The sequence below is a fragment of the Loxodonta africana genome, chromosome 3 (genome assembly GCF_030014295.1).
Source record: "Loxodonta africana isolate mLoxAfr1 chromosome 3, mLoxAfr1.hap2, whole genome shotgun sequence".
NCBI classification, from domain to species: Eukaryota; Metazoa; Chordata; class Mammalia; order Proboscidea; family Elephantidae; genus Loxodonta; species Loxodonta africana.
Genome location: NC_087344.1, coordinates 131175568 through 131247656, shown reverse-complemented (window position 1 = coordinate 131247656; position 72089 = coordinate 131175568). Strand labels below are relative to the sequence as shown.

The window sequence follows — 72089 nt, the reverse complement described above, 5'->3', positions numbered from 1 at the left end:
CCAATCCTGATGCCCCATTCTTCTTCATATAGTCCAGCTTCTAGGATTATTTGTTCAGCCTACAGATTGAATAAGTATGGTGAAAGGATACAACCCTGACACACACATTTACTGACTTTAAACCACACAGTATCCCCTAGTTCTGATCAAAGACTGCCTCTTGATCTACGTACAGGTTCCTCATGAGCACAATTAAGTGCTCTGGAATTCCCATTCTTTGCACTGTTATCCATAATTTGTCATGATCCACACATACCCAAAATACAGGTAATCATCTTTCTGGTGTTCTCGGCTTTCAACCAGGATCCACCTGATATCAACGATGATATCCCTGGTTCCACATCCTCTTCTGAATCCAGCTTGAATTTCTTCTGGTAGTCCCTGTTGCTATACTGCTGCAGTCACTTTTGAATGATCTTCAGCAAAATTTTACTTGTGTGTGAAATTAATGATATGGTTTGATAACTTGTGCTTTTGGTTGGATCACCTTTCTTGGGAATAGGCATAAATAAGGATCTTTTCCAGTTGGTTGGCCAGGTAGCTGTCTTCCAGATTTCTTGGCATAGAGAAGTGGGTACTTCCAGCACTGCATCCATTTGTTGAAACATCTCAGTTGGTATTCTGTCAATTCCTGGAGCCTTGGTTTTGTCAATGCCTTCAGTGCAGCTTGGACTTCTTCCTTCAGTACCATCAGTTCCTGATTATATGCTAGCTCCTGAAATGGTTGAACGTCGACCAGTTCTTTTTGGTGAAGTGACTCTCTGCATTCCTTCCATCTTTTAGTACTTCCTGTGTCATTTAATATTTTCCCTGTGGAATCCTTCAGTATTGCAACTTGAAGCTTGAATTTTTACTTCAATTCTTTTGGCTTGAGAAGTGCCAGGCGTGTTCTTTCCTTTTGGTTTTCTAGCTACAGATCTTTGCACATGTCATTATAACACTTTACTTAGTCTTCTCGAGCTGCCCTCTGAAGTCTTCTGTTTAACTCTTTTACTTCTTCATTTCTTCCTTTCCTTTTAGCTACTTGACATTCAAGAGCAAATTTCAGAGTCTCCTCTGACACCCATTTTTATCTTTTCTTTCTTTCCTGTCTTTTTAATGACCTCTTACTTTCTTCATGTATACTGTCCTTGATGTCATTCCACAGCTTGTCTGGTCTTCAGCCTTTAGTGTTCAACACATCAAGTCTATCCTTGAGATGGTCTCTAAATTCAGGTGGGATATGCTCAAGGTTGTACTTTGATTCTTGTGGATTTGTTCTAATTTTCTTCAGTTTCAACTTGAACTTGCATCTGAGCAATTGATAGTCTGTTCCACAGCCAGCCACTGGCCTTGTTCTGACTGATGATATTGAGCTTTTCCATCATCTCTTTCCACAGCTGTAGTTGATTTGATTCCTGTGTATTCCATCTGGTGAGGTCCACGTGTATAGTTGCTGTTTATGTTGTTGAAAAAAGGTATTTGCAGTGAAGAAGTCGTTGGTCTTGCCAAATTCTATCATGCGATCTCTGGCATAGTTTCTGTCACCAATGCCATATTTTTCAACTAACCAATCCTTCTTTGTCTCCAACTTTTGCATTCCAATCACCCATAATTATCAATGCATCCTGATTGCATGTTTGATGAATTTCAGACTGCAGAAGTTGGTAAAAATCTTCAATTTCTTCACCTTTGGCCTTAGTTGTTGGTGCATAAATTTGAATAATAGTCATATAAACTGGTCTTCCTTGTAGGCATATGGATATTTTGCTATCAATGAGAGTGTTGTACTTCAGGATAGATCTTGAAATGTTCCTTTTGACAATGAACATGACACCATTCCTCTTCGAGTTGTCATTCCCAGCATAGTAGACTATATGATTGTGTGATTCAAAATGGCCAATACTAGTCCATTTCAGCTCACTCATGCCTAGGGTGTCGATGTTTATGCGTTCCATTTCATTTTTGATGATTTCCAATTTTCCTAGATTCATACTTCCTATATTCCAGGTTCCAATCATTAATGAATGTTTGCAACTGTTTCTTCTTATTTTGAGTCATACCACATCAGCAAATGAAGGTCCCGAAACTTGACTCCATCCATGTCATTAAGGTTGACTCTACTTTGAGGAGGCAGCTCTTCCCTGTTCGTCTTTTGAATGCTTTCCAATCTGAGGGGTTCACCTTCCAGCAGTATATCAAACAATGTTCTGCTGCTATTCATAAGATTTTCACTGGTTAATTCTTTTCAGAAGTAGACCTCTGGGCCCTTCTTCCTAGTCTGTCTTAGTCTGGAAGTTCAGCTGAAACCTGTCTGCCATGGGTGACTTTGCTGTTATTTGAATACCGGTGGCATAGCTTCCAGCATCACAGCAACACACAAGCCCCCACAGTATGACAAACTGACAGATGCGGGGAACTACACTACCAGGGCTCCCGTTATAGCCTGAGCTAAAACAATCTGTTGTTTGGACTATTGAAATACCGTACATTCACACTCATCCCCTTCTGTTTTATTTCCCCATTGTAGCTAGAGAGTTCTTTTGAAACTATGTGTCACATATACCCTGTTTAAATACTTCAAGTGGCTTCTGTTACACCTAGGGTAAAATGTGAAAATTCTGAATCCTTAACATCACCTACTTTTTCTCAACGCCCTTTGTAATATGGTCCCCATCTAACTTCCTAAACTTATTTGGTACTGTTTCCCTTATTCACAACTCCAGCTAAACTGCCCTTCTATCAATTCCTTTAGGCAACATCTTTTCCCACCTCAGGACCTTCACACAGGATATTCCCTCTGCCTTTAATGTCCTCATCTGCTAATTTGGCTAACTGCTACACTTTTCAAAGAACTTAACTCATATGTCACTTCCTCAGACAGGCCGTTCCTTAACTCCCTGCTAAATTAAAGATTCTCTTATAAAATCCTTCATAGCTCTAAACACAATTTACAATTATATTCATTTATATAATGATTTATTTAATAACTGTTAATCCCTACTAGCCTATAAATTCCAAAAGGACAGGAATCCTATCTACTTAAAAAAAAATTCTGTGTAATCAATGCCTAGCACATTCCAAAAAAAAAAAAAAGCAGTTGCTTTCGAATCGATTCTGACTCACAGGGACCCTAAATGTTTATTTTGAACAAACGAATGGGTGAGTTAAGATATGTGGAAGCGTTTAATACAGTGCCTTGTACAGAGACAGAACAGGTAGTCCTTAATTTACCATGGGCTTCCGTTCTGATGACTCTGTGTTAAGTCCATTCTGAAGTAAGTTGAATACTTTCTTTTTTAGTTTTCATTGCTTGCTATACTGTTTTGGACAGTAATTCGTAACCCTGAACATCTGAGAGTGAACATCTGAGAATAACATCAGCAGATTACACGCTGCAACATTGTATGTAGTACATATTACTAAGGCTATGATGTAAAAAAAAAAAAAAGGAAACCAAATAAAGATGGTAGTAAGTGCGGTTTGCTGTAACTTAAACGTTATGCACTGGGGACTACGTGTATTCAGAAAAATTTATTTTCTTTTTCTCTTTTAAACATTTACCTAAGTTATTGGTCTTTTATTTAATGGAGTGTTATTAGGTTTAAAAAAAAAGTATGTATTTTAAATCTTTTGAATGACTACAGTCATTCCACTAGATGTCAGGCTAACCTAAAAAGTTAATTGCTATAAAATGCTGGGTATGATTCTAGTATTCAGTTGCTCTGTTACGTGATTCCCATATTTTTACTTTAATGAAGAGACTGTTTTTGTGGATAATTTTGAAAGTGAGATTGTGAATGCCCCATAACTGTATACTGAGTACCAAGGATATAATTGTCTTGTGCTGTAGAAGGTTATTGAGACTTTGGGTTCCTCATCAAAGAATTGAACTCTATCAATTATAAAATACTTATGAAGTATAATAATTAAGTAATAATAGCTGATAATATTTATTGAGTACAAACTACATGTCAGACACTTTGCTAACTGCTTCATGTTTTATCTCATTTAATCTCAATTAACTAATAAATTAATGATAATAATTAACAGTATCTTAATTAATAAAACAATCCTGTTAGATAAATAGTATTTGGTAATGCTGGGGTTTAAAGAAGTTAAGTAGCTGTTCGTAGAAGTTCTAAAAGAGATAGCAGAACTCATCATAATTACTGAAAAAAAAGAAGCTATGTTAATAATGAGGGGATTGTCAATGCTGGTTTCCACTTGGAACTGTTATGAGCAACTAAATAAATGATGTTTAGTGGAAGAGATTACAATGGCGGCGGAAAAGTCATAGGATTTGGAATGAGACAGACCTGGGTTGAATCTTAGCATCACCGTTTACTAGCTTTACTTTTATCTTGGGCAAATCTTATGTGTCCCCCTAAAGTATGTGTCAATTTGGCTAGGCCGTGATTCCCAGTGTTGTGCGATTGTCTACCATTTTGTCATTTGATGTGATTTTCCTATGTGTTGTAAATTCTGAGGCAGGATTAGGGGCAGTTATGTTAATGAGGCAGGAGACAATCTACAAGATTAGGTGTTGTCTTAAGTCAATCTTTTCTGAGATATAAAAGAGAGAAGTGAGCAGAGAGTCAGGGGGACCTCAAACCACCAAGAAATAAGAGCCAGGAGAATAGTGAGTCTTTTGGACCTGGGGTCCCTGCACCGGGAAGCTCCTCAACTGGGGAAGATTGATGACAAAGACTTTGCAACAGAACTGATAGAGAAAGGCTCCCCCTGGAGTTGGCACCCTGAATTTAGACTTTTAGTCTCCTAGAGTGTCAAAGAATATATTTCTTTGTTAAAGCCATCCACTTGTTGTATTTCTGTTATAGCAGCACTAGATGACTAAGACAGCAAGTTATTTCACATCTCTGATCCTCATTAGTTAAGTGGGGATATAGTATAAAGCCTACCTTGCAGTGGTGAAGTAAAGATTAGATACCGTAATATATGTAAAGTGCTGACTGGTATGTGACAATCATAGTTCAATAATTATAGTTCAATGTTTTAATTAAAATGTATATGGCGTTTCTTTTTTGTTGTTTTTAGATTTTGCTTCATTCAGATGTCAGGAATAGAAAGAACCGAATTAATATTTCTCTTCAGTTGATGATTTACTGTCATCATTGGCCCCTTATTACATCATCTTATTTTTATTTTTAGCATCCACAACCCTATTCCATTTCTCCCATCCCAGAGACTTTCACTTTAATGTGTTTGTCATGTACCTTGGTAAAGTGTTATTTTTTGGTGTGTCTGTATGTCAATTAGGAGTCCCTGGGTGGCACAAATTGTTAAGCGCTCAACTACTAGTCAAAAGGTTCATGCTTCAAATACACACAGAGGCACCCAGAAGACAGTCCTGATGGTCTGCTTTTGGAAGGTCGCAGCTTTGAAAACCCTGTGGAGAAGTTCTAGTCTGCACACATGGAGTCTCCATGAGTCGGAATTGACTTGATGGCCACTAACAACAACAACACAAATGTGTCAATTTATATAAATGGTGATGTCCTATAGATCTTATTTTGTTTCCTATGTTTTTCATTCAACACTATTTTAAGATCTATTTTGTTGCTGTATATGCATCTAGTATGTTGTTTCTAACTGTAGCATGTTGTTTCTAACTGTAGCGTTGTATTTCGATTATGCACCAACTGCATTTGTTTATCTGTTCCCTAGTGATGAATACCTAATGTTGTTTTCAGCTTCCTACAATCACAAAATAACACTGTAATAAAGATCCTCATGTAAGCTGCCTTTTGATCTGTATGCTTGTTTCTGTGGTGCATATACCCATGTGTGTGATTGTTGGACCATGGGGTGAAGGTATATAGAATTCATTAAGTGCCACCAGATTATTCTCTATAATGCTGCTGCAGTTACTTTCTTGCCAGAAGAGGATAAGAATCCTTATTTCTCTACTTTGTCACCTACAGATGTTATCATATGATATTTAATTTTTGACAATCTGATGGTTATAAAAGTGTATATCAATGTTGTTGCAAGTGGCATTTCTGATTGCTAGTGCATTTTCTGATTTCTACACTTATATGACATTGGGCTTCTCATTAAATGATTTGTCTATTTATATCCTTTATCTATTTTTCCGTTGACATTTTCTGCCTTTTTCTTGTTAATTTGCACCTGTTCTTCACACATTGTATATATTAACTCATATTTACTCCTTAGCAGCTTTTAAACACTGCAGATATCTTTTCTGGTCTGTCAACTGTTAATTTTGCCTGTGGGGTCCAAGATGAACAGAAGTTTTCAATTTTGATAAAATTAAACCTATCTTTTTTTTTTTGCCTAATATTTGGGCTTCTTTTATTCTGGCATAAGAAGTCCTTCTAATCCTAAGGCCACTCAGATATTTTCCTTCATTTTCTTCCATCGTTGTTGTTGTTTTTAGCTGCGATTGAGTTGGCCCCCAACTTGTGGCAACCCCACCCACAACGAAATGACTCACTGCCTGGTCCTGCGCTATCCCCATGATTGGTTGCAGACCTGATTCTGCGATCCATATGGCTTTCGTTGGCTGATCTTTTAGAAGTAGATCACCAGGCCTTCCTTCCTAGTCTGTCTTAGTCTAGGAGCTCCACTGGAGCCTATTCAGAATGACAGCAATAGGTAATCTCCCACTGACAGATGGGTCGTGGCTGTGCCTGAGGTGTTTTGACCAGGAATTGAACCGAGTCTGCCATATTGAGGGGAAGCATTCTACCACTGAACCACCAATGCCCCCTTTCTTCTATTAGTTTTTTAAAAATTTGCCTTTTAAATTAAAGACTTTAGTCCAGTGGGTTTCAACTCTGTATATAGCACAAAATTGGGGTCCAACTTTATTTTTCAGTATGTATTCAACTTGTTTTCCTAACACTATCTGTTAAGTCGTCTTTTATGTATTCCTTTATGATGGCACCTGTATCAGACATCAATTTCTCTTTATGATCTTTCTGTTCCGTTGCATTGTGTATTTGTTCTGTGGAGTTACACACAGTATTTATTACTATATCTTTGTAGGAAGACCAAAAAGCAAAACTCATTGCCATCGAGTTGAATCTAACTCATGGCAACCACATGTGCTACAGAGTACAACTGCACCATATGGTTTTCTTGGCGGTAGTATTTACTGAAGCAGATCGCCAGGCCTTTCTTCTGTGGTGCTGCTGGGTAGATTCAGACTGCCAACCTTTAGGCTAGTAGTTGAGAGCAAACTCTTTGTGGCATCCAGGAACTGTCTAGAAAGGAAGTTCTTTAATTTTACTTTTTTTTTTTTCAAAATTAGATTAGCTTTTCATGAACTTTTATTACTTCATACAATTTGAATAACGTACTTGTGTTCCTAAAAGAAATCTTTTGGGATACGTATTGAAATCTGAGTTAGTTATCTATTGTAGCATAACTAATTACTTCATAATTTAGTGGCTTAAAACAACAATAAACATTTGTTATCTCACAGTTTCTGTGGGTCAGGAATTTGGGAGCAGCTTACCTGGGTGGTTCTGGCTTCGGGTTTCTCATGAGGTTGCAGTCAAGGTATCAGCTGGGGCTATAGGCATCTGACGGCTTAACTGGGGCAGGAGGATTCTCTCCAAGATGGTTTGCTAATATGGCTGGTAAGTTGATGTGGGTATTTGGCAACATCAACTCCTTACCACATGGAACTCTCCATAGGGCTGCTTGAGCATCCTCACCACTTGGAGGCAAGTCATCCAGGAAATACAAGCATAGAAGCCACAACATTATTTATGATCTAGCCTTGGAAATCATACTCAAACATTCCTGCAATATCTATTGGTTACGCAAATCAGCTGTCTTCAGTGTGGGAGGGGACTACACAAAAAAGTGAATATCGTTGAGGGCCATCTTGGTTTACTCATTTTCATTGCTAATAATTACTGTCCTTTGTACATGCAAAATACATTTCCCTCTTTACTCCCTGCAAAAGATCCCAAAAGTATCACCTCATTACAGCATCAGCTTTAAGTCCAGAATCTTATCTAAATTAGCCCAGGGCAGACGAGGCTTTTTGAGTAAGGTTTCTTAAGTACAATTCTTTGACTGGAGTCCCTCTTCAACTGAAGACCTGTCAACTTAAGAGAGGTGACTACACAATGGTGTGTATAACAGGAGGCAAAAATCACTGGAGGCCACTTTGGAGGATGGCTACACAAAATTGCATTAATTTGTAGATTGTTTTGAAGATAGTTGACATTTTCGTAATATTCTGTCTTCCCATCCATGAACGTGGCTTAACTATTTCTTTGGTCCTTCTTTAATAACTCTATAATAACTTCTTTAATAACTCTATGGGGCAGTTCTAGTCTGTCCTATAGGGTCACTATGAGTCGGAATCGACTCGATGGCACTGGGTTTTTTTTTTTTCTTTAATAATTTTTTTTTCCTAAAAATGTTTCATCCTTTTTTTTTTAGGTAAACTTATAGATAACTTATAGTTTTTGTTGCTGTTATAAATGGTACATTATTTTAGATTATATTTTCTGGTTGGTTACTGATAGTATAGAGAAATGCTATTGATATTGGTTTTATGTCTGGTAACTTTGCAGAACACTTAATAGTTTTAATTGTTGATTTCTACTAGATTTTCTGTTACCTGCAAATAGTCACAGTTTTGTTACTTCTTTTCCAATTGTTAATTCTTTTGTTTCTTTTTCTGTTTCATAAAAATCTTTTCTCAGTGTCTAACTGCTAAAGCTCTATAAATCATTTCTCAGTATAGTGGCCATGTAGATGAGAATAGATTAACAACTTCTTTGAGACTTTCATAATTAATGATAATTTTTTCATGATTTTTAAATGATTAAGAGATTTATTTTCCTAGAAATTTAGAATTTTCCTTCTCTCATGTCTAATTTCTCATCCCTACATGAAGATTGAATGTCATTTTTATTTTTAAATCATCAAGGCTTGAGCATTAAGGTTTTCAGTAGTTTGTTTACAGATCGATTTGCACCATTTTGTATGAGTCATTGAGATTCTCAAGCTGTAAATTGTCTTTTTTAAATGCGAGATGAATTGCTTAAATCCTTACATCTACTGTGATATCTTACAGGTGAAAATTGTTAGAACAGCAGCCATATAAGTCATACAAATCAGAATGTGGAGTTTATTATTTTATAAAATAACTTGTTAAAATTAAATGAAACAAAGATTGTATATTTGTTTGGTGATATTCTGTTGAATCTGATATAACATATAATTTAGAAAAAGCTTGTACAAAAACCTTCTTCATTTTGATTGTCCTGTTTATACATTTCAAGAACCTCTTTAAAATTTTTTAAAATTGTGAATTATATATTTAGAAAGCATATAAAATATATATTAACAACTAATAAAGCACACACCCTTGTAACCACCACTAAAGCGAATACTGCTGGACCTCAGGACCCTGCATACCCCACCCTGATTACAACCCTTTTGCTCCTCACTAAGGGCTATCACTTTTCTGCCTTTTGTAGTAATTATCACCTTGTTTTTCTTTATAGTATTACTATCTCACATGTGTCCATAAATAGTATAGTTTAGTTTTGCCTGTTTATGAACTTTGTGCAAATGGAAAAATATGTATTCTTTTGAGTCTTTTTTTTTTTTTTTTTAATCCAATGTTATATTTGAAAGATTCTTTTATGTGGTAGGGTGTATTTATGGTTCATTCATTTTCATTGCCACATAATATTTAATTGTATGAATACTCCATAATTTGTTTATCCATTTGACTATGGAAGGACATTTAGGTGGTTCAGAGTTTTTTTTTTTTTTTTTTTTTCTGTTATGAACAATACTTCAATGAACATTCTTTTACATTTATCCTGGTTCACATGGATTGATGTGACTAGGTCATGGGGTTTGCATATCTTCAACTTCATTAGATAATGCCAAACTGTTTTCTGAAATGCTTGAACAAATTTACACTGTCCCTAGCAGTGTCTAAGTGTTTCTCTGGCTCTATTCTCCTCAACACTTAGTATTATCACATTTAAAAACTTTTTGCTAATCTGGTGGAAATATAGTGTTACCTTCTGACTTTAATTTGCATCTCCCTTGTTACTAATGAGTTTATGTGTTAGTCTTTGTATACCCTCTTATGTAAAGGGCCTATTAAATATTTTATTAATTTTTTCCTATTGAGTTGTCTGTCTTTTCTTATTGATTTGAAGAGTTCTTTATATATTCTGCTTACTAACTTTTTGGTTTTATATGCTATAAATTTCTTCTCCCATTTTGTGGCTTGTCTTTTTTATTGTCTTTTGATGACCAAAAATGATTGATTTTTACTGAAGTCAAATTAATTAGTTTTGAGGGTGGGGCCAAGATGGCAGAGTAGTCAGATGCTTCCAGTGGCCTCTCATACAACAAAGACCCAAAAAAACAAGTGAATTGATTATGTATATGACAAGCTAGGAACCCTGAACATCAAAGGCAAAGTTGAGAAATCAGACTGAGCAGCAGAGGGGGAGAGACAGTTCAGAAGCAGCAAGGATTCCCCGACCTGACTCAGTGGGAACCGGTTCTCCTCAGCCCTGATCCCGTGGTGGAACTGTGGTGGGGCTGGAGGTAGCATTTGGGACATGGTTTCCTTAGCCACAGAGGGCCAGAGGCATGGAGTCTGCTTATGCCTCTGGAATCAGCAAAGGACAGCACTCTTGGCATAAGTGCTTGCATTTAATTTACTGTGTGGATCTAATAGCTCCCTTTTCAAAGTAACTCTCTCCCATTTATCTGATCCCTCCTCCCTCTGCCCCAGGCCCCAAGCTGGCATCAGTGACAGTCGATTTCCCTGGGCCTGAGATGGCTCCTCTGGCCCATTCTCCCAGCCTTGGAGAAGGAAAAAAATGAAAAATGAAGAAAAATAATCTGCCAGCTCCCCTAAGTTGGGAACTTAGGGCAGAAATGGCTCCTGTCCAGGCATAAGTGGTCCACAGAATTTGAATGCCTTTCACCCGTGCAGGGACCTGTATGGCCCCACTCCAGCAGATAGGTCCTTGTTGTCACAGTGCAAGGGTGTATATGCCTGAGGTCTGACTACCTGTTTCAGCGATGTGGTGGAGAGGCAGGTTTTGATGTTTGACACCACTCTGCCTATTAAGCAGGGTCCTCACCTAACCACATCAGGGGTCTGAGGACTGGTGGCTCTGCCCAAGCCACCTAGCCATCCTCATGGTGTCCAAGGATAAGTGGTGCCTCCCAGCCCTTACAGTTAAAAGCATTGGATGCAGCAAAGCCCACCCACCTGTGTGCTCTAGAGAACAAGGACATGCCTTCCTCAGAGACACTAAAGGGACAGTTGTCAGACCCTTGCCTTGCTCAGAGTGTTTCTCCCTGCTGTAACCAGAAACCTGTGTGTACACCGATCACCACTACTTCTCTAAGACTGTAGGAGAGAACCTGCACCACACACTCGGTGACTGACTACCTGGACACCTGAGCTGAACCCATACAAGAAAAGTGAATGGACTTCTGGGCTCATATAGCTGGTAATAGCTCTAGCCATCTGGTGACAGGACATTAGAGCTTCAAAGGCAAAAATAAGCTAGCTCAGTCAAGCAGCCTATATGGGTATATCAAAACAAAACAAAGCAAGAAGCTAGGACACAGTAAGCAAATATAAAATAAATTAATAAATAACTCATAGATGGCTTGGAGATAACAGTCAATATCAAATCACATAAAGAAGCAGACCACTATTGACTCAACAACCTCCCAAAACAAAGAATCAAGGAATCTTCCAGATGAGGATGTATTCCTGGAATTACCAGAAGTACAATACAAAAGATTAAAATACAGAACTCTTCAAGAGTTTAGGAAGCAGACCAGGCAAAATGCAGAACAAGCCAAAGAATACACAGATAAAGCAATCAAGGAAATTAAGAAGGTTATTCAAGAATATAACGAAAAATTTAATAGGCTGCAAGAATCCATAGACAGCAGTCAGAATTTCAAGAGATTAACAATAAAATTTCAGAATTAGACAACTCAATAGAAAGTCAGAGGAGCAGAATTGAGGGACTGGAAGTCAGAATCAGTAAGACTGAAGATAAAACACTTGGCACCAATATATTAAAAATATCAGATAAAAGAATTAGAAAAAAAATGAAGAAACCTTAAGAATCATGTAGGACTCTTATCAAGAGAAATAACCTATGAGTGATTGGAGTACCAGAACAGAGAGGCAAAACAGAAAATACAGGGAGAATTGTTGAAGATCTGTTGGCAGAAAACTTCCCTGATATTGTGAAAGATGAGAAGATACCTACCCAAGATGCTCATCGAACCCCACACAAGGTAGATCCCAAAAGAAAGCCACCAAGACATGTTATAATCAAACTTGCCAAACCAAAGATAGAGAATTTTAAGAGTGGCTAGGGATAAATGAAAAGTTACCTAAAAAGTCAAGTCAATAAGAATAAGCTTGGATTATACAGCAGAAACCATGCAGGCAAGAAGGCAATGGGATGATTTATATAAAGCATTGAAGAAAAAAAATTGCCAAGAATCATATATCCAGCAAAAACATCTCTCAAGTATGAAGGCAAAATTAGGACATTTCCAGATAGACAGAAGTTTAGGGAATTTGCAAAAACTGAACCAAAACTACAAGAAATACTAAAGGGAGTCCTCTGAGTACAAAATCAATAAAATCAGATTACAACACAAGACAGAGAAATGATATATCAACCCTGATAAGGAAAACACAAAAACAAATCAAGATGAAAAATGCTCAAAACAGGGAAACAGACATCATTATGTAAGAGATGACAACACTAAATCAATAAACCCACGAGGGAATAAAAAATGCAGTCATAGATCTTTCATATGGAGAGGAAGTCAAAGCGATACAGAGAGATAAAAGTATGGTTTCAACTTAGGAAAATAATAAGGGGTAAATAATAAGGTAACCACAAAGAAGACTAACAATCCTACATATCAAAATAAAATACAAGAAAAACCTAAAGACTCAGCAAAAACAAAATCAACAACAATGATAAAGAGGAAAAGATAATTTATAAAGAAAAACTATTCCACACAAAAAGTTAAATGTAAAAAAGAAACTGTCAGCAACACTCAAAAAAAGGCATCAAAATGGCAGCACCAAACTCATACCTATCCATAATTATGCTGAATGTAAATGGATTAAATGCACAAATAAAGAGACAGAGAGTTCCAAAATGCATTAAAAAAACATGATCTGCCTATATGCTGCCTACAAGAGACACACCTTAGACTTAGAGACACAAACAAACTAAAACTCGAAGGACAGAAATAAATATATCAAGCAAACAACAATCAAAAAAGAGCAGGAGTGGCTATACTAATTTTTGACAAAATAGACTTTAAAGTTAAATCCACCACAAAGGATAAGGAAAGACATTATATAACGATTAAAGGCACAGCATACCAGGAGGATATAACCATATTAAATATTTATGCACCCAATGACAGGGCTGCAAGATACATAAAACAAACTCTAACAGCCTTTAAAAGTGAGGTGGACAGCTCCACAGTAGTAGTAGGAGACTTCAACACACCACTTTCAGTGAAGGACAGGACATCCAGATAAAGACACGGAAGACAATAGCAGACAAGTGTACTTTCTTTTCCAGTGCACATGGAACGTTCTGAAGAGTAGACCACATGTTACATCATAAAGCAAGCAACATTGGAATCCAAAACATTGAAATATTACAAAGCATCTTCTCTGACCATGAGACCATAAAAGTAGAAATCAATAACAGAAAAAGCAGGGAAAAGAAATCAAACATATGGAAACTGAACGACACCTTGCTTGAAAACAACTAGGTTATAGAAGAAATTAAGGATGGAATAAAGAAATTCATAGAATCCAATGAGAATGAAAACACTTCCTATTGGAATCTTTGGGAAACAACTAAAGCAGTATTCAGAGGTCAATTTATAGTAATAAATACACACACCCAAAAAGAAGAAAGAACCAAAATCAAAGAACTATCCCTACAACTTGAACAAATAGAAAGAGAGCAACAAAAGAAACCTTCGGGCACCAGAAGAAAGCAAATAATAAAAACTAAAGTAGAATTAAATGAAGTAGAGAACAGAAAAACAATTGAAAGAGTTAACAAGACCAAAAGCTGGTTCTCTGAAAAGATTAACAAAACTGATAAACCATTGGCCAGACTGACAAAAGAAAAACAGGAGAGGAAGCAAATAACCCAAATAAGAAATGAGATGGGCGATATCACAACAGAACCAACTGAAATTAAAAGAATCATATCAGATTACTATGAAAAATTGTACTCTAACAAATTTGAAAACCTAAAAGAAATGGACAAATTTCTAGGAACACACTATCTACCTAAGCTAACACAAACAGAGGTAGAACAACTAAATAAACCCATAACAAAAGAAGAGTTTGAAAAGGTAGTTAAAAAACTCCCAACAAAAAAAGCCCTGGCCCTGATGGCTTCACTAGAGAATTCTTCCAAACGTTCAGAGAAGAGTTAACACCACTACTACTAAAGGTATTTCAGAGCATAGGAAAGGATGGAATACTCCCAAAATTGTTCTATGAAGCCAGCATTTCCCTGATAACAAAACCAGGTAAAGACACCACAAGAAAAGAAAATTATAGACGTATATCCCTCATGAACTTAGATGCAAAACTCCTCAACAAAATTCTAGCCAATAGAATTCAACAACATACCAAAAAAAAAAAAAAAATTCACCACGACCAAGTCGGATTCATACCAGGTATGCAGGGATGGTTCAACATTTAGAAAAACAATATGATCCACCATGTAAATAAAACACAAGAACCAAGTGATCTTATGAATTGATGTGAAAAAGGCATTTGACAAAGTCCAACACCCATTCATGATAAAAACTCTCAGTAAAATAGGAATAGAAGGAATAGTCTTCAACATAATAAAGGGCATTTATACAAAGCCAACATCATCCTGAATGGAGAGAGTATGAAAGCATTCCCCTTGAGAACAGGAATGAGATAAGGATGCCCTTTACCACCACTCTTACTCAACATTGTGCTGGAGGTCCTAGCCAGAGCAATTAGGCCAGATAAAGAAATAAAGGGCATCCAGATTGGTAAGGAAGAAGCAAAAGTGTCTCTATTTGTAGGTGACATGATCTTATACACAGGAAACACTAAAGAATCCTCAAGAAAACTACTGAAAGTAGTAGAAGAGTTCAGCAGAGTATCAGGATACAAGATAAACAAACAAACAAACAAACCCAGTGCCGTCGAGTTGATTCCGATTCATAGCGACCCTATAAAAAATCAGTTGGATTCCTCTACACCAATAAAGAGAACATCGAAGAGGAAATCACCAAATCAATACCATTTACAGTAACCCCCATGAAGATAAAATACTTAGGACTAAATCTAACCAGAGACATAAAGGACCTATACAAAGAAAACTATAAGACACTACTGGAAGAAACCAAAAGAGAGTTACATAAGTGGAAAAACATACCTTGCTCATGGATAGGAAGACTCAACGTTATAAAAATGTCTACTCTACCTAAAGTGATCTATACATACCATGCAATCCTGATCCAAATACCGATGACATTTTTTTAAGAATAATTTTTATTGTGCTTTAAGTGAAAGTTTACAAATCAAGTCAGTCTGTCACATATAAACTTATATACACCCTACTACATATTCCCATTTACTCTAAATGCTCCCTCCTTCCAGCCTCTCCTTTCTTGACCGTTTTGCCAGTGTCTAACCCTCTCTACCCTTCCATCTCCCCTCCGGACAGGAGATGCCAACACAGTCTCAAGTGTCTTCCTGATACAAGTAGCTCACTCTTCATCAGCATCTCTCTCCAACCCATTGTCCAGTCCCTTCCATGTCTGATGAGTTGTCTTCAGGAATGGTTCCTGTCCTGGACCAATAAAAGGTTTGGGGGCCATGACCGCCGGGATTCTTCTAGTCTCGGTCAGACCATTAAGTCTGGTCTTTTTATGAGAATTTGGAGTCTGCATCCCACTGTTCTCCTGCTCCCTCAGGGATTCTCTGTTGTGCTCCCTGTCAGGGCAGTCATCGGTTGTGGCTGGGCACCATCTAGTTCTTTTGGTCTCAGGATGATGTAAGTATCTAGTTCATGTGGCCCTTTCTGTCTCTTGGGCTCCTAGTTATCGTGTGACCTTGGTGTTCTTCATTCTCCCTTGATCCAGGTGGGTTGAGACCAATTGATGCATCTTAGATGGCCGCTTGTTAGCATTTAAGACCCCAGACGCCACACTTCAAAGTGGGATGCAGAATGTTTTCATAACAGAATTTATTTTGCCAATTGTCTTAGAAGTCCCCTTAAGCCATAGTCCCCAAACCTCTGCCCTTGCTCCGCTAACCTAAGCATTCAGTTTATCCCGGAAACTTCTTTACTTTTGGTCCAATCCAGTTGAGCTGACCTTCCCTGTATTGAGTGTTGTCCTTCCCTTCACCTAAAGTAGTTTTTATCTACTATCTAATCAGTAAATAACCCTCTCCCACCCTCCGTTCCTGCCTCCCCCCTCTTGTAACCACAAAAGGTTGTGTTCTTCTCAGTTTATACTATTTCTCAAGAGCTGACCTTCCCTGTATTGAGTGTTGTCCTTCCCTTCACCTAAAGTAGTTTTTATCTACCATCTAATCAGTAAATAACCCTCTCCCACCCTCCCTTCCTGCCTCCCCCCTCTTGTAACCACAAAAGGATGTGTTCTTCTCAGTTTATACTATTTCTCAAGATCTTATAATTGTGGTCTTATACAATATTTGTCCTTTTGCCTCTGACTAATTTCACTCAGCATAATGCCTTCCAGGTTCCTCCATGTTATGAAATGTTTCACAGATTCGTCACTGTTCTTTATTGATCCGTAGTATTCCATTGTGTGAATATACCATAATTTATTTAACCATTCATCCATTGATGGACACCTTGGTTGTTTCCAGCTTTTTGCTATTGTAAACAGTGCTGTAATAAACATGGGTGTGCATATATCTGTTCGTGTGAAGGCTCTTATTTCTCTAGGGTATATTCCGAGGAGTGGGATTTCTGGGTTGTATGGTAGTTCTATTTCTAACTTTTTAAGAAAATGCCAGATAGATTTCCAAAGCGGTTGTACCATTTTACATTCCCACCAGCAGTGTATAAGGGTTCCAATCTCTCCGTAGCCTCTCCAATATTTATTGTTTTGTGTTTTTTGGGTTAATGCCAGTCTTGTTGGAGTGAGATGGAATCTCATCGTAGTTTTAATTTACATTTCTCTAATGGCTAATGATCGGGAGCGTTTTCTCATGTATCTGTTAGCTGCCTGAATATCTTCTTTAGTGAAGTGCGTGTCCATTTCCTTTGCCCAATTTTTGATTGGGTTGTTTGTCTTTTTGTGGTTGAGTGTTAACAGAATCATATAGATTTTAGAGATCAGGCACTGGTCGGAGATGTCATAGCTGAAAATTTTTTCCCAATCCGTAGGTGGTCTTTTTACTCTTTTGGTGAAGTCTTTAGATGAGCATAGGTGTTTGATTTTTAGGAGCTCCCAGTTATCTGATTTCTCTTCGTCATTTTTGGTAACGCTTTGTATTCTGTTTATGCCTTGTATTAGGGCTCGTAACGTTGTCCCTATTTTTCCTTCCGTGGTCTTTATCATTTTAGTCTTTATGTTTAAGTCTTTGATCCACTTGGAGTTAGTTTTTGTGCATGGTGTGAGGTATGGGTCCTGTTTTTTTTTTTTTTTTGCAAATGTGTATCCAGTTATGCCAGCACCATGTGTTAAAAAGACTATCTTTTCCCCAATTAACTGACACTGGGCCTTTGTCAAATATCAGCTGCTCATATGTGGATAGATTTATATCTGGGTTCTCAATTCTGTTCCATTGGTCTATGTGCCTGTTGTTGTATCAGTACCAGGCTGTTTTGACTACTGTGGCTGTATAATAGGTTCTAAAATCAGGTAGAGTGAGGCCTCCCACTTTCTTCTTTTTCAGTAATGCTTTACTTATCTGGGGCTTCTTTCCCTTTCATATGAAGTTGGTGATTTGTTTCTCTATCACATTAAAAAATGTCATTGGAATTTGGATTGGAAGTGCATTGTATGTACAGATGGCCTTTGGCAGAATAGACATTTTTACTATGTTAAGTCTTCCTATCAATGAGCAAGGTATGTTTTTCCACTTATGTAGGTCCCTTTTAGTTTCTTGCACAGTACTTTGTAGTTTTCTTTGTATAGGTCTTTTACAACTTTGGTAAGATTTATTCCTAAGTATTTTATCTTCTTGGGGGCTACTGTGAATGGTATTGATTTGGTGATTTCCTCTTTGATGTTCTTTTTGTTGATGTAGAGGAATCCAAGTGATTTTTGTACGTTTATCTTGTAACCTGAGACTCTGCCGAACTCTTCTATTAGTTTCAGTAGTTTTCTGGAGGATTCCTTAGGGTTTTCTGTGTATAAGATCATGTCATCTGCAAATAGAGATAATTTTACTTCTTCCTTGCCAATCCAGATGCCCTTTATTTCTTTGTCTAGCCTAATTGCTCTGGCTAGGACCTCTAGCACAATGTTGAATAAGAGTGGTGATTAAGGGCATCCTTGTCTGGTTCCCATTCTCAAGGGAAATGCTTTCAGGCTTTCTCCATTTAGAATGATGTTGGCGTTGTATAGATGCCCTTTATTATGTTGAGAAATTTTCCTATTTTGCTGAGAGTTTTTATCATGAATGGGTGTTGGACTTTGTCAAATGCCTTTTCTGCATCAATTGATAAGATCATGTGGTTTTTGTCTTTTGTTTTATTTATATGGTGGATTACATTAATGGTTTTTCTAATATTAAACCAACCTTGCACACCTGGTATAAATCCCACTTGGTCGTGGTGGATTATTTTTTTGATATGTTGTTGAATTCTATTGGCTAGAATTTTGTTAAGGATTTTTGCATCTATGTTCATGAGGGATATAGGTCTGTAATTTTCTTTTTTTTGTGGTGTCTTTACCTGGTTTTGGTATCAGGGAGATGGTGGCTTCATAGAATGAGTTAGGTAGTATTCCATCATTTTCTATGCTTTGAAATACTGTTAGTAGTAATGGTGTTAACTCTTCTCTGAAAGTTTGGTAGAGCTCTGCAGTGAAGCCGTCTGGGCCAGGGCTTTTTTTTTTGTTGGGAGTTTTTTGATTACCTTTTCAATCCCTTTTTTTGTTATGGGTCTATTTAGTTGTTCTACTTCTGATTGTGTTAGTTTAGGTAGGTAGTGTTTTTCTAGGAATTCGTCCATTTCTTCTAGGTTTGCAAATTTGTTAGAGTACAATTTTTCGTAATAATCTGATATGATTCTTTTAATTTCAGTTGGGTTTATTGTGATATGACCCATCTCGTTTCTTATTTGGGCTATTTGTTTCCTTTCCTGTATTTAGTCAGTCTGGCCAAATGGTTTATCAATTTTGTTAATTTTTTCAAAGAACCAGCTTTTGGCTTTGTTAATTCTTTCAATTGTTTTTCTGTTCTCTAATTCATTTAGTTCAGCTCTAATTTTTATTATTTGTTTTCTTCTGGTGTCTGATGGATTCTTTTGTTGCTCGATTTCTATTTGTTCAAGTTGTAGGGACAGTTCTCTGATTTTGGCTCTTTCTTTTTTATGTATGTGTGCATTTATCGATGTAAATTGGCCTCTGAGCACTGCTTTTGCTGTGTCCCAGAGGTTTTGATAGGAAGTGTTTTCATTCTCATTGCATCCTATGAATTTTTTTATTCCCTCCTTAATGTCTTCTATAACCCAGTCTTTTTTGAGCAGGGTACTGTTCAGTTTCCAAGTATTTGATTTCTTTTCCCTGATTTTTCTGTTATTGATTTCTACTTTTATGGCCTTGTGGTCTGAGAAGATGCTTTGTAATATTTTGATGCTTTGAATCCTGCAAAGGCTTGTTTTATGACCTAATATGTGATCTACTCTAGAGAATGTTCCATGTGCACTAGAAAAAAAGTGTACTTTGCAGCTGTTGGGTGGAATGTTCTGTATAAGTCTATGAGATCAAGTTGGTTGATTGCAGCAATTAGGTCTTCCGTGTCTCTGTTGAGCTTCTTACTGGAAGTCCTATCCTTCTCTGAAAGTGGTGTGTTGAAGCCTCCTACTATCGTTGTGGAGGTGTCTGTCTCACTTTTCAGTTCTGTTAAAGTTTGTTTTATGTATCTTGCAGCCCTGTCATTGGGTGCATAAATATTTAATATGGTTATATCTTCCTGGTCAATTTCCCTTTAATCATTATGTAGTGTCCTTCTTTATCCTTTGTGGTGGATTTAACTTTAAAATCTATTTTGTCAGAAATTAATATTGCTACTCCTGCTCTTTTTTGATTGTTGTTTGCTTGATATATTTTTTTCCATCCTTTGAGTTTTAGTTTGTTTGTGTCTCTAAGCCTAAGGTTTGTCTCTTGTAGGCAGCATATAGACGGATCGTGTTTCTTTATCCAGTCTGAGACTGTCTCTTTATTGGTGCATTTAGTCCATTTACATTCAGCGTAATTATAGATAAGTATGTGTTTAGTGCTGTCATTTTGATGCCTTTGTGTGTGTGTTGTTGACAGTTTCATTTTTGCACTTAGTTTTTTGTGCCGAGATGTTTTTCTTTGTAAATTGTGTGTTCCTCATTTTCATAGTAGTTGAATTTATGTTTGCTGAGTTGTTATGTTTTTCTTGGTTTTTATTTTGAGTTATGGAATTGTTAGACCTCTTTGTGGTTACCTTAATATTTACCCCTATTTTTCTAAGTAAAAACCTAGCTTGTATCATCCTATATAGCCTTGTTTTCCTCTCCATATGGCAGTTCTATGCCACCTGTATTTAGTCCCTCTTTTTGATTATTGTCATCTTTTACTTAATGACTTCAATGATTCCCTGTTTTGAGCATTTTTTTCTTTTTAAAATTAATCTTAATTTGTTTTTGTGATTTCCCTATTTGAGTTGATATCAGGATGTTCTGTTCTGTGACCTTGTGTTGTGCTGGTATCTGACATTATTGATTTTCTGACCAATTTCCTTTAGTAATTCTTGTAGCTTTGGTTTGGTTTTTGCAAATTCTCTAAGCTTGTGCTTATCTCTAAATGTTTAAATTTCACCTTCATATTTGAGAGAGAGTTTTGCTGGATATATGATCCTTGGCTGGTAGCATTTCTCCTTCAGTGGTCTATGTATGTCATCCCATTGCCTTCTCTACTGCATCGTTTCTGCTGAGTAGTCTGAACTTATTCTTATTGATTTTCCTTTGTAGGAGACCTTTCTTTTATCCCTGGCTGCTTTTAAAATTTTCTCTTTATCTTTGGTTTTGGCAAGTTTGATGATAATAAGTCTTGGTGATTTTCTTTTTGGATCAATCTTAAATGGGATTCGATGAGCATCTTGAATAGATATCCTTTCGTCTTTCATGATGTCAGGGAAGTTTTCTGCCAAGAGATCTTCAACTATTCTCTCTGTGTTTTCTGATATCCCTCCCTGTTCTGGAACTCCAGTCACACGCAAGTTATTCTTCTTGATAGAGTCCCACATGATTCTTAGGGTTTCTTCATTTTTTAAATTCTTTTACCTGATTTTTCTTCAACTATATCGGTGTCAATTGCCTTATCGTCCAACTCCCCCACTCTGCATTCCAATTGCTCGATTCTGCTCCTCTGACTTCCTATTGAGTTGCCTAAGTCTGTAATTTTACTGTTAATCTTTTGGATTTCTGAATGCTGTCTCTCTATGGATTCTTGCAGCTTATTAATTTTTCCACTATGTTCTTGAATAATCTTTTTGATTTCTTCAACTGCTTTATGAGCATGTTCCTTGGCTTTTTCTGTAGATTTCCTTATTTCATTTCTGAGGTCATCCCTGATGTCTTGAAGCATTCTGTAGATTAGTTTTTTATAGTCTGCATCTGGCAATTCCAGGATTGTATCTTCATTTGGGAAAGATTTTGATTCTTTAGTTTGGAGAGTTGTAGAAGCAATCATGGTCTGCTTCTTTATGTGGTTTGATATCGACTGCCATCTCTGAGCCATCTGTAAGATAGTGTAATGATTTATTTTATATTTGCTCACTGAGTCTTATCTTATTTTGTTTTCTTTCAATATACATAGATGGGCTACTTGATTGTTATAGCCTTTGAATCACTTATGTCCTATTACCAGCTGGTTTGGGCTGTTACTAGATGTATAAGCCTAGGAGTCCATTTACTATTCTTGAGTAGAATCTGATTTTGGGTCACCAAGTGTGTGGCGTAGACTGTCACCTATTAACTTAGAGGAGTAGTGGTGATAGTTGTGTGCACCAGATTCTAGTAGCCGCAGGGGGTCACACTCCAGGGGGGCAGGATGCTGACAGGCTTCCCCCAAGTGCCAGTGAGTTAGGTATGTCTCTATTCCTAAAGCACTTTGGTGGGTGGGCTCTGCAGCTGTACCTTAGGCACCCAATGCATGTACCTGTACAGATTGGTAGGTGTCACTATCCTCAGACCCCTTTGGCAGGAGGCTAGGTGATTTGGGTGGAGCTTCAGCCCTCAGTTCCCCGTTGTGGTTCAATGAGGGCTCTGTTTAATAGGTAGAGATATCAGACCTGGAAAACTTGTCTTTCCAGTAATCCACTAAAACAATTACAGTCAGATCCCTATCAGAATTGCCTTTGCATTATAATAGCCACCTTGTTCACTGTATGGATGAAAGCCCAAGACTGTGGATCTCATATGCTTGGCTGGAGCTGGTTCTGTATTTTTATTCCAATATCAGGAAGTCAGGGAAGGATTTTTGGCCCCTGTTTTTTTTTGTAGCTGCTTCTCTCAGTCCAGGAGAATGGGCTAGGAAAAGATAAAAAAACAGAAACTGCAGAGCACTTCACTCCCTGGCCCAGGAAATTCCAATGTTAATGAAGCCACCTGGGAAGGGAGGGGAAGGATCAGATAGATAGGAGAGAGTAGCACCCCGGGATATAGACAAAGTTACTTATCTTGCTTGGTGATGACTGTTTTATCTGAGATTCCCGAGGGACGTGTAGCCTGTGTGTGCTGGCTGGGTCGAGATTGCCCCCTTGGGTCAGGCCTGCGTCCTGTACTTGTGCTGTTTCAGAAGCCGTGGTCAGTTCCTCTGCTCCCAGTCCAAAGCCCAGCGCCAAGGTTTTCTGGCTGGGATGCTGCACTCCAGGCTCCAAAACCACTCGCTGCGTCCCGGTGACTTCTCCCGTCAGCTGCGTTGCTGTGCTGCCTGCATGCACTGGCTGGGCTTCCCCCGAGGTCACTGCAGGGAGCTAGTGTTGCATCCCATGTTTGCACCATCTCAGGAAGCCATGCTCAGCTCCCCTGCGCCCAGTCCAAAGCCCAGTGCCAAGGTTTTCTGACTGGGACGCTGGCTCCAGGCTCCGAAAACAGTCGCTGCTTCCCCATGGTTGCTTATTCTCTCCCTAGCCGTGTCAGTGTGCTGCCTGCTTGTGCTGGCTGAGTCTCTACATGGGTTCCCCCAGGGGGCTAGGGGTTAGGGCTGTGTCCCGTGCCTGCCCTGCCTCAGCAAGTTGCAATCAGCCCCGCCACTCGGCACCAGGGAACCGCGAGGGCTCAAGGCTGTGGGGCTGGACACCGGCTTCAGAGGCAGTTGCTGCTTCAGGACGCAGCTTTTCGCTCACCTGTCACTCAGGTCAAATCTTTAGATCTGTGTTCGATGGTCAGGTTTTGTAGATTGTCATATGTGTGATCGATTCACTTGTTTTTCTGAGTCTTTGTTGCAAGAGGGATCCGAGGTAGCTTCTACCTACCCTGCCCCCCAATGACATTTTTTAATGAGATGGAGAAACAAATCACCAACTTCATATGGAAGAGAAAGAGGCCCTGGATAAGTAAAGCATTACTGAAAAAGAAGAACAAAGTGGGAGGCGTCACACTACCTGATTTTCGAACCTATTATTTTGCCACAGTAGTTAAAACAACTTGGTACTGGTACAACAACAGATACATAGACCAATGGAATAGAACTGAGAATCCAGACATAAATCCATCCACATATGTGCAGCTGGTATTTGAAAAAGGCCCAAAGTCAGTTAAATGGGGAAAAGACAGTCTCTTTAACAAATGGTGCTGGCATAACTGGATATTCATCTGCAAAAAAATGAAGCAAGACCCATATCTCACACCATGCACAAAAACTAACTCAAAGTGGATTAGAGATCTAAACATAAAATCTAAAATGATAAAGATCATGGAAGAAAAAATAGGGACAATGCTCGGAGCCCTAATACATGGCATAAACAGTATACAAAACATTACTTACAGTGCACAAACAGCAGAAGAGAAACTATATATAACTGGGAGCTCCTTAAAATCAGACACCCATGCTTATTGAAAGATTTCATTGAAAGAGTGAAAAGATTTTCTACAGACTGGGAAAAATTGGGTATGACAGTTCTGATCAGTGCCTTATCTCTAAAATCTATATGATACTGGAAAATCTCAACAACAAAAAGACAAATAACCCGATTAAAAAATGGGCAAAGCATATGAACAGACACTTCACCAAAGAAGACATTCAGGTGGCTAACAGATACATGAGGAAATGCTCATGATCATTAGCCATTAGAGAAATGCAAATCAAAAGTACAGTGGATACCGCCACACCCCAACAAGGCTGGCACTAACCCAAAAAACACAAAATAACAAATGTTGGAGAGGTTGTGGAGAAACTGGAACATTAATACACTGCTGGTGGGAATGTAAAATGGTACAAGCACTTTGGAAATCGATTTGGCACTCCTCAAAAACTAGAAATAGAACTACCATACGATCCAGCAATCCCACTTCTTGGAATATATCCTAGAGAAATAATAGCCTTTATACGAACAGGTATATGCACCCATGTTCACTGCAGCATTGTTTACAATAACTAAAAGATGGAAGCAACCAAGGTGCCCATCAACGGATGAATGGATAAAGTATGGTATATTCACATAATGGAATACTACGCAAAGATTAAGAACAACGATGAATCCTTGAAACACCTCATAACATGTCGGGATCTGGAAGGCATTATGGTGAGTGAAATTAGTCAGTTGTAAAAGGACAAATATTGTATGAGACCGCTATTATAGGAACTCAAGAAAAAGTTTAAACACAGAAGTTATTCTTTGATGGTTACGAAGGTGGAGAGGGAGGGAGGGGGCATTCAGCAATTAGATATTAATTAAGAACTATTTTTAATGAAGGGAAAGACAACATGCAATACAGGAGAGGTCATGACAACTGGAAATTTCCTGAATACATCAAATGGTTCAAAGTCCAGAGTAGCAGGACGGGGATTTGGGACCATGGTTTCAGGTGACATCTAGGTTAATTGGCATAACCAAATATATTAAGAAAATGTTCTGCATCCCACTTTCGTGAATGGCTTCTGGGGTCTTAAATGCTAACAAGTGGCCATCTAAGGTGCATCAATTGTTCTCAACCCACCTGGAGCAAAAGAGAATGCAGAACGTGGAAGACATAAGGTAAAGATGAGCCTAAGAGACAGAAAGGGCTATATAAACCAGAGACTACATCAGCCTGATATCAGAAGAACTCGATGGTGCCCGAATACCACTGATGACTGCCCTGACAGGGAATACAACAGAGAATCCCTGAAGGAGCAGGAGAACAGTGCAATGCAGATTTCAAATTCTTGTAAAAAGACCAGACTTAATGGTCTGACGGAGACTAGAGGGACCCTGGAGGTCATTGTCCCCAGACCCTTTGTTAGTCCAAGGCTGGAACTATTCCCAAAGCCAACTCTTCAGACAGGGATTAGCCTAGACTTTATATGACTGAAAATGATACTGGTGAGGAGTGAGCTCCTTGGCTTAAGTAGACACATGAGACTATGTGGGCAACTTCTGTCTGGAGGCAAGATGAGAAGGCCAAGGGGGACAGGAGCTGGTTGAATGGACATGGGAAATAGAGGGTGGAGGGGAGTGTGCTGTTTCATTAGGGGGAGAGCAGCTAGGAGTACACAGCAAGGTGTGTATAACTTTTTGTATGAGAGACTGACTTGATTTGTAAACTTAAAGCACAATAAATTAAAAAGAAATTCATTAGTTTTTTTTCATTAAGTTGTACATTTTGTATCTTTAAGTAATTCTTTTCTGCTTGGAAGTCATGAGGATTTTGATATTATCTTTGATGTAATCTTCTAAAAGATTTATAGTTTTGTGTTTAAATTAGGTCTTTAATGTACCCGAAATTGACGTGTATGTATGGGATGAAGTAGAAGTCAATTTTATTTTTATCACATGTCCCAGCCTTCATTTATTGAAAGGCCATCTTTTTTGTGACTCAGATTCAAACCCAGGTTGCTATGGCCAAAACGCAGAGTACTAACCACTACACATTTACAGTGCACCACAAACCTATTAGCATGTTATCAGGGGGGACCAGTTCTTGGAGAAGGACATCAGGCTTGGTAGAGTAGAGGGTCAGCACAAAACAGGAAGACCCTTAACGAGATGAATTGACAAAGTGGCTGCAACCATGGGCTCAAGCGTGGCAATAATGGTGAGGATGGTGCAGGACTGGGCAATGTTTTGTTCTGTTATGCATAGGGACCTTATGAGTTGGAGCTCACTTGAAGACACCTAACAACATCGCAACATGCAGTGTCTCCTCTAACATAGTTACTGAGTGCTTATGTGTGTGTGTGTGTGTGTGTGTGATTTCTAGTCTCTGTTCTATTTGCCCACTTGTCTATTCCTGCTGTGATACCTCACAATATTAATATAACTTTACAATTAATTTTGATATCTGGTAGATTAGTTTCTTCTACCTTATTTTTCTTCTTCAACTGTGTCCTGGCTATTCTTGGCTCATTGCAGTTCCATATGTATTTAAGATTGGTATGTCAAGTTAAAAAAATTATTGAATTTTCATTGGGATTATACTGAACCAATAAACGGATTTTTAGAGAACTGATTTCTATATAATATTCAGTCATCCAATCTATATGAGCATGGACTATTGTTCCATTCCATTTTGTTAGATCTTATTTAATGTCTCAAAAAAGTTTAATAATTTATCCTTTAGATGTCTTGCACATCTTTTGTTATGTTTCTTCCTAGATACTCAATATTTGTAATGGTATTTTAAAATTATGAAGTCTGAAATATTTTATTTTCTGTTTATACTGTTATATAGAAATACAGCTGAATCTTTGTATATATTTATTATGAATCTCAGAAATCTTACTCAATTCCTTTATTGATTATAATGATTTATTTGTAGATGTGTTTGGATTTTCTAAGTACAGTATAATATCACCTTCTAATAATAGCAACTTTGTTCTTTTCTTTCCAATCTTCATCCCTTTTTTCTTTTATTGCCTTACTGTAAGGGCAACGATATCCAGTACAATGTTGAGAAGTAGGGATCATGAGAATCTTTGTGTTGTTCAATTTCAGAGAGAAAGCCATCAACATATCGCCATTAAGTGTGATATTTGCTGTACATATGTTGTGTGTGCATATGTGTATACCCTTTATCATGTTAATAAAGTTTTCAAAGTTTGCATTTTTTAAAGATAGTGAAAGAAAAATAGAGTTTGAATTATATATACTTTTCTCCATCTACTGAGATGATTAGGAGCCCTAGTGGTGCAGTGGTTAAGCACTCGGCTGCTAATTGAGAGTTCCACAGTTCAAATCTACCAGCTGCTCTTCGTGAGAAAGATGTGGCAGTCTGCTGCCTTAAAGATTACAGCCTAGGAAGCCCTATGGAGCAGTCCTACTCTGTCCTATAGGGCTGCTATGAGTCAGAATTGGCTCAACAACACAAAACAACAGTATTGATATAATTATATGATTTTTCTTTTTAAATTTGTTAATGTGGTGAATTACATTGATTTTTTTCATATTAAAACAGATTTACATACCTGGGATAGATTGAACTTGGTCATGATATATTTTTTTTATATGTTTATGGATTTGGTTTGCTAATGTTTTAAGATTTTTTTCCTGACTTCTCAAGAAACATCCTCTAGTTTCCTCCTTTCAGACATTCAAAGAGTTTTTGAAATCTTCATGCCCATAAAGAAAGGATTTTCTTCTAAAATAATTGCCATTTTTCGTTTCTCTCTCTCACTCATAAAAATCACACCATTTCTGTGAAATTAGCTCACTTTACACTTTATTAGTTTATTTATATATTTTATTGATATGATACAGTTCTTGACACTTTATGTGCTGGTAAATGTCACTAAGTAGTCTTCATTATATGCTGTTCTCATAACACCGCATGCACATTTTATGAATATTTTTGACATAATGGGGTCAAATTTGGATTTCTTTTGGGGGTATAAAAGTATTTGTTAATTTATTTAACAAACGTATATTGAGTATCTATTCTGTGTCAAATACTGTCCTAAATGCTGAGGATACAACAGTTAAAACAAACAAACAAAAAACCTTGCCCTAATGGAGTATCTTGACTCTTCGTACCTAACGATGACCTCAGACTACAACAAGGATTTTATTGTGATGTTCCACAATTCATACAGAAAAGTATTCTTGCTTAGCTAATAGTCATTTCATGCCTAGGACTGTAACTTTGATATTCCATTTTTAGCTAATGATAAAAAATCAAATTTGACCTCCTTGGTGCTTAGACCATTTCTCTTTGGATAATTATCTCTATAGTTCTTTTTGAATATAGTTTATGCAAACACAAAGTATTCACTCATAATCATGAATGGAACCTAAATAATTCTACCATAAAATTATTTGCTGTTGTTGCTACATATTTTTCAAATAGCTTAGGTACTTTCTGATTTTTAATATACTAAATAAATTTGTAGCATACCCTGAAACTTTAAACAAGAAGTCTATAAGTATAATTATGCATTTTCTCTTTACATTAAAAATTAATAAATGGATTTTTGAAAGAAAGGGAATAGTATAGTCATTTTGATTTATCTTTAGCAACTCAATTAATACTAATTTACTGAAATAATTAGGAAATTTACAACTTTTGTATGTTCATTATTGTATTACAGAGTTTTATAATAGACAATGAGTATAGTAAATTAACTTCTAAATAAATGTTTACCAAGTATATATAACATTGAATTTTAGTTCTAATACAATTTCCAGTTTAAAATATAGATAGCAATCACAGCTAATCCCCAAACTGCCAAACTGAAGGCAGAAATATTGGTACATAGATTAGGGGCACTGGGCTTCTGCGAAGGAATAAACTTGGTTGCCTGAGCAATGTTAGAAACCTCTGAGGTGAGATTGGCTTCATTGATGGCTTTAATTGCAATGTGGAATTTGGTGCCATTTTCTATTTTAAAAGATTCTGGTTTAAATTCAAAAATTTCTACTGAGCCAGCCTTCTTAGGTGTCAGACTAGAAGTATTCACTAAAGCAGCTTTGTCAAAATCTTCTTGGAGATCCAGGAAACACTTGCTTATTCTCATAACATAGCAGCTGGCTGGAATACAAATAGATACTTCATGTGTAATAAAGTCACCAGGATACCTTATTGCTACCACACTGCCTTACATTTAGGGGCCTATCAGAAATGCACGCTAGGTTTAGTTATGAAAATTCTAGATGTAGTTCCTCTCTGGTTATTCTATGTTGTTTATTTTAAGGGCAAGTATGTGAAAAGTTTTCTATTTAAGATTATCTGATTATAAAAAATAGAAGCAATTAATTCAAATCATATTAAAAAAAGCTGAATCTAGACTTCTTTTTAGAAATAAAGATATAAAGAGCTGAATCCACCTTTTAATTTGGAACAAAGAACACAATAATGTTCAAGGAGCATAGTAAAGATTTTCAGTAACCCAGATCTGTATTATGACTCATTAAGTTGAGAGGGAGAAATAGGACAGAATAGAGAAGATAAATAGAGCGGGAGACAGGGATAAGAATAAAGAATAAAAAGAGACAGAGGGGCTAGATTGCATACTAATTAAAAGCATGTGCTCAGGATCTAGGCAGACCTTAATTAGAACCCTAATTCTGCTACAACCTAGCCATGTAACCAAGGAAAATTTAACTTCTCTTACCTTCAGTTTTCTTATTTGTAAAATAGAGATTTAGTTATTCAATTCATTCCACAAATATTTACTGCATGTCTGTTATTCTAGTGGTGAGGATTATATATGATAATACATGAAGAGTATTTACCCTAGTATCTGGGATTTAATAAAGGTTTGTAATCCTATCTATTATAATTATCATTATTTTATCAAGAAAGGAAAGGAGGGTCCTGACATAAATGTTACATTTCAAACTGGTTTTTGAAGTCTATCAGAGCCGTAGATGTAAAAATAAAGTCTCACATTCTGAAATATTATAAGCAATAAAATATCAAATGTCCTTTTTGAAGTGAAGCCTTTATTTATTTTTTCATGAAATGTTGAAGGTATTTCAAGTGTGTGGTGAATAAGGTGGATTTAGTGTTTTGTTTTTTAAAATTCAGGCCCTCTGCCTAACATTCTAATTTCTCCATAAACAGACCTTATCAATCAATTCTACTACTCTTTAAACAACACCCCCTGTTATGTTTAGGTGGGTCTTTTTCTCTCTCTCCTTCTGTCTCTTTCCCCCTTATTTTAATACAAATTTTTGCTTTCTTGATCTTGATCTTATTATTTGGTTCCTTCCCTCCCTGCCAGCACTCCCTGCAATGTGGCTCCCTGTCCCTATCTATGCAAATTCTACTCATTCTTCAAGGCCCAACCTGAGGCCCAGCTTCTTCCTCAAGTCTTGTCCAAGTATTTTATCCACCCTGATGACTCTCTTCCATGAACTCCTGTTGCATAAAATGGTATATTTATATTTTCCTGATTGTTTTGTGTAGGATTTCTCTTTCCAAGTAGATGATATTGAGGGCAAAAATTGTTTTATACTCCTTTTGCATCATCTAGGGTACCTGGTACTGTGTTGGGCATGTACTTGATCTCTTTAATTACTTGTTGGCCAACCACACAGTTATTAAGTTGATACCTAAAATGATGGAATTACAGAATCATAAAACATTATAGTTATATCTACTAGTTTTAGTAATTCTAGGTCATCTAGTTTAATTTGCATATTTGACAGATGTGGAAATTGAGCCCCAGAGAATCTAAGTGGTTCATTAAGATTATATGGATGGTTAATTTACTCTTTAAGATACTGCTACAGCCTTACTTTTGAAATTCCTGAAGGTAACATTTGATAGCAACTATTGGAAACCCTGGTGGTTTAGTGGTTAAGTGCTATGGCTGCTAACCAAAGGGTCGGCAGTTTGAATCCTCCAGGCCCTCCTTGGAAACTCTATGGGGCAGTTCTACTCTGTCCTGTAGGGTCACTATGAGTTGGAATCAACTCGACGGCACTGGGTTTGGTTTGGTTTTGGTTTGTTACCTCTTCCAGAAATCCTGGCAGTGTAGTGGTTAAGAACTACAGCTGCTAACCAAAAGGTTGGCCTTTGAATCCACCAGGTGCTCCTTGGAAACCCTATGGGGCAGTTCTACTCTGTCCTATAGGGTTGCTATAAGTCTAATCAACTCGATGGCAAAGGGTTTTGTTTTTTGTTTTTTTTATTACCTCCTTTTTTTTTTGTCACAAGGAAAGAGATATTTGGTCCCACCTATATTAGGCATTTGTGATTATGTAAAATGATATTCTCTCTTTCTCAATGCCTGTCTGTTGTTAGGTGCTGTCCAGCTGGTTCAGACTCGTAGTGACCCTGTGTACAACAAAACAGAACACTGCCCAGTCCTGAGGCATCCTGTTTCAGCCCATTGTTGCAGCCACTATGTCAGTCCATCTCGTTGAGGGTCTTCCTCTTTTTCACTGACCTCCACTTTACCAAGCATGATGTTCTTCTCCCGGGATTGGTCCCTCCTGATAACATATCCAAAGTATGTGAGATAAAGTCTTGCCATCCTTGCTTCTAAGGAGCATTCTGGCTGTATTTTTCCAAGACAGATTTGTTCATTCTTCTGGCAGTCCATGGTATATTCAATATTCTTCATCAACACTGTAATTCAAAGACACTAATTCTTCTTCGGTCTTCATTATTCATTGTACAGCTTATGCATACATATGAGGCGATTTAAAATATCATGAGTTGGGTCATTTGCACCTTAGTCCTCAAAGTGATATCTTTGCTTTTCAACACTTTAAAGAGGTCTTTTGCAGCAGATTTGCCTAGTGCAATACGTCTTTTGATTTCTTGACTACTGCTTCCATGGGCCTTGATTACGAATCCAAGTAAAATGAAATCCTTGACAACTTCAACCTCTTCTCTGTTTATCGTGATGTTGCTTATTGGTCCAGTTGTGAGGATTTTTTTCTTTATGTTGAGATGTAATCTATACTGAAGGGTGTAATCTTTGATGTTCATCAGTAAGTGCTTCAAGTCCTCTCCACTTTCAGCAAGCAAGGTTGTGTCATCTGCACGTCACAGATCATTAATGAGACTTCCTCCCTCCGATCCTGATGCTGTGTTCTTCTTCACACAGTCCAGCTTCTCAGATTATTTGTTCAGCATACAGATTGAGTAAGTGTGGTGAAAGGATACAACCCTGACACACACCTTTCCAGATTTTAAACCACATAGTATCCCTTTGTTCTGTTCGAATGACTGCTTCTTGGTCCATGTACTCCCGCATGAGTACAATTAAGTGTACTGGAATTGCCAGTCTTTGCAATGTTACCCGTACTATGTTATGATCTACACTTTGCATAGTCAATAAAATACTGGTAAACATCTTTCTTGTCTTCTCTGCTTTCAGCCAAGATCCTTGTGACATCAGTGATAATATCCCTGTTGCACATCCTCTTCTGAATCTGGCTTGAATTTCTGGCAGTTCCCTGTTAATGTACTGCTGCAACTGTTTTTGAATTATTTTTAGCAAAGTTTTACGTGCTTGATATTAATTATATTGCTTGATAATTTCTACATTCTGCTGGATCACGTTTCTTTTCAATGGACACAAATATGGATCTCTTCCAGTCAGTCGGCCAGGTAGCTGTCTTCCAAATTTCTTGGCACAGACAGGCGAGCACCTCCAGCACTGCATCCATTTGTTGAAACACCTCAATTGGTATTCTGTTAATTCCTGAAGACTTGTTTTTCACCAGTGCTTTCAGTGCAGCTTGGACTTCTTCCTTCAGTACCATCTGTTCTTCATCGTATGCTGCCTTCTGAAATGATTGAACGTCCACCAATTCTTTTTGGTGCAGTGACTCTGTGTATTCCTTCCATCTTCTTTTGATGCTTCCTGCATTGTTCAGTATTTTGCCTGTAGAATCCTTTAGTATGGCAACTCAAGGCTTGGGACTTTTAATTCAGCTCTTTCAGTTTAGGAAATACCTAGCATATTCTTCCCTTTTGGTGTTCTAACTCCAGGTCTTTTCACAATTCATTATAATACTTTATTTTATCTTCTTGAGCTGACCTTTGAAATCTTCTGTTCAGCTCTTTAACCTCATCATTTCTTCCATTCACTTTATTTATTCTACATTCAAGACCAAGTTTCAAAGTCTCTTCTGACATCCATTTTGGTCTTTTTTTTTTTTTCCCTTTTTAATGAGCTTTTGCTTTCTTCATGCATCATGTCCTTAGTATATAATTGAACTGAACTAAAGTTTTTTCTTGACTGAATTGAATATAGAACTCAGCTCTTGGTCAGGCAGTTTAATTTGTGACTTGAAAAGTGGTAATACTGGTACTTTTTGTTATTTTTTTTTATTCTGCCATATGTTTAAGGGTCGTACGTGGGAAAATTATGTATTTCAGTAGCTGTTATGATATGAATTTTTAACACTGAATTATAAAAAAAGGTCTTCATGGGCATTTGTATTTCTGTGTTTCCTTGGGATTTTGAATGATGTTTTTTCCTTGTATAATAATGACAATAAAAAATAAATATAACTTTGAAAATGCTATATAATGAATGAAAGATTTAAAAAAGCACCTTTTCTTTTCAGAGTGTACAGTGACGGGTTTTTTGTAACCCAGGAAAAAGAGAACTGAACATGTGGCATTTCAGCCATCACAGCCTCTGAGATAATACGTATATCAACATTGTATATTGTTTTCATATTCCCTTTTTTAAAGGGAAAACAACAAGATTGGCTTTGTCACATATGAATTTACTCACAATACTGGCATATGTTAGGCATTCAATGAATACTAATTGAATTCAGTTAAATTTAAAGCAAAGACAGAAGTCATTTAAACTTTCTGGAATAAGAGTAATTTATTATTAGGAACTTGGAATAAATGAAATATTTTGGCCTTGAACTTTATTTAAACTCCATGGCCAAATCTCTCAAACTAGTAGGTTTCTCAGCATGTGATCCTCTCCTTAGGACCCCTTCACCCCACCTGGCTAACTTCTCTCATTCTTCAACACTCAGATAGGGGTTAGTCTCCTTTGGGAAGCCTTTTAAGATGTATTTCTTGTGATCTTAACCTCCAACCAGGTTAGGTGCCTTCCTATAGGCTGTCATACCATTGTGTGCTCACAACAGCATATCTCTCATCACACTGTATGGAGCTGTCTGTTTATTTGTGTATCTTCTGCACTCAGTTGACTATTGAGAGTAGGAATCATTTCTTAGGTACCTAGTAGTGTTTGAAAACTCAAAAAAGGTGAATTAATGAATGACTTGCTCAAGTACGGAAATACTTAGAAAAAGTTTTCCCTATTAGGAAGAAAAGAATGCAATGGAAGCTGTTAACTTGGTCTTCTCAAAGTAATAGTTCAAATTTTGAGAGGTAGTTTGGCACAATAGACACTGACAAGGCTGGTTTAGAATTTTAGCTAAGTTACTAATATAGATATAACTTGGGACAGTTATTTATCTCTTGGAGGTTCAGTTTTCACACCTGAGAATAAGTGGATAATGGCCCATAGTAGACACTCCATAAATGTTATTTATCAGTGGGATGTTAGAAAAGTCTTAGCAAATGAAAGCCAATGTGATTTCTTTTAGCATAGTTTAAAACATATCAAACTTACCTTTTCCTTTATCAAGGCTATTTCCAGGAGCAGTCCATGAAAGTTGAATATGATCTCCTTTAAATTTAGCTTCAAGGTCTTTAATTTTACCAGGTGGGAACATGGGAGTGGGATTATGATTATCTGCAGGAACTCCTGATACAGTAAACGTCCCTCCAGACACTACTCTAATGATGTCTCCTCCTCCTCCTCCAGGTTTTGTCACATTATCTTTGACTTCAGGTTTGGGTGGGTTTGCTATAATTGTACCTACCGAAAAAAAGCAATTTTATAACTTTTCATATTGCCATGTCTGTTCCTTGTAAGCTCATCTTGCAGCTGTAGAGGTTTAATATTGATTGGTAGCATATAGAAAAAGTAACAGCTTTAATGAAAAAGCTTGTTTTGTGTCTTTTTAAAAATGACATTAAAAAAATATTAAAGCTACTTTTCTTACCTATGTGCCTCTACTACTAGACTGTAAATTCTTTGAGGTCAAGGACTGTGTTTTATTTATCTTTTAACTCCAGCATCTAGCACAGTGCTTGCTACACGTACTGAGTTGACTATCATCCCCCGCCCCCCAAATTCATGTCCATCTGGAACTTGCGAATGTGGCCTTATTTGAAAACAGGGTCTTTGCAGATGTAATCATGTTGAGATGAGATCATGCTGGATTAAAGTGGGCCCTAAATCCAAAGACTGCTGTCCTTATAAAAATAGGGAAATTCGGATACACAGACATACACAGAGGGAAGAAGGCCACATGACATTGGGGACAGAGATTGGACTGTTGCAAGCTAAGGAATGCCAAGGATTGTCAGCAACCACCAGAAGCTAAGAAGAGTCAAGGAATGGTTCTTTCCTTGAACTTTCAGAGGGAGCATGGTCCTGCTAACACAGTGATTTCAGACTTCTACAGTGGTTAAAGCGCTCAGCTACAGATCAGCAGTTCAAACCCATTAGCAGCTCTGTGGGAGAGAAGACCTGGTGATCTGTTCCCATAAAGATTACAGCCTAAGAAACCCTATGAGGCAGCTCTAGTCTGTCCTATAGGGTCACTATGAGTCAAAATTGACTCAATGGCACACAGCAACAACAAGCCTCCAGAACTGTGAGAGAATAAATTTCTGTAGTTTTAAACCATCCATTTTTTGGTACTTTTGTTACAGCAGTTGTAAAAAACTAACGCAAAACCAAACTCACTACTGCTGAGTCGATTCTGACTCATAGTGACCCTATAGGACAGGGTAGAACTGCCCCATAGGGTTTCTAAGGCTCTAAATCTTTATGGAAGCAGACTGCCACGTCTTTCTCCCGTGGAGCGGCTGGTGGGTTTGAATTGCTGACCTTTAGGTTAGCAACCGAGCACTTTTAACCACTGTGCCACCAGGGCTCCTAAAAAAACCAAAATACTACTAAACACACACACACAAAATGCTAATAAAATTACAGCATGTAAATTTTTAAAAAAATGTGAATGAAATTAACTGAAGTAGATGCATGCAAAACACCTAAAAACATAGTCTTATGCTTTGTCCATGGATAAGGTTCTGAACCTGCAGATGATTGCATAATTATAAACATAGGTTTTCCATAATACATTAGATTTCTAATGCTTGTCGTATATAATTTATCTAAACAAATGTCACATATCTATTTTGATGCCACTTACCATTTTCAGCGTAGCCTGGTATGTATATAGCTTTATTCTGGTGGTGCCTTAAATTTAGTCTAGCTGTGTTTTTTCTTGCCTGGGCACGCACTTTTAAACTGTATCTACCATTTCCATGGTAATCTGTAAAGTACCTCGAGTAGATGCCGTCATTCTTGACAGTATCAGCACCTTGATATTGAAATGTAGTGATTAGCCACTGAAGGAAGTAAAGATGACAATCACAACTGTAAACGTTAGTGATGGCAACAATTTGGTAGATAGTATAGAACAATGTTTTAAGTACCTTTTGTGTTCAAAACCTGGCTTGGCCACTTACTAACCCTGTGATTTTGGAAAGGCTAATTCATGGTAAGCATTCAATTAATGTTAGCTACTGTTTTTACTGTTATTATTGGAACCCTGGTAGCACAATGGTTAAGAGCTCAGCTGCTAACTGAAAGGTTGGTGGTTTGAACCCACCAGCTGCTGTATGGGAGAAAAAACCTGATGATCTGCTCCTGTAAGGATTACAGCCTAGGTAACCCTATGGAGCAGTTCTACTCTGTCCTATCAGGTCACCATGAGTCAGAATCGACTCAATGGCATACAACATTATTTTTATTATGTCATAAAAGAAGCTGATCAAAAATAAGGAAAAATAACTAAAACTAGAGAAAGCATATGTGAAACACTGACATTAAAGAAAATAGATAAAAACTATACTCAAGTTCTGTGGGAAAAATAAAATTGTTCATAAAATTTCTAGAAGGTAAGTATGCTTATGTCTGTGACTTGTCAAGATAATTGGATAAGAAGTTTAAAAACTTTGAAAATAACCTTACTTTAAAATATGATTAATGAGCATACATAGGAAATATTGACTTCTAAGTCATGTGACTGTAGTAGAATTTTAAGTTCAGTGAAAATTGATTTAGATTCATATTACCTGCACCATTGTCCCAGAGCTCCAATGTTACTTGATGTCCATCTTCGTTTTCTATAATGGCTGTCACATTGATTCCCAGAACAGGCAGAAACCCTTGACTGACTCGTGCATAAACAATCAGTGGGCTAGGGAAATGTGCTGTATTTTGACTCATGTGAGCATCTGCAATCACTGGGAGTGTTGTAGGACTTCTTGCTCGAGAAGTCACTGTCACTGTTAGCATTTGAGAGTTAATATCATTATTTAGAAGGCTGTAAGTCCAAGTGCCTGTCTGAAAATCGAAAATATCTATTTAAGAGCTTTGGTAATATTTTTCTACTCTTTGGAATATAAAATTATTTAGAAATTTAAGCAGAGAAATAATAATTTTTTTTTTATTGTGGTAAAATATCTAACATAACATTGCCATTTTAACCATTTTTAAGAGTACATTTCAGTGGCATTAAATACGTTCATAATGTTGTGCAACCATCACCACATTAATGATTTTTAACACCCAGTTTTACAAACTAGTAGCTCTATAGTATGAATCTTTAGTTATTCTAATTGGCTGCTTTTTTATGATGGGGGGCCTGTTTTAATCTTGCCAATATATAGGATGTTATCTTCTTATTCTCCTTAGAAAAGAGATTGATAAAGCTTGGAGAAAATAATAAACTTACCTCTGCAATACCTGGTATCTGAAGACGGGTAGATCGAATATTTAGTTTATCTTCTTTGAAATCTGGGGTTTTGTATTTCTTTCCTTTTGGATCTTGAAGAAGAATTTCTGGTTTTTGCATTGTCCATGTGACAACAAAGAAAGTGTCATTTCCAATTGTACTATCCACAGGCACTGTACCATTTATCCATTTTCTTCCTGAAATATTTAAGGCTTTACTTTCCAGCTGTAACATAAGTAAAAACAAGACCATAAACAAAATCCATTTGTTGTTATAAAAAAAAAAAAAAATGTTGTTATAGTTAATAGAATTTCAATGTTTAGTCAGCTCAGGGTAATTTTATCTTTAAGGTTTCAATTAAAATGACTAACAATTAATTTATAATTATAAAGAGTAGAAGAATGCAAAAGAAAAGGTGGCTGTGACTGTCATGGAAAAACAAACTCAGTAAGGATGTTTTTCTTGAACACCTGGAATGTTTTCAGGCGTAAGAGTTATGTATTAGAGAAAAAAAAAAACAAACCTGTTGCTCTCGAGTCGATTCCGCCTCATAGTGACCCTACAGGACAGAGTAGAACTGCCCCATACGGTTTCCAAGGAGCACCTGGTAGATTCGGACTGCCAACCTTTTGGTTAGCAGCCATATTTATTAATCACTACTAGAGTTAATATTTACGATAATATAAATTTATTGCAAATGTGGACAATCAAAGAATTTTCCTGGTATACTGACCTGAATAGCCTGTTGAGAGATGTTGCCACTTCTAGATGAAATTCTACTGAAAGCATCGATAAGGCCGCTTGTGCCTTTATTGGCATAAAAACGATATCCTCCTGAAATGAAATTTTATTTGCTTTTGGAACACTGGTTTTAAATGAGAAGCTCATATTTTTATTGTGTTCTCATCAATATAGCTTAAAATTTATTTTTAAGCTTGCAAAGATTAATTTCCCACAATCTCAGGAATTTTCAGAATATTAGTGTCCCAGATGTAGTCCTACACTAACTAAAACCTTGCTTAAAATAAGTAAGAATGAAAGGAACTTCAGAGAACAGGCCACATTTTGTTTTTATATCAAGCAACCACCAGGTGCAAATGCCTGCCACATTAACAAAATTTATCTAATCACTAAATAATGTTATAAAAATGAAATTTACAACAGTTCTTCCGAATCAGCTACTTGTTTTCTAAATGTGTCTAAGATATACTAAAACAATTAGAGAGAGAATGACAGTTTAGAATGAAGTAAATATTTGTAAGTTCAGAAAATAAAGAATACAGGAGATGATGAAGAGATATTACTTGGTTGTGAGGAGCTGGGACAGAATGTATTGTGGGAGGAAGAATTAACACAAGTGCCTGCCACATACACAACTATCAATACATATTTATTGAACTAATAAATGGCAGAAAGACCAGCTGGAATGTTATTGAAGTAGCCCAGGCAGAGATTGTAAAGGCAGGGTTAGGTTGTAGTAGTAGGACTGGATAGAAAGGAGAAATAAAATAAATATTTCAAACTAAGGTTTAGAAAGAATTGGTGAGGTGGAAGTAGAGTATGGTGGTAGAAAGAGTTCTGACTTGCTAATCAGTACTCTAACTGTGGCCTTGAGCAAATCCTTTATACTTTCTAGGCTTCTACTTTTTCATCTGTGAAATCGGCATGAATCTCCGCTGTGGGACTGAACAGGACAAATACTGAGTAATAATTTTGAAATTGCAATTGGGTAAGTTTGTTGGAATTGACTCAGTGGCAACTAACAACAACAACAAGTCATCAGTAACATGGAGAAAGAAGTTTCAGTTTAGTGGCATTGGCAGAAAATGGTCAAGGAATAAAGAAGACAGCATATGTTGACTAATATTAGGAGAAATAGATGCATATGTATGTATATACATATATATGAGATATATGAAGAAATTGAGAGTGTAGATATTAATTTGAAGGACAAGGGAAGAACAAAGTAGGTTAATTTTTAGAATAGGGAAAAAGTCTCTGGAATGAGACTGGAAATGTATTTTTTATGCTACCTATATATCCCAAACAATAATATGTTCCAAAGGTTTACCAGTCATATTTGACAGAGTCTCCAGTTCTCTGGCAGCAGAAGGTCCCAGAGCAATGGTGTGGATGATGGCACCACTTTGTTTTACCTCCTCAAAGCATAAACTTATTTCAGAATCTTCCCCATCTGTTAGTAATATGATTTCAGAACCAGAAGTATTTTGGTTATCGTGGGTAATTGCCTGGTAATGAAAAGCCAGATCATTAATTACAGAATGTCATATCTGAATAAATTTAAACTAAGAATAAACGTGTTGTTTTGTCTTAGAGAAGTCGTTAGTCCAATGTGTCAGAGTAAGTCGAAGGAAACTTTTTGCATTCATTCCAGGCTGAGTTGGTATGTGGAAGTGAGTGTCACTGTACAGTGGTCTTACAGATATTCAAAGATAGAGTGTAAATACTTCTAATTCTCTCACGTATGTTCCAGCTACTCAAGACAGGAAGAACAAAACACTTAGAACAATGTCCAGCACATAGTAAGTACTGACCAAATGTTAGCTATTATTATTATCCCAAGAGATGCTTGAGGTGGAAGTAAATTACCAGGCAGGCCTGGAGGCTGCAAACCAAACTGCATTTGCAAAGTTATGACCAAATGTGGGTGTGCAAGGTTAAACGATGTGGCATGCCTCCTTTTCGTGGGTATTATTTGATCACTGCTATAGAATCTCAAGATTTTGCAGAAAAAAATTTGGCCTGCTATGAAGGAGGTTCATAAGTTTATCAATTGTTACAATTTTTTTCCCTCTTGTCTTTCACTCACTCCTAATAAGAATTTTTTTTTAAAAAAAATATTGGCCAAGAGCTTTGGAGCCAGACAACTTGAGAGTAAATTCCAGCCCTACCATTTGCTTAATAGAATAGCTAGCATGTAGTCTCTCTTTCTATAATACATAAAATAATATATTATATATAATATATAAAATATATCTTATAGGCAGTCATTTGAACAGAGCAAGGGAATACTGTGTGGTTAAAATCAGGAAAAATGTGCATTAGGGTTGTATCCTTTCACCATATTTATCCTGTCTGTATGCGGAGTAAATAATCTGAGAAGCTGGATTATATGAAAAAGAAAGCAGCATCAGGATTGGAGGAAGACTTATTAACAACTTGTGATATGCAGATGACACAACCTTGCTTGCTGAAAATGAAGAGGACTAGAAGTACTTACTGATGAAGATCAAGGACTGCAGCCTTTGGTATGGATTACATCTCAACATAAAGAAAACAAAAATCCTCACAACTGGACCAATAAACAACATCATGATAAACAGAGAAAAGATTGAAGCTGTCAAGGATTTCATTTTACTTGAATCTACAATCAACGCCCATGGAAATCAAAGGACATATTACATTGAGCAAATCTGCTGCAAAAACCTCTTTAAAGTGTTAAACAGCAAAGTGTTAAACAGCAAAGATACTACTTTGAGGACTAAGGTGCGCCTGATCCAAGCCATGGTATTTTCAGTTACCTCATATACATGCAAAAGCTGGACAATGAATAAGAAGACTCAAAAAGAATTGCTGCTTTTGAACTATGTTGGTGAAGAATATTTACTATACCATGAACTGCCAGAAGAATGAACAAATGGAAAAGGTACAGTCAGAATGCTCCTTAGAAGGGAGGATAGCGAGACTACTTCTCACATACTTTGGACATGTTATCAGGAGGGATCAGTCCCTGGAGAAGGGCATCATGCTTGGTAAAGTAGAGGGTGAGCGAAAAAGAGGAAGACCCTCAAGGAGATGGGCTAACACAGTGGCTGCAACAATGGCCTCAAACATAGCAATGATTGTGAGAATGGCATAGGACTGGGCAGTGTTTCGTTCTGTTGTACGTAGGATTGCTATGAGTTGGAACTGGCTGAATGGCACCTAATGACTGCAACAATATAAAATATATAAAAAAAAAATTTTTTTTCATGTATGATATAACCTTATACAGAGCTTAGCATAGTGATTAAGATTATGGACTTTGGAGAGACCAGGTTTTGAATCCTAAATCTGCCAATTGCTGGCTATATGACCTTGAGAAAGAGATTTAGTTACTCTGAATCTCAGGTCCTTATATGTAAAATGATTTCATACCAGTACTCAACTCATAAAGCAATGGTGAGGATAAAATAAGATCACAAATGTAAAGCATTTAGCATAGCCAAGAATATAGTATATATTTAATAAATATTAGCTATTATTTTTATAATTTTAAGTAAAATACCTATATACTGATATTTTTTCATTATGTAAATAGTTAAGAGTTGTTTATACCTTTGAATGTAATTTGGAATAGTCTATATTTAGAAAGAAATGCTGTCATCAAAATATAAGATACATATAAAAATAAATTGAGAACATATGCTAACTAATATGTGCAAATATTTTGACATAGTCCCAGTGTAGAATATTGTCATATTTTTGAAGTAAACAGATATAATAGGAATTATGATAATTGTCATAGCAATAGCAAACATTGAACAATTACCTATCTTACACAATTCTCACAACTAAATGAGATAGGTACTATTATTACCTACATTTTCTTGGCTAGGAAACTGAGACTTCTAAGTTGAATAACTTGTTGTCGTTAGGTGCTGTCAAGTCTGTTCTGACTCGTAGTGACCCTATCTATGTACAACAGAAGGAAACACTGCCTGGTCCTGCACCATCCTCACAATCGTTATGCTTGAGCCCCCTCTTGCAGCCTCTGTGTCAATCCATCTCACTGAGGGTCTTTCTCTTTTTTGCTGACCCTGTACTTTATCAAGCATGATATGCTTCTCCAGGGACTGGTCCCTCCTGATTGCATGTCCAAAGTCTTGGTAGCCTTGCTTCTAAGGAGCACTCTGGCTGTACTTCTAAGACATATTGGGTCAATCTTTTGGCGGTCCATGGTGTATTCAATATTCTTTGCCTACACCATAATTCAAAGGTATCAATTCTTCTTCAGTCTTCTTTATTCCTTGCCCAGCATTTGCATGCATATAAGGTGACTGAAAACACAATGCTTTGGGTCAGGTACACCTTAGTCCTCAAAGTGACATCTTTACTTTTTAACACTTTAAAGAGATCTTTCGCAACAGATTTGCCCAGTGTAATTTGTCTTTGACTTCTTAACTGCTGCTTCCATGGGTGTTAATTGTAGATTCAAGTAAAATGAAATCCTTGACAACTTCAATCTTTTCTCAGTTTATCATGTTGTTGCTTATTGGTCCACTTATGAGGATATTTGTTTTCTTTATGTTGAGATGTAATCCATACTGAAGGCTGTCGTTTTTGATCTTCATCGTAAGTGCTTCAAGTCCTCTTCATTTTCAGCAAGGAAGGTTGTTATCACCTGTGTATTGCAGGTTATTAATGAGTCTTCTTCCAATCCTGATGCTGTGTTCTTCTTTATATAGTCCAGCTTCTCTGATGATTTGCCCAACATACAGATTGAATAAATATGGTGAAACGATACAGCCCTGACACACACCTTTCCTGATTTTAAACCACACTGTATCCCCCAGTTCTGTTTGAAAAACTGCTTCTTGGCCTAGGCACAGGTCCAATTAAGTGCTCTGGAATTCTCATTCTTCATAATGTTATCCATAATTTGTGGTGATTCACACAATTCGAATGCCTTTGCATAGTCAATAAAACACAGGTAAACATCTTTCTGGTATTCTCTGCTTTCAGCCAAGATCCATATGACATCACGTCCTCTTCTAAATCTGGCTTGAATCTCTGGTACTTGCCTGTTGATATACTGCTGCAACCAGTTTTGAATGGTCTTCAGCAAAATTTTACTTGTGTGTGGCATTGATTATATTGTGTGATAATTTCCGCATTCTCTTGGTTCACCTTTCTTTGGAATGGGCACAAATATGAATCTCTTGGTAGCTGTCTTCCAAGTTTCTTGGCATAGATGAATGAGTACTTCTAGCACTGCATCTCTTGTTGAAACATCAAAATTGGTATTCCATCAATTCCTGGAGCCTTGTTTTTCCCTAGTGCCTTCAGTGGAGCTTGGACTTCTTCCTGTAGTACCACTGGTTCTAGATCATATGCTACCTTCTGAAATGGCTGAATGTTGACCAATTCTTTTTGATACAGTGACTTTGTATTCCTACCACCTTCTTTCGATGCTTCCTGCATCATTTAATATTTTCCCTGTAGAATCCTTCAACAGGAGGCTTGAATTTTCTCTTCACTTCTTTCTGCTTGAGAAATGCCAAGTGTGTTCATCCTTCTCGAGCCGCCCTTTGAAATCTTCTGTTCAGCTCTTTCACTTCATCATTTAGTTTCAGAGTCTCCTCTGACATCCATTTTGGTCTTTTCTTTCTCTCCTCTTTTTAATGACCTCTTACTTTCTGCATGTGTATGGTCCTTGATGTCGTTCTGCAACTCGTCTGGTCTTTGGCTACTAGTGTTTAATGAGTCAAATCTATTCTTGAGATGGTCTCTAAATTCATACTTTGGCTCTCGTGGACTTATTCTAATTTTCTTCAGCTTCAACTTGCATATGAGCAATTGATGGTCTGTTCCACAGTTGGCCCCTGGCCTTGTTCTGACTGATGACGGTACTGAGCTTTTCCATTGTCTCTTTCCACAGATGTAGGCAATTTGATTCCTGTGTATTCTATCCTGTGAGGTCCATATGTATAGTTGCTCTTTACATTGTTAAGAAAAGGTGTTCGCAATGAAGAAGTAGTTAGTTATGTAAGTTTTGTCATGTGATCTCTGGCACCATTTCTATCACCAAGGCCGTATTTTCCAGCTGCCAATCTTTCTTCTTTGTTTCCAACTTTCACATTCTAATTACTAGTAATTATCAATGCATCTTGATTGCATGTTTGATCAATTTCAGACTGCAGGTGTTGGTAAAAATCTTCCATTTCCTCATCTTTGGCATTAGTGGTTGGTGCGCAAATTTGAATAATAATTGTATTAACTGGTCTTCCTTGTAGGTGTATGGATATTATCCTATCACTGATAGGATAGATCTTGAAATGTTCTTTTTGATGATGAATGCAATGGCATTCTTTTTCATTTTGTCATTGCTGGCATAGTAGACCATATGATTATCTGATTCAAAATGGACAATACCAGTCCATTTCAGCTGTCAAATGCCTAAGATATTAATGTTTATGTGTTCCATTTCATTTTTGATGATTTCAATTTTCCTAGATTCATACTTCGTACATTCCACATTCCAATTATTAATGGATGTTTGCAGCTGTTTCTTCTCATTTTGAGTTGTGCCACATCAGCAAATGAAGGTCCTGAAAACTTGACTCCATCCATGTCATTAAGGATGACTCTACTTTGAGGAGGCAGCTCTTCTGTAGTCATCTTTTGAGTGCCTTCCAACCTGGGGGGCTCATCTTCAGGCACTATATCAGACAATGTTCTGCTGCTATTCATAAGGTTTTCACTGCCTAATTCTTTTCAGAAGTAGACTGCCGTGTCCTTCTTCCTAGCCCGTCTGAGTCTGGAAGCTCAGCTGAAACCTGTCCTCCATGGGTGACCCTGCTGGTATTTGAAATGCCAGTAATTTAGCTAATAAGTAATAGAGCCAGTACCCCGGGCTTGTCTGAATCCAGAGCCTGCCTTGTTAAACCAATATGCTATACTATAAATAAACACCACGAGGAAGGTTAAGAGGTGGCATTAATTAATCGCCTGGATAAGTTAACAATTTCTACTTTAACTCAGGCAAAGGGAGGATCAGTGAAGGAAACTAGCTTTCTGTGACTTAAAGAGTGACAAGAAATAGGCTTAAATCAAGGCTAATTTAGGTCGGAAGAAATTTAAATGGGTACTGGAGGCACATGGTGTCGCTGTGAGTTGGAATCAACCCAAATGCCTTGGGTTTGGTTTTTGTTTTTCTGGAGGCACTTTAATATAGTGCTCAAAAGCTGCTCACAATTTTTTGATTTCACAAGTTTGATTTCACCTGTGTGTACTGAGTTTGGCACTATACTGCCTTGGGTGTTACCTCAATCTTTGTAATTTAATTTGGTGAATTGGAGTTTTCTTTATCCATAGTGCGGAAAAGTTTCTAATTTCCCTCCTCCATGGTCCACTCAACAGCATTATTTTCTGCTCATAAAAATTAAGACTGTGGAATGATAGAGATGGGAACGCCTCAAAAAAAAAAAAAATCATGATTTTATGCACACTTGGTTTTTCTTTTCTTACTTAACCTCTCCTAATGCAACTCAGTACCTCAGAAATGTGCCTGTAAAACAACCACACTCAGAGAGGTTCCAGCTGTGAACATCAGGCAGTAGGAGAGTTTTTTTTTTTCTTCCCATAAGTGATTTATCTTGACCAGTTCACAGTGTTACTAAATGAGGGACCTAAGAGCTCATGACCCTTGTTCAAAGGTTATTGGACAAAATTAAAAGCGTAAAATGGCAAATGATATTTAGAAGAACATTTTTATTTTACCTGGAATCCTGCTTTGAGTCCATTGCAAATTGAAGTTCCACCACTAGCTTCTTGAGGCAAGTTTGCAGTGATCTTTTGGTAAGCATTATCATCAGTTATTTCTGTTAGATAATTTTTTATTTGAGCAACATTTTCAAATGTGACCATCCCAACCAAAGATCCCTTTTCAATAATTTGAATCAAGTAGAGTTCTGCTGCTTGTTTCATTCGGATGAGACGATCTTCCTGTAAGGAAAAGATATGTGAACAACTTCACAGTCTCCTCAAATCTTGAACAGAGTATGATGAAAGACAAGGTCATTCATGGACCATGGATCACAGTAAAACTTGGTTGCTGTATTTTAGAATTTAACACTTTCATTTTATTAAAAAGTGTGTTTAAGAAAAAAGATCAATCATACTTGAAAAAAAAAAACTGAAAAATCTCTACCTTTTTATTGAACAGTTTTATGTTCAGGAATTTCTCATAAAGAAATAATTAAAAAAATGCAAAGATGATTGCAACATAGTTTTTAATACTAACAAGTTGAAAACCTTCCAAGTACTCAACAATAGGGGATAGCTGGACTAAAAATTATGGTAAGTGAATCTGACACAACCATTAAAAATTATGTGGTAGGAACATTTTTTAAACGGCCATGTTTAAGGTGTATTAAGTAAAAAAATAAGATTATAATACATTAAATAAGATATTATCACATTTTGAGGGGGAAAATATGTGAACAGAAAAAAGGGCTAGAATTGCATATGCTTGATGATAATGGTAATAATAATGTTTTTGATGGTAGAATTATGGATTATTTTTCTTTTTGTTCATTTACATTTTTTCTAATTAATTAGAACCAAAGATTAAAAACAAAACAAAACAAAACGAAACACAACTTATTGCCTTCAAGTTGATCCCATGAGTGACTATGAATTAGTTACCCTATAGGACAGAGTAGAATTGCACCCATAAGGTTTCCAAGGTTGTCATCTTTACTGAAGCAGAGTGCCACGTCTTTCTCACACTAGTGGCTGGTGAGTTTGAGCCTCCAACCTTTCAGCTAGCAGCCAGGTGCTTATCCACTGTGCACCATCATCTAAGAGCCTTAATATAACAATCATTTTTATTTTAGCATATTCTAATACTTGTTCATATAAAAGCATTGTACTAATATTTCTTAGGATAATAAATATATATTTTAGTTAGCTTACTGGAATGAAACCTAAGATTATATTTCTGTTAGCTTAAATGACTTGATTTAGGAGAACAAATTAACTGCCTTACTGCAGCCATGCTTCCGGATTTATCAAGAACCAAACAGACTACTCGCTGTTTGGACCTGAGCAATGAAAATGTAGGAGGAGCTGGAGGATCCATTCCTTTCATGGGAGATACATTTTGAAAATCATCAGAGCCCATGATTATATCCCATGTGCTTCTGTGGTTGCACATTTTGTTTTGTAGGTTTGGAGCTTCTGTATTGTGTGTTTTCCTTGTACAAAATTCAACTACCTAGGAAAAAAAACATTAAAACATGATAATACGATAATTGGCGAGGTGTTACCTTCCTTTCCAAATACATAGTTGGCTGCCATACACACTATCCACAGATTTTATTTCCTGACAATTAAAATTTACATCATAATCTAACATTCTGACGTCCATTTTGCATACTCAAATTGGGTGAAAACAAGGTAAAACTCAATACATACTGGAAATTTTTTGGGTGGTTCTCTTAGGTATAGGTCGATAATGGCACTGGGGGGTGAGGCAGCTGATACAGCTGCTTAAAATAACTTCTGTCTCTGCTAGACTCTTGAGGGAGGGGGAGGGCTCAAGCCTTGAGTTAAGTTTGACGGAAAAAGGGACAGGACTTGTGGTAATTTCTAGCATGCTCCCTAAGAGTGGGGTAGAGAAAGCAGCCTTTAATTGCCTAATTATTTTCCATCTCTTCATAGTTGACCTACAAACTTGAGGACAGATATTTTAACAATAAAGCCAAAAAAGACCCACTGCCATAAAGTTGATTACAACTCATAGCGACCCTATAGGGCAGAGTAGAATTGCCCCATAGAGTTTCCAAGGAGCATCTGGAGGATTTGAACTGCCAACCTCTTCGTTAGCAGCTGTAGCACTTAACCACTTCGCCACCAGGGTTTCTATTTTAACGACTATTGGATTGTTATTGGCCTTGGTAAACTCTTTGGTATAAATAAAATAATACTCCTGAAAAAGTAAAGAAAGTGTGGGGAGAAAATGAGGAAATGTGATTGCTTCTTCTTTAGTGGCAAACGATGAGTTGTATTCAATAATTTTGTCAAATGCTCTTTAATTATTATAGAATCTATGAAAATCCTTCAAGTTTTGAAAACTTAGTAATGTCTTCTTTGTTTCCAGCTTTTGCGTTCCAATCACAAGTAATTATCAATGCATCCTGATTGCATGTTTGATCAATTTCAGACTGCAGCAGCTGATAAAAATCTTCTAAGAGTTAAAGTATAATGACGTGTAAAGAGCTGGAGATAGAAAACCGAGAGGGAAGAACACACTTGCTTGGCGTTTCTCAAACTGAAAGAACTGACGAAAAAATTCAGATCTCAAGTTGCAATAGTGAAGAATTCTATGGGGAAAATATTAAACAACACAGGAAGCATCGAAAGAAGATGGAAGGAATACATAGAGACATTATACCAAAAAAATTAGTCGATATTCAACCATTTCAAGAGGTAGCCTATGATCAGGAACCAATGGTATTGAAGGAAGAAGTCCAAGATGCTCTAAAGGCATTGGCAAAAAATAAGCCTCCAGGAATTGACAGAATATCAATTGAGATGTTTCAACAAACGGATGCAGCGTTGGAAGTGCTCACTCTTTTATGCCAAGAAATATGGAAGGCAGCTTCCTGGCCAACTGACTGGAAAAGATCCATATTTATGCCTATTCCCAAGAAAGGTGATCCAACCGAATGCAGAAATTATAGAACAATATCATTAATATCACACACAAGCAAAATTTTACTGAAGAACATTCAAAAATGGCTGCAGCAGTATATCAACAGGGAACTGCCAGAAGTTCAGGCTGGTTTCAGTAGAGGACATGGAACCAGGGATATCATTGCTGATGTCAGATGGATCTTGGCTGAAAGCAGAGAATACCAGAAGGGTGTTTATCTGTGTTTCATTGACTGTGCTAAGGCATTCAACTGTGTGGATCATAACAAATTATGGATAATAACCTTGTGAAGAATGGGAATTCCAGAACACTTAATTGTGCTCATGAGGAACCTGTATATAGATCAAGAGGCAGTTGTTCGGACAGAACAAGGGGATACTGATTGTTTTAAAGTCAGGAAAGGTGTGCGTCAGGGTTATATCCTTTCACCATGCCTATTCCATCTGTATGCTGAGCAAATAATCTGAGAAGCTGGACTATATGAAGAAGAATGGGGCATCAGGATTGGAGGAAGGCTCATTAACAACCTGTGTTATGCAGACAATACAGCCTTGCTTGCTAGAAGTGAAGAGGACTTGAAGCACTTACTAATAGAGATCAAAGACCACAGCCTTCAGTATGGCTTGCACCTCAACATAAATAAAACAAAAATCCTCACAACTGGACCAATGAGCAACAACTTGATAAACAGAGAAAAGATTGAAGTTGTCAAGGATTTCATTTTACCTAGATCCACAATCAACAGCCATGGAAGCAGCAGCCAAGAAATCAAACGATGCACTGCTTTGGGTAAGTCTGCTGCAAAGGACCTCTTTAAAGTGTTGAAAAGCAGGGATGTCACCTTGAAGACTAAGGTGCGTCTGACCAAAGCCATGGTTTTTTCAATTGCATCATATGCATGTGAAAGCTGGACAATGAATAGCGAAGACCCAAGAATTAATGCTTTTGAATTGTGGTGTTGGTGAAGAATATTGAATATACTATGGACTGCCAAAAGAATGAACAAATCTGTCTTGGAAGAAGTACAACCAGAATGCTCCTTAGAAGCAAGGATGGCGAGACTGCTTCTGACATAGTTTGGACATGTTGTCAGGAGGGGTCAGTCCCTGGAGAAGGACATCATGCTTAACAAAGTACAGGGTCAGTGGAAAAGAGGAAGACCCTCTGTGAGGTGGATTGACACAGTGGCTGTAAGAATGAGCTCAAGCATAACAATTTTAAGGATGGTACAGGACTGGGCAATGTTTCATTCTGTTGTGTATAGGGTCACTATGAGTTGTAATTGACTCGACGGAACCTAACAACAACAACTATGACAACAACCCAACACAAAGCCTCTAGAAGTAAGCTTAGATTTAACCCCAGACCCAAAGCTTAGATTTAGAAGAACTAAATAATTAAACATCTTTTATCTAAGTTTTAAAAGTTTGTTTTCCTTCTGATATGGTTCTGATTTATACTCGCTCAATGGGGTTATCAGGCCCCTGGATAGTGCAAATGGTTTATCCTTGACTACCAACCTGAAGGTTGGAGGTTTGAACCCACCCAGCAGCACCGCAGAAGAAGGGCCTGGTGATCTGTTTCCATAAAGATTACAGCCAAGAAAACCCTACGGAGAAGTTATATTCTGTAACACATGGTGTTGCCATGAGTTGGAATCTACATCTGGAGAAAAGGGTCAGGGTAATAAGAAAGGGTAGAGTAATTTCCAGACACACTCTGAACCTGAGCTGGAGAAAATGACCACTAATTAATTGCCTGAATAACTTCCCTCCTTTCTATTGGTACAGATACTTTCAAAGCAGAAAATCCAGCTTCCCTAACTGATTTTTCTGAAGTGGTTTTTTGTGAGACTGGAAGAAGAAAGTACTTACAGAGTTGAAATTTTGCATGAACATTATGGATTCCTTTGCAGTTTGGGATTTTTCTGGGATGAATGTACATTTTGCTTCATACAGCCCCGTCAGTGAATCACGTCTACACGGCCTTGTTATACAGCTGCCCCCCTTGCATTCCTTTAAAACCACATTAAGACCTGTGATATGAGTTGAACATCTATGATGAAGAATTAGATTACATTAGTATATGAAAATTAGGCAAAACATTTATAAAGACCAATTTCCTGAACTCTTTCCTTCAGGAACAATTGTTTTAGATCATGTACCAGTTTATTCCATTTTGACAGAATGAGGCAAAATTTCCTACACCTATTTACAATGGATTTAACAGGAACAATGTTGCCAGTTTATACTATTAAATATTCATTGCTCACTAATATGATCAATAAATCTATTATTCTTCTAACCTTGAGCTCAGGATGATAACAATTCCTAATTCACAGGGATGTTGTGAAGATTAAATAAATTAAGAGATAGAGAAGAGTTGCTTCTTATTGGGGAGGGGAGAGTCAACATCATGCTTTAAATATTAAATTTCCATGTACAATGTACCTGGTTCAGTGTTTACAGCACTTTTCAGTTTACATTTTGAGAAACACTGAACTACTGAAGGAAGAAATAAAAAGTAAATCCTACATCGTTGTGCATTCAAACTATTTGGTCTTTATGGTAATTAAGATATTTGTCAAATCTTTTCTAGGGAATGGGAGGCAGAGTATGGGTGAAGGATTCTAAAGAGGCCCTGTTTATTTGAAAGATTTACTCCCATCCTTTGTTAATATTAAACTTCATCGCATTAATCTGTATTAATAAATTTGTTTGTATTACAAGGTTTGAGGGAGATAATGAGTCACATCTTCCAAGCAAGTTAGTTCTAGAGTAAGCCTGAAGTGAAACTCAATCATGATGAGACTTGACTATCTCATACAAACTGCCTGGCACATAGTAGGAGTTCAATATTGTTTTAGATAGTTGCTTTTACTAATGTTTCTCTTAATGATACATCTTATCATTATCATTAATTTATCAAAAACTTGTTATTCAATGCTTTCTTTTCTTGTCATTTGCCTACTATATGCCAGGCCCAAGAAAGAGTAATTTCTAAAAGACACACCCTAAATCTGGACTAATTAAAAGCCTAGAAGATTAAAAAAAAAAAAAAAAATCATCCAAACAAACAACAACAACTCACAGCCCTCAAGCATCTTAAAGTCTAGTGGGGAAAATAAAATCTGTAGACAATTACTGCTCAATGAGATGTGAGAGAAGCTATGCATGTTGCTTTGGAAGCCCTCACATGGGTGTTTATTCCCAAAGGAAGGGAGAGGAAAGAAGTACTATTAGTAAAGATGCATTTAAACTTGAAGGATGAATTGGCATTGTGTGGGTAAGAGAGATGGTTGCTAGGAGAAAGTGCATGGAATGAGGGTGGGAGAAATGAGTGCCCTAGGTGGAGAGCCCAGTCTGAGTGACCAACTCCAGGCAACTCAGTGGAGGTAAAACAAACAACAAAAGGAAACAGAGGCATCTTTCTATCACTCTTCCCTAATAGGCTTTTTATCCCAAAGATTTATTTCCTATGCCATTGATTTCCATTGTTCTTCAATACTGTAAATGCTCCATGAACTTGATATTTTTTAATTCATCTTTTCATGAAAGGGCCTGTCTAAATCCATCTAGAATTATATTTCTTTTTTTAAAAATTTATTTATTGTGGTTTAGGTGAAAGTTTACAAATCAATTCAGTCTCTCATACAAAAAGTTATACACACCTTGCTGTGTGCTCCTAGCTGCTTTCCTCTTAATGAGACAGCACTAGAATTATATTTATTAAAAAAAAAATTTGTTCATTATTTTATGAATACTTTCTTTTCTTTAAGATTCAGATTAAATGAAAAATAAAATATATTTACCATGAAGCTCTATTAGCTTAATTGATTTCAGTGAAACAGATTTACCTTGAAAATTTATGACTCAAGTGAAATAAAAGAGTAGATAGAAACTTTAACCCCAATTCATAGATATCTTGGGGTTTAGACTATAGCTGTCAGGTATCTTGAGTTTTTAGCTATAGCTTTTTCCTTTCTCCTCTGCCAATGACGTATTTTAGAACAATCCCCATGAATCCTGAAATGATTTCCAACTCCTGCTTCATCTTCATTCCAAGGTTGAATCCCCAGAAATAGTGAACACATATATAGTGGGGAAGGCTGAATGTTGCAAGAAACTGTATGAACATTTTTCCTCTGAGATGACTTTTGTCTACCTGGTATAGAAAATTAAAAGGTCATAACTGAAAGTTTTAAAAACATTTTTGTTCAGTTCAGTGATACCTTGTTGCTTCAATAGTGTTCCTTCTGGAAATATAGAATGGCCGGTCTACATTGTACTCGTCAAATACTCCCCACCGGAGATGGGCCCATTCATGGACAAATACTCTGCCTGTGAGAGAATGTTGCCACTTATAAATTTATAGTTATAATATTTTAATACAGTTTCCTTATATTTTAAGTTTGCCTGTCTCTTTCCCTCCCAACCTAATTAATTGAGTCAAGGAACTCTAGAAAATTACACCTTTTTATTAGGTCCAAAAAGTTGCAATGAGCAGGAGACAATAAATGATTAATTTTGTCATTATATGCCCCCTGAAAGAAATATAAATAAGTTGAACATAAGCCTATTACAAACAAAAGTATTACTTAATAACTACTTTTCTTAAAATCTTCATAAATACCATTAATCTTAGTGTTTTTTTTTTTTTTTCTCATTGAACTAAAAACAGAAGTATAAAATAGACATTCCTACCTCGGGGCCCATAAATAGGCAAATTATCAGTCAACAGGAAGTTTGGAGTAAAATGTATATATTGTCCTTTTTGTCCACATTGTCCATACTGAAGTGTATAGGGATCATCTCCATATTTCAGATAAGGATCAGCAACTATGACATCTGCCTAAAAAAGCAGAACAACAAGCAAACAGAAACAGATCCCAAGAGCAATAAAAACAAGGAATTTTTCATTTAAATAAAAAAAGTTTATATTACTAATCAAACTATTAAATTAGTAACTGTTGTTGTTAGGTGCCATCGAGTCGGTTCTGACTCACAGCAATCCTATATACCACAGAAGGAAACACTGCCTGATCTTGCACCATGCTCACAATTGTTGTTATGCTTGAGCTCATTGTTGCAGCCACTGTGTCAATCCACCTCAATGAGGGTCTTCCTCTTTTCCGCTGACCCTGTACTCTGCCAAGCATGATGTCCTTCTCCAGGAACGGATCCCTCCTGACGACATGTCCAAAATATGTGAGACGCAGTCTCACCATCCTTGCTTCTAAGGAACATTCTGGCTGTACTTCTTCCAAGACAGGTTTGTTTGTTCTTTTGGCAGTCTATGGTATATTCAATATTCTTTGCCAACCCCACGAATCAGAGACATCAATTTTTCTTTAGTCTCTCTTATTCATTGTCCAGCTTTCGCATGGTATAATGCGATTGAAAATACCATGGCTTGGGTCAGGTCCACCTTAGTCTTCAAGGTGACATCTTTGCTTTTCAACACTTTAAAGAGATCCTTTGCAGCAGATTTACTCAATGCAATGTGTCGTTTGATTTCTCAGCTGCTGCTTCCATGGGTGTTGGCTGTGGATCCAAATAAAATGAAATCCTTGACAATTTCAATCTTTTCTCTGTTTATTATGATGTTGCTTATTGGTCCAGCTGTGTGAATTTTTGTTTTCTTTAAATTAGTAATTAATAATTACTAAAAAATTAAATTACAAGCAGTAATTTTTAAGAAGTACTAGGAGGAAAGGGCAGTTTAGGAGCTAGACAAAATAGCCTACCTGGTCATATGATTCTTGCTTTGGTATTAAGTACTCAGGTTTTGTCTTCCAGGTCATTGGAACTAAAATGCTTACATTCCTGAAATATACTCTTTGTTTGGTGGCATGAAACAGGTAAGTAGAAGCTTCAAGTACCATTTCCTGACAAAATCAAAATAGTTTGTGGTAACAATTTTTTGCAATAAAATGAGTATAGAAGTGAATATACAAACTAAAAGCAGCAAATCTAAGTTCCCTTTCCCCAAACATTTTGGCAAAAACTAACTGAAAAATAGGTTGAATTTTACTGCATCTCTTCAGTCTGTAAACCACTCCCACTAAATGCTAAGATACTTAAAAATCTGCACCATATCATTTCATCTTTATATCATCTGAGCCTGATACTTTGTATAGTTACTCAATAAACACTGAAATGAGGCAATGAATGGGTGAATGTAAGGGGAAATAAAATTCAAAGATATGGACCTTACATGAATTATAACATCCTGGATTAATACAACACTGGTTTTATTAGACACATCAGGATTTTTTATGCTTTCAGGGTCTCCAAGCGGGAGACTATTAAATGGAGCACTCTAAAAGTTTCCCTGAAATAGTAAGGTTAAGAGAGAAAGAATATAATCTTAGCTATTAGAAGTGACTATTGGGCTTAGTTCCACCTTCTCGTTCTCATATGTTCAAAACCAAAATTTTACCTGGTCCGACCTGCATTCAGGATAATGGGTTGGGGATGGGAGTGAGGATGTCAGGTGAGATATAAAAATGATTAATATTGGGAGCCTGTGTTGGCAAGTTGCTTAGTTAATCTAAAAATTTATAATGAGGTTGGGAGTTTAAAGTTTGGTAGATTATTATATTTGGTGTTAATTGAAAAAATCATTTTGCTAGATTTATTTTGAGTTATTTTCTCACATGGAGTGTGTTCATAAAAGGCAAAATTTTATCAAGCAGTAATGACCATAACAATGTATGACTGTACAAATCACTTGTCTCACTTATACAACAAGCATATTAACCCCTGTTCTTGGCCATCTCCCAGGACATTGGGGAAATTAAAGAAGATAATATATATTAAAGTACTACATAAAATGTTTTTATTATACTGACTTATACAAATGAAATTTGGAAGATATATCAGCTTCAAAAATATGTTGTGTTTTCTTTAAAACCAGATGTGTAAGATTTTTTAATTTTCTGGGGTTGAACAAATACAAAAAACTGAAAAAGTAATTGTAGAAGATAATGAATATCTAGGACTTAAATCTAGATTGGCTATTTAAACTTTACAAAAGCAATTTTTTGAAGATAAAATTTGAGAACAATTCTTCACTAGCTCTAAGGTCTTCTGTAGCTTAACTAGTTGGAAAATGAAATAATTTGTTAGGAGAATGACTAATACTGTTAATACATATAAGAAAGACACACAAAGTAAATAAATATTGATCATGACTGTTTAGATACTGCAAAATACTGGAAAAATGATGAATACCATCAAAGAAATTTTGGAAAGTTAAAATAATTCTGTGTGGGTATGTGTATGTTGTTTCTGGGTGCCATCAAGTCGGTTCCAACACACAGTGACCCTATACAGGACATAATAGAACTGCCCCATAGGGTTTCCAAGGAGTGGCTGGTAGATTTGAACTGCTGACTTTTTGGTTAGCAACTGAGCTCTTAACCACTATGCCACCAGGGCTCCGTGTATGTGCCTAGGCAGCATCACGTAAAAGTATGTGTATAATAAAATTTTCTCTCTTACCTTTATGTTTTGAATGAGCTTTTCATCTTCTGGTACACTGGGATTAATTGCAATGACAACGCCATCATATCCATTGTTATTTAAATTTACCATTGAGCTTTTCACGCCAAGCAAGAGTTGAAAGGCTATGCCCAGAATAATGTTCAAACTGGACACCATTTTTGCACAGGGTACAGTAAGCCTTTTGGAAATGTTATATGGAGAGTATTTATGTATCTGCTTAGCTCAGGAATTTGAATCTAGACAAAAGCATTTGAATGATTACTTCCTTATCTTACTCATTCTAAAGATTTAGTTAGTAAGTAGCAACGGGGATTTTGCTGAACATAATTGTCGTACCTTCTATGATAGCTAAGGTATTAATTCTTCATTGAACCAAACAATTCTTTTGGATTGTTTTGTAGTTACCCTCAGGCTTTGTTGTAATTGGCGTTGCCATCATCATCTTCAAATAGTGTTTAGAGATATTTCAGCCCTGGGATCTGTTTACAGAAAAGTACTCTGTGGGTGGGTAAGGAACTGAAGTTAAAAGAACCAGGAAAAGGTAGATGAAAAAGGCTCATTTAAAAAAAAAAAAAAGAAAGAGGAACTGGAGTGGGAGTGCCAGTAAGTTAAGGGTTTATGTTCTCCCTTTAGATGGGAATGATATAAGCACAGTGGCCAGGGACAGATGTGGGTCAATGGGAAAATGGGCTTTATGATATTTAAGTATTTATTGAATATTGTTGGTATATATATTATTATGAGTACAAAGCTTACTGTAAATTTTTGCCTATTAAATCTATGCTTTCATTGGATTCTTCTGTAAAATCTTAAATATAGTCTTCTAGTGCTCAACTGGGCAATGAGGAAATCCCTGAGCGTGCCTGAGAAGGAGAAGTGCCTATAAACTCTTTACAATGCCCTTTGATTATCTCCATCTATTGGAAAGTATTCTGTCCTTACCGATCCAGCGTAGGTGTGGTCTCACCCATGATATCTTTTCAAGTAATTTTTCTTTCCTTTGAACTCATTTGGGTCACTTATTACATACTCCCTGTATTGCATTCATTATTGTTAATATATATAGTGTATCTCCCCTACTGGAATTGGAAACCCTGGTGGTGTAGTGGTTAAGTGCTGTAGCTGCTAACTGAAAGATTAGTGGCTCAAATCCACCAGGTGGTCCTTGGAAACTCTATGGGCCACTTCTACTCTGTTCTATAAGGTTACTATGAGTTGGAACCAACTCAACGGCAATGTTTTTTTTTCTTGAGTTTGTATTGTAAAATCCTTGTGGGCACAGATTGTTTTGTCTGAGATTAATTAACCTCTCTAAACCTCAATTTCCTTAACTATAAAATGAGGATAGTAATATATCTATCTAGGAGGAATGTTGTAAAGATTAAATGAAATAACACTTGTGAAAGCATCTGTTGCAAGTGCTTGGTGCATAGTAAAACCAACCAACCAACCAACCAACCAACCAACCAACCAACCAACCAACCAACCAACCAACCAACCAACCAACCAACCAACCAATTGCCTTCAAGTTGATTCTGACTCATGGCGACCTCGTGTGTGTCAGAGTACAGTTGTGCTTTATAGGTTTTTTGATGGCTGTTTTTTTTTGGAAGTAGATTGCCAGGCTTTGCTACCAGGTGCACCTGAGTGAACTTGAACAAATCTTGAACCTTTCTAATCTTTCAATTAGCAGCCGAGTGTGTTAACTGGTTATGATACCCAGAGACTTCTGGTACATAGTAAGCCCTCAATAAATGTTTGTTGTTGCTTTTTCTTATGCCTTTTAATTCATATGAGAAAATCTGTGAAAGGTTCTAGGTTCCAAGATTAATGCTGTGCTCTTTAGAGAGTACAGAAATAAAGCACAGGCATTGCCTCCCAAAGAATTGGCAGACTCATTGCATGGATTAGATTACAAGAAAACGGTTTAAAATGCAGGGTACAGTGAGAAAAATTCTGTGAGAGTTACAAATTCAGAAAAGGCTTTTGGGTCAGGTTATCCCTAAGGAAACTGAAGCATGGAGAAGTTATTTAATTTACCCAAGATTACATTTTCAGGAAAATGCAAATCAAGGATTTGAGCTCAAGTCATTTAGAGTTTGTATTTAAAAAGTTATGCTACATCTTAAAAGGATGATCAGCTAGTACCAACCTTGAAAATTATTTTGAAAATAGCTTCTTTTTTTCTATTATAGATTAGTAATTAGTAGAAGATTCAAGAGAATGTTGGTGGATTGCTATGGTTAATTTTTTATCAGTCAGAATTTCTATATTGTTTCAACTTTAGGCTGAAGAATGAAAAAAAATTAATCCATTTTGTGTTGAAAACTTAGGGTTAAGTAGAATACAAGTCTTTCTGAATTAATTATTCAATTTCGATCATTCTGAGAACAGAAAACCTTTCAACTGGTCATTCTTAAATTGTATCTAAAATGGATAATAGTAGTAAAAACCAATTAACTCACAAAATTCCATAAACTTAATCTCTAACCAAGTTTCCTTAAGTGATTTTTGTCAAAACTGATTTCTGGATTCTTTTTGTGGATTCTTTTTGTACTGCCGCTTCCTACTGAGAAATATTTTCCACATGCTTCATAGATAGAGTGTGAGATTAGAAGGGTACAATGACAATGTTGATATAAAGGGAAAATCAATTTTCATATAGCTTCACTACCTTTCAAAGAGTGAAATAAAAATGAACTAAAACCAAATGCTATTTTTGTAATGTGAGACCTAAAGAAGGAAATGTTAAGTGAGCTCACCTATGGATATGGTACACTGATTCAGAGGTTTCTGAGACTTCACAACCCTGCACATCCACTCATGCTCAAGTACAATCATTCTTTGGTGTCATAGTTAATAACTACAGAGATTATGTGGAATTAGTCAATATACTGGCTGTTACACAAACTTGAAACATTGAAGAATATGGTAAATTGGCAGCTTAATTTCCATGTAGATACTCCCTCAGAATTCTCTTTCTTAGTTCTTTCTTTGCTCCTTCTTTATTCCATCACCTTTGGAACTTCATTCTATTTGCTACCAATATTCGTGTCCTGCATTTGTGAATACTTTCCATTTATTTATCTATTTATTCATTCATTCAACCAACTTAGCGAATGCCAGGCACTCTGCTAGGCAGGAGTACATAATATTGATTAAGTCATGGTCTGTACCTTCAAGGTGTTTATGGTCTAGTGTGAATATTGGGTAATTATTTTGATTGATTTTCTGTTGCTCTTCAAACAACATTGAGCATTATTTCAATTTAGAGAATGCTTTGATTATCGTGCAAGCTAAAACTTTTTGAATTTAATATTATCTCAAGCCAACTTTGTTAACTCCTACATTCCTATAGCACACCCTGTAAGTTGGCTTAATATCTATGTCCCCTTTTTTCTTTGCTAATAGAACTTCAGTTTTGTTTCTGGTATCCTCAGCTCTCATGTGACTGAAACAAAGGTTACTTCCATTCTAGACTCAAAGATCCATCCTGGTTAGTCCAATCTCGAGTAGCCCTGGTGGTGCAGCAGTTAAAGCACTTGGCTACTGTTGTGGATTGAATTATGTCTCCCCCAAAATGTGTGTATCAGTTTTGCTGGGCCATGATTTCTGGTATTGTGTGATTTTCCTTGCAGACCCTCAGAAATCATCTCAGAGAGACCTTCAGGGACCTGCGAACCACACTTTGAGGACCATGGGCTTAGACTAAACCTGCCTGTATGATGTTAATGAGGGAAGATGTGCTGCAGTTGTGCTAGTGAGGCAGGACTCGATCTACAAGATGGGATTTTGTTTTGAGGCAATCTCTTTTGAGACATAAAAGAGAGAAATGAACAGAGAGACAGGGGGACCTCATACTCCTAAGAAAGCAGTGCCAGGAGCAGAGTGCATCCTTTGGACCCAGGGTCCCTGTGCAGAGAAGATCCTAGTCTGGGAGTAGATTGATGAGAAGGGGACAGAGAAAGAAAGCCTTCCCCTTGAGCTGACACCCTGAATTTGGACTTTTAGCCTCCTTTACTGTGAGGAAATAAACTCCTCTTTGATAAAACCATCCACTTGTGGTATTTCTGTTATAGCAGCACTAGATGACTAAGACAGCTACTAACTGAAAGGTTGGTGGTTCGAACCCACCAGCCACTCTGTGGGAGAAAGATGTGGCAGTCTGCTGTAAAGATTTACTGCCTTGGAAACCCTATAGGGCAGTTCTACTCTGTCCTGTGGGGTGGCTATGAGTCAGAATTGGTTTGGTTTAGTCTAAGTCCATGGTCCTCAAAGTGTGGTTTGAAGATCCCTGAAGGTCTTTCTGAGATGCTTTCTGAGGGTCTGCAAGGTCAAAACTATTTTGATGAAAATACTAAGATACTTATTTGCCTTTTAAAAATGTGTTGACATTCATGATGGTGCAAAAGCTATGGTGGATAAAACTGCTGGCACCTTAGCACAAATCTAAGTGGTGACACTAAATTTTACTTACAGTCTTTGAATTCTTCACTGCCAAATATTTGGAGTATAAAATAAGGTGTTTCACTTAAGAATGGTCTTGAGGAAGCAGTAAAAATTATTAACTTTATTAAATCTCTAACCTTGAGTATTGTGGTGTTGGCAAAGAATATTGAACATACCATGTACTGCTATAGGGTCTCTATGAGTCAGAAGAGACTCAGTGGCACACAACAACAGCAACAGCCATAAGAACGAACAAATCAGTCTTAGAAGAAGTGTAAAGAAGTGTAAACACAATGCTCCTTAAAGGTGAGGTTGGCGAACCTTTGGCTTGCTTACTTTGTACACAGCATCAGGAAAGACCAGTCTCTAGAAAAGGACATAATGCTTAGTAAAGTGTCATTGAAAAGGAGGAAATGCTTCAGTGAGATGTATTGATACAATAGCCATAACAGTGGGCTCAACCATGCTAATGGTCACGGAAATGGCACAGGACCAAGCAATGTTTAGTTCTGTTATACATAAGTTTACAATGAGTTGGAGCTGAACTCAATGACAACTAACAACAGCAACCTTGAGTACTCATCTTTTTTGATATTTTGTGTGATGAAACAGCACTTCTGCTGCATACAAAGGTATGATGGTTAACTCAAGGAAAACCATTTGGGTGATTGGTGTGAGGTGAACTAGTCCCATTTTTCATGAGTATCATATTTACTTGAATGAACTACTGATAAACAAACTATGGTTATTTGGACTTGGGTGTTTGGCAACTATTTTCTCAAAAATGAAGTGAGGCTGTCACTTGAACGAAAACAACTGACAGTATATGATAAAATGCCGGAAGACCCTCAGTTATGAATGAGATCTGTTCCTAACCATGTTTAAAGAATTTGTGTTGTTGAATTTATAGGAAAGTCAGAACAGGTGCATATGGTTCTTATTTAGCCTAAGTTTAGTGCAAGAAAACCTTCACACCTTTTCAATGTATTAAAAACTGTGTATGCCACAAATGAAGGTGATTGTGATAAAGAATTTGTTGTCAGTAAGGTTATATTGTTTCAAAGTGTGGGCAAATTTACATAATATTAAAGGGCAAGTCTGTAAACTGAACTTTCTTAACCTTGGGGACTGCCTGTATAAAGTTTGAGATTTCAAGTAAAACATAGAATTTTAAAAAACTCGTGTCCTCTGTTGTAAGCCTGACAGCTTTCCAACACTTAAAGACTTTTTTGATGAGACTGATTGTGATATTAATTAATGTGGGTTTTTGATTTTTGTATAATGAAATATGTCAACATTTGGAAGATCTACATAACTCAGTAAACCAGTGTTTTCCAAATGACCAATGTACCATATTACAAAATTATATGTGGGTAAAGATCAAAATAAAAGATAAACCAGTGGATTTTTTTATTTAACAGATTATCAATATGTTAAATGGTGATTATTTGTATACATATAATAAGTCTAGTGTGCCTCCATTAGATAATATCTTATTAATCTTTTTACTCTTAGCACAAAGCATAGCATTCGGTATATAAACATTTAATAAACATGTATTGAGAAATTTCATAATTATAAATAATAAATTACAATCAAAAAGGAATTGAAGTTTGTGAACAAGTATTTATTAAGAGCCTGTATGAGTCAATATTCTAGGCACTGGGAATATAGTAATGCTCAAGTTGGATAGAGTCCCTGCCCTCGAGGTACTTATATTCTGGGGAGGGGGGAAATAATAAACATGGATGGCCTCTATCAGGAGGTGACATTTGAGCTGATGCCTGAATGATGAGAAGGAATTCACCTGTGTGAATAGTTAGGGAAAGAATTTTCTAAACAGAAGATCAGCAAATAGAAGGGCTTTTAGAGAGAAAATAAGCATTCATATTTGATAAGAAGTGATGGCTATGTGCCTGGAGCATAATACAGGAGGGAGGGGATAGAGAGGGTGAAGACACAAGGACAGGCAGAGGCTAGATCATGTAGAGCTTTGAAAGTCATGGAAAGTAGCTGGATTTTATTCTAAGTGTGATGGAAAGCAATTGGAAGGTTTTTGTACAGGAAAATGGTATAACCTGATTATGCTTCAGGATGATAACTTTATGTAGAAAGGACAGTAGGGGCCAAGAGTTGAGGAAGGTAGATCAGTTAGGAAGCTCTTTTAATAGTCTATCAGAGAGATAATAGTGGCTTAGACAGCAGTTGTAGTCCCTGGGTTGTGCAAATGGTTAAGCGCTTGACTACTAACTGTAAAAGTTGGTGGTGGGAAGGCCTGGCGATCTGTATCTGAAAGGTTACAGCCATGAAAACCCTGTGGAGCACAGGTTCTACTCTGCCACACATAATGAGTTGGAATAGACTCAGTGGAAACCTTTTTTTTTTTTTTTTTTAAGACTGGAGTTACACGGTGGAAACAGTGAGAAATAATAAGATTCTTAATGTATTTTGGAGGTAGCGCTGATAGGACTGGATATGGTATGAGATATGAGGAGGAAAAGAGAAAACCCCGGTGGCTTAGTGGTTAAGAGCTATGGCTGCTAACCAAAAAGTTGGCAGTTTGAATCTACCTGGAGCTTCTTGGAAACCCTGTGGGGCAGTTCTACTCTGTCCTGCGGGGTCTCTGTGAGTTGGAATCTACTCAATGGCAATGAATTTGGTATTGGCTTTTGGGTAGTGGTAGGGCTTAAGGGCTAAGGTGAGGAGTTTGAATTTTATCCTATAGAAGGAGGAACTATTGGCTGCATTCAAGCAAAAGTCTAACATGATAAAAAAAACCTGTGTTTTAGCAAAGATATATGAACTCCACATTGATGTGGAGTATCAAGAGACAGGAACAATAGCCATTAGTTGTGAATCAACTAGAGTGATAAGAAGGAAAGGAAGAGAGATATGGGAGATGTTTGAGGAACCATCAACAAAGAAAACGTAATATTTCTATACTTTGATATCAAATACATTAAATAATTGGGTTTCCATAGTAAAGATTTTACTTAGATATCATAGAAGACCCTTTAAGTTTCTAGTGGGGCTAACGTTACTCAAAGTACAGTTTTCCATTTTTCCATTTAATAAAGAATCTGAAAATTTTCCAGTCTTATAACTCACTGCCATCAAGTTGATTACAACTCATAGTGACCTTCTAGGACAGAGTAGAACTACTTAATAGGGTTTCCAAAGCTGCAAATCTTTATGGAAGCAGACTGCTACATCTTTCTCCTGCGGAGTAGCTGGTAATTTTTCAGTTAGCCCAGTGCTTAACCACTGTGCCACCAGGGCTCCTTCTCCAGTCTTACACAAATATCTGACTACTCTTAGCATGTATGAAGTGATTACTGGAATCATTAAAAAAAAAAAAAAAAAAGCAACAACATAAAACAAACTAGCCCAAGGTCCCAGCTGTTGACTGTTAATTATTATTGTTTTCTGGTAAGATTTATGTAACTTTTTTAGTCATAAGGTTAATGAACTTCAATTTAGAAATGGATGACTTGGTAAACTCCTCATAAAAATACAGTAATACATGGACTGTTCTGTGTGAATAAAGGCCTTTATGAAAATAAATTTACCATATTTACCTATACTAGAGTGCCTCAGTTGTGCAAATGGTTAATGCACTTAGCCGCTAAGCAGAAGGTGCCTCCTAAGAAAAGCCTAGAATCTGCTTCCAAAAAAATCATCCTTTGAAAACCCTATGGAGCACAGTTCTACTATGACACACATGGGGTTGCCATGAGTCAGAACTGACTTGACAGCAACTAGTTTGTTACCAACACTACACAGCTTCTCATCTACCATATTTTGAATATGAAGATATATAGATAGAAAAGGACAGATTTTATATAATAGTTCATTATCATGATTTATAACTTATAAATATTTAAACATGTAGTATTTGTACAATATTGTACCACGTGTACACAAATGTTAAGCATCAGCTAGCCTTATTTTCCAATATGTTCTCTCCACTGTGTGATGCAGTCTCTCATGGTTCCTTCCTGTTCCCCAGTATGCCCAGCTTTTTTATGTTGCTGTACCTTTGCCCTTGTCATTCCCTTTCCTAGAATGCCCTTTGTCTTTTGCTGCCTGGTGGAATCTCTCACGTGCTTCAAAGTTCAAAATCAAATGTTACTTTTCTGGGGAGCCTACCTGACCAGTTGATCTTTCCCTCTTCTGTGATTCCACAGATATTTGTACTTACATACATGATATCACCTACAAAAATGAGCTTTTGAAAACCAAGTTCTGATTGTGCTGTTCATAGTTATCTTAGCATGAAGTACAAAACCCTTCCCAGCCCACATAATTAATTCTTCAGCCTCATCTCCCACCCTGCTCAGACTAGTCTTTCTGTTTCTCAACTGCTTGAGGATGTCCTCTCAAACTTCTTGGACATTCTATTGCTTTTGCCTTGGGCACTATGTTCTACTCTCTTGATGACTCTCTTGTTAGCTGCCATTGAGTCGCTCCTTACTTATGATGGTCCCGTGCACGATGGAATGACAAGCTACCATCTCCATGATCAGTTGCGAAACTGACCCCTACTCATCCCTTAAGTTTTAGATAAAGTTTTACCTCCTCTGAGAGAATTTTTATGACCCCTGGATTATGTTAGTTCTTCCTGATATAAATGCCCAAGTCACTTTACACTTGGCACTAAAATGGTGTAGTCAATGCTATCTTTTCCACCAGATTTCATGAGTATGTCTATCTTGTTCACAGTTATATTCCCATTACTCAAGCATGTACCTCAAAGGTATTTGTTGATAAAATGAATGGAAGGGTGAATTCATAACTTAATTTTCAGAGAAACTTTCTCACTCACCTTTCTTTCTCAGTGCTTGTATAATGCAAGATATAGAGTAGATCCTCAATGGTATCATTAAATGTCAATGAATACACATGCTTTTTAAACTTTCTGACTTATTTGCAATTGAATACTCAATTTTAAAGTAAAGTTGGCTCAATTTTAGCCTTTTAAGTACTTTAATATTTTCTGTTAATACCTTGAGGAATACTTAGGATTTTTTCCCCTTGCTGCTTCTTCGCAAACTCCTTTGTTGTCTTTTCTCCTCTGTTGATCTTCAAAGTTTGGAGACCCCCAGGGTTCTATCTCATCCAGTCTTGTAGGTATAAATAGTATTTATAGGCTAATGACCTTCAGACTTGAAGCCCACCTGAAATTCCAGATTGATATAACCACTTGACATCTTTGGAGTTTCTGTGTGATGCAAATGGTTAATGCACTTGGCTGCTAGCCAAAAGGTTAGAGGTTAAAGTTTACCCAGAGGTGTCTCAGAAGAAAGGCCTAGCAGCCTACTTCTGAAAAATCAGCCATTGAAAACCTTATGGAGTGCATTTCTACTCTGACACACATAGAGGGGCCATGAGTTGGAATCTACTTGACGGCAACTTGTACTTGCCACCTTGGCTTGGATGGTTAATAACTATTTCAAACCTAACATGTCCTAAACAAAATTCTGAAATTTCCTTTCCTTCTTGACAGTAACAAATTGTTATCTTTTTTGGAAAAGATGATATGATCTTTGGTCACAGTAAAATGTAATTAATAGACTAGCTTTTACTCATCCCAGTGGATCGATGACATCATCCTACCATGCCACACACCCCTAAAAGCTAGTCAAACAACACCAGCCTTACTCCAGTGACCACGTTTCCATGGCTACAAGTGGATCAACCCTTAAACATTCCCACTTCTAAAATACCACCATTTTCTGAACTCCATATTTCCCAAAACCCAATATGATATCAGGAGTTTGCTATCTTTAGAGGCTTTACCTAGAAGCATGGCTCTCCTTTGCTTAGCACACAAAAAAGTCAGCTTTTGCTTTCAGATATTTAGTGGTGATGGCTTTGTTTGGCATTCTCAAATGTGATCCTTCTCCAATTTTCCTATCCTAGAACAGTGTCTTAGTTATCTAGGGCTGCTGTAACAGTAATGCCACATGTGGATGGCTTTAACAAACAGAGGTTTATTCTCTCACAGTTTAGGAGGCTAGAAGCCCAAATTCAGGGTACCAGCTCCAGGAGAAGGCTTTCTCTCTCTGTTGGCTCTGGGGGAAAGTCCTTGTCATCAGTCTTCCTCTGGTTCAGGAGCTTCTCATCGCAGGGATCCTAGGTCCTGCATTCTTGGTGGCAGGAGGTTCCCCTGTCTCTCCGCTAGTTTCTCTCTTTTATATCTCAAAAGAGATTGACTCAAGATACAATCTAATCTTGTAGAGTGAGTCCTGCCTCATTAACATAACTGCCTCTAATCCTGCCTCATTAACATCACAGAAGTAGGATGTACAACACATAGGAAAATCACTTCAGTTGACAAAATGGGGGAAAATCACACAATACTGGGAATCATGGCCTAGCCAAGTTGACACACATTTTTGGGGAACACAGTTCAACTTTGATTCTTCTCTTTATTTTACATTATACATGTTATATATCAGTAAGTTCTGGTAACTCTACCTTCCAAATATGTTCTAATATATTCAGTATAGCAAAATGGTCAAGTGTGGATTTTGAAACCATACTACCAGCTTTTCCACTTACTAGACAAGTCACTTAAGCTTTTTGTGCCTCTGCTCAACAATAGCACATATTTCATGAGATTGGTGGGAGATTAAATGAATTAATACACATAGAGTACATATAATAGTGCGTGGCATGTAAATAAATGGCACATACATGTGAACCATTATCATAGCGATTACACTCTAATTGAAGCTACTATCATCTCAGCAATAACCTCTTAATTATTGTACCTGCTTCCACATTTTTTGGCCAAAATCCAATTATTGAAGTATAATTTACTTACAATAAAATGTATCCATTTTTAGCATACATTTCTATAAATTTTGAAATTTGTACACACATGTAACTATGACCATAATAAAAATATTAAATATTTTCATCACCCTGAATAGTTCCCTTGAACCGCTTCCTAGTCAATCTTGTTCCCCCAGCTCAAGCCCCAGGCAACCAACAACTAATCTAATTTTTGTCACCATAGATTAGTTTATATTTACTAAAATTTCATGTAAATGAAATTGTATAGTATGTATTTTTGTAGATTGTTTTTGTATACTACAACCTTGCTAAGCTCACGTATTAGTTTTAGGAGTCCCCAGGTGGCACAAATGGTTAAGCGCTTGACTACTAGCCAAAAGACTGGTGGATCTTCTTAGTTTTACCACCGAAAAAAAAGAGCCTCTGTCTCCTACTTCACTGAAGCAAGTCTGGTGAGGGACTATGGTTGCATTGGCTTAGGCCATATGCACACCCTCTGTACCAGTTTCTGTGGCCAGGGTGTTAGGCTTCTGTGACTGATCCATCCAAGGTTATGTTTCCACCGTGGATAGAGAGTCAGGGTCTTAAAGCACCAATTTAGCTGTAGGAAATGAGGCAAGGGGGAGCAATGGTAGTTCATAAGGAAGCTAGGTTGTATCGACATGACCAGGGGGTAAATCACTGGGAGCTTAGGCAACTCCCTGGTTTGTGCCATCTACAACACCCAAGAGATTCTTTCATGATATTTTACTACTTTTTATTTTAAAGCTATGGAGTGGAGTAAAGATGAAAGGAAGCATTATCCTGGTGGGCACTGCCATTTTACTTGGGGCTCAGCCATGCCCACCCCTGGTGAGTCTTTCTTGTCTGCTGAACCTACCCTCTTTGGCTTAGTGCACTAACCCCTATCAACCCTCTGCTGAGGCTCTATACCTCACCTTTCACATGTTGCCTCTACCCCAGAGAATTCCCTACCTCAGTTGCTGCCTCGCTGCCCTTCCCACCCCACCTCATCACACACCATTATGGAGTATTCATTCTCCTTCCTCCATCATTAAAGGTTGTCGATACGAGGCAACTTCTCCAGTGGGGTACTGTGATAAATTACAGTCAGACTTTGTTCACAAACTAATAAGAAAAAGCTAAGAACTTTGGTCTCATGCAAGGAACATTTGAAACAGATTTTTGAGGACTTGCACACAATAGACACTCAATAAATACTCGTCATTTTGAATTTTGAACCTGAAGAAATTACTGACAGAAATTTGATAAGATTGAAGGAGAAAACAGTATCCATGGCAAACCATAGGGATTCTTCCATAGACAGGTAAACCTGAAAATAGTGTTCCAAAAATCACTGCACATAAACAGCTGCTTTACTCATGCATGCACCTGCAATGGGTTTTCTATGACAATGACCAGATGAAGGGTTTATTAACATTTCCCCTTCACAGGGTCACATGCTGTTTGCCATGAATGGTAATGCTACCCATCTGCTTGAAATATAGTAAACACCATTTACCTTTCAGACTTTGGAAATGTGAATGTTACCACAGCAAAATAGTCACTGGCACGTATTCACTTCTTTCTGAGCCAAGGAAGATAAAAATAACAAAGGAACAATAGAACCCAAATGACAGGTGGGATTGGGAGGTGGTCAGGACCTTACTGAGATACCCTTGAATGTGCTGTAAATGGGACTTCTCTATTTAACTTCCCAGAGTAAATTAAAGTAAGTATGCATAGCCTTTTTTCTCTCAGTGCCTAGCACTGCATTGGCAGAGTTAAAAGTTAGCTGAATTGATAGTGAAGGCCTTCTTCATTTCCTCTTACAGTTCAATTGTACTTCATTGATTAATCCTCCCCTCAACCCAAGATTATACATTCTTTGAGGGCAGGGATCACATTTGTCAGATTTACCATCATTACTGAGGATCTAGTGCACATAGTAGATGCTCACTGTCTTAGGCTGGGTTCTCTAGAGAAGCAAAACCAGTAAAGCATATAAATATCTACATTCTGTTGGACCTCCTTTCTTTGGAATGGGTACAAATATGGATCTCTTCTAGCTGGTTGGCCAAGTAGCTGTCTTCCAGATTTCTTGGTATAGATGAGTGAACACTTCCAGCACTGCATCTGTTTGTTGAAACATCTCAATTGGTATTCCATCAACTCCTAGAACCTTGTTCTTCACCAATGCCTTCAGTGCAGCTTGGACTTCTTCCTTCAGTACCATTGGTTCTTGATCATATACTACCTCCTAAAAAGGTTGGATGTCGACCAATTCTTTTTGCTATAGTGACTCTGTGTGTTCCTTCCATCTTGTTTTGATGCTTCCTGTGTTGTTTAATATTTTCCCAGTAGAATCCTTCACCATTGCAACTCGAGGCTTGGGCTTTTTCTTCAGTTCTTTCAGCTTGATAAATGCCAAGCACGTCCTTCCCTTCTGGTTTTCTAACTCCAGATCTTTGCACGTGTCATTGTAATAGTTTACTTTGTCTTCTCAAGCTGCCCTTTGAAATCTTCTGTTCAGCTCTTTTACTTCATCATTTCTTCCTTTAGCTTCAGCTACTCGACATTCAAAAGCAAGTTTCTGAGTCTCTTCTGACACCTGTTTTGGTCTTTTCTTTCCTGTCTTTTTAATGACCTCTTGCTTTCTTCAATGTCCTTGATGTTATTACACAACTTGTCTGGCCTTTGGTCACTAGTGTTCAACGTGTCAAATCTATTTTTTAGATGATCTCTAAATTCACATGGGATGTGCTCGAAGTTGTACTTTGGCTCTTGTTTTAATTTTCTTTGGTTTCAACCTGAACTTTCATATGAGCAATTGATGGTCTGTTCCACATTCGGCCCCTGGCCTTGTTCTAATGGATGATACTAAGTTTTTCCATTGTCTCTGTCCACAGATATAGTTGATTTGATTCCTGTGTATTCCATCTGGCAAGGTCCAAGTGTATAGTCTCAGTTTATGTTGCTGAAAAAAGGTATTTGCAATGAGTTACTGCTCTTGCAAAATTCTGTCATGTGATCTCTGGCATCGTTTCTATCAGCGAGGCCCTGTTTTTCCAAATACCAATCCTTCTTTGCTTTCAACTTTCAAATTCCAATCACCAGTAATTATCAATTCATCCTGATTGCACGTTCCATCAATTTCAGATTGTAGAAGTTGATAAAAATCTTCAATTTTTTTTTGTCTTTGGCCTTAGTAGTTAGTGTGTAAATTTGAATAATAGTTGTATTAACTGGTCTTCCTCGTTGGCATATGGATATTATTCCATCACTGACAGTATTGTATGACAATGCTATCTACATGCAGATCTTCAAAATACCATGAAGTGTTTTTCTCCTTACTTTACAAATTTACAGACAAAGAAACTAGCATATAGCTAATAAACATTGATGCTATGATATAATACCATATTTTCTGGTTCCAAATTGAGTGCAAATAAGGAAAAGTTCATTCAATGAATTAATGGAATAATGATTCTTATTAATTCATTTATTGATTCATAGATATTTATCCATAAAACTCTTATGAAAAGCACCTTTTCAGTAGTACTTATGCTAAACAAAAATAAATTCAATATTGTTTTCACCTGAGAGGAAAAAAAATTTATTCTTAAAAACCTCCTGTAAAACTTACTTCAGCCTCTACTCATAACTT

The 72089-nt window shown here is 37.0% G+C and overlaps 1 protein-coding gene across 1 annotated transcript; it reads right to left on the bottom strand.

The window, feature by feature from the left end:
- Positions 1-28846: 28846 nt before the first annotated feature.
- On the bottom strand, positions 28847-57372 carry LOC100665037 (calcium-activated chloride channel regulator 1-like). The gene is made up of 14 exons (XM_023549411.2): positions 57170-57372; positions 55411-55551; positions 54368-54515; positions 53896-54004; positions 51539-51719; positions 47997-48224; positions 46727-46951; positions 40296-40473; positions 38958-39058; positions 38225-38449; positions 37563-37833; positions 36635-36805; positions 34977-35229; positions 28847-29437 (listed from the first exon to the last, which is right to left on the bottom strand). The coding sequence occupies exons 1-14, from the start codon at positions 57326-57328 to the stop codon at positions 29083-29085; spliced, it is 2745 nt and encodes a 914-aa protein (XP_023405179.2). The 5' UTR covers positions 57329-57372; the 3' UTR covers positions 28847-29082.
- Between the last annotated feature and the right edge of the window lie 14717 nt (positions 57373-72089).

Coding starts and splice junctions, on each gene's coding strand:
- LOC100665037 (XM_023549411.2), bottom strand. CDS start 57,328: ATGGTGTCCAGTTTGAACATTATTCTGGGCATAGCCTTTCAACTCTTG. Junction 46,952..47,996: donor AATCCGGAAGCATGGCTGCA/GTAAGGCAGTTA, acceptor TTTTCCTTACAG/GAAGATCGTCTCATCCGAAT. Junction 40,474..46,726: donor GACTCAAAGCAGGATTCCAG/GTAAAATAAAAA, acceptor TTTCATTACCAG/GCAATTACCCACGATAACCA.